General features: G+C 44.1%; 1 long non-coding RNA gene and 1 pseudogene across 1 annotated transcript; both read right to left on the bottom strand.

The window, feature by feature from the left end:
* Nucleotides 1-17,066: 17,066 nt before the first annotated feature.
* Nucleotides 17,067-17,952, bottom strand: LOC120924863. Its single transcript, XR_005746457.1, has 4 exons — nucleotides 17,878-17,952; nucleotides 17,683-17,746; nucleotides 17,330-17,496; nucleotides 17,067-17,232 (listed from the first exon to the last, which is right to left on the bottom strand). It is a non-coding gene; the product is annotated as an uncharacterized LOC120924863 (long non-coding RNA).
* A 2,839-nt stretch (nucleotides 17,953-20,791) lies between these two features.
* On the bottom strand, nucleotides 20,792-45,258 carry LOC120939952 (annotated as a pseudogene).
* Nucleotides 45,259-67,882: the final 22,624 nt, after the last annotated feature.

Below are 67,882 nucleotides of genomic sequence, written 5' to 3'. Positions count from 1 at the left end.
TGTCAGAGAGTGAAGGAGGGTGGAGGGTAGATCCCTGAGGCAAAACATAATTAATTGTATCCTCTATGACCATTACAATGCAGAACTGGCAGCAACTTGGGAATGTATCTGCTTGTGTATAACATTAAATCGTGTCTTTTTTGTCTTGTTTTGGAAAAACAGAAATTACACTTCAGGAAATGTTCTGTAAGTATTTTTTACATTTCACGATTTCAAACTGTAATCTTTGTTTACATTTTCTTTTTACTTAACCATTTCAGGACCCAGACCTCCATAAAACCAGTACTATGAGATCTGAATCCTAATTTCAAACAGCGTTAGTGAGGTGGAAAAATGAATGTAACATTCAGATCAGGCTAGTGAGTGCAGCATTCAGAAGTATGGAGCATACAGAGCAGTGTATGGAGGGGAATTGTATGGCGTCTTTAGTGTACACGGTGTATCAGTCCTGTCAATGTAATGTACAGCAAAGTATCCAAATTGGATTTGTTTTTGATTACTGTATTTGCTGGCGTATAAGACTACCTTTTACACTTAAAAAGAATGGCCAAAAAGCAGGGGTCGTCTTATACGCCGGGTCAGCTGCTCGGATGCATGCTGGATGTGCGGTAATACTGTATGTAGCTTCAGCTACACACAGTATATACCGCTTAGCCAATCCCGGTGAGCGATGTATTCAAATGAATACAGAGCCTGGTCAGATTGGAGTAACAACCTCTGCCAATCCGAGCAGGCTACATACAGTAGCCTGCTCGGATTGGCTTTGAGAGTCAGAGAGGCCCGGGCTGATGATGTTATAGCCTCCGCCAAGCAGGCTTTCCATTCATTAATAGAATACATCGCTCGCCGTGATTGGCTCCAGCTCCAGCAAGAAGTAAGAAGAATATGGCTCCAGCTCCAGCAAGAATGAAGAAGAATATGGCTCCAGCTCCAGCAAGAATGAAGAAGAATATGGCTCCAGAAGGAAGAAATATGAAGCGTCGGAAGCCTCGGAAGGGGGTTCGTCTTATACGGTGAGTACAGGCAAAAAATCGTAAAAAAACTGTAAAATTAGGGGGTCATCTTATACGCCCGGTCGCCTTATAAACCGGCAAATAAGGTATATGTAATGTACAGCACAGCATCCAACAGCCTGCAGAGTAAAACCCAAAGTTCATTAGGCCGGGTTCACACTGGTACGACATGACAGTTGTACGACTGTGGATCCGACTTTGCCCTGCGAATTGAAGTCCGACATCCATCCGACTTCAATGAGGGTGGATCTGACTTTGATCCCGACAATGCAGGCACTTTGTGTCTGGTATGAATCTTTAGGGGGAACTCCACAGCAAAAAAAAACAGCATGGGTTGCCCCTTCAAGAGCATACCAGGCTCTTTGGTCTGGATTTTAAGAGGAAATCCCTTGCTGAAAAAACAGTGTGGGGTCCCCCCAAAATTCATACCAGATCCTTATCTGAGCACACAGCCTGGCAGGTCAGGAAAGGGGGTGAGGACGAGCGAGCGCCTCCCCCTCCTGAACTGTAACAGGCCGCATACCCTTAACATGGGTGTGGGTGCTTTGGGGCAGGGGGGCCTTGCGCCCCCCACCCCAAAGCACCTTGTCCCCATGTTGATGAGGACCAGGGCCTCTTCCCGACAACTCTGGCCGTTGGTTGTCGGGGTCTGCGGGCGGGGGGTGTTGGAGGGCAACATGTTTTATTTTATAATACAAGATGTGTTTGAAAATGAAATATGGATACACCTAGCCTCTTCTAGCCTCATAACTCTTGGGGGCCGACTGGCATGTAACAGATTACTCATCAAGGCTTTGTAACATATCAGAACCTTAATCTGAAAGAAGAGTCATGCCTCCTGGCAGGGGGAGTATGGGAACAAAAACTTGGGTCCAAACCACCTGGTGTAATAAAGATTGAAGTGCTTGATTAACACATCTGAAACAAAGCTTCAAAGAAAGCCACTGCTGCCAAGATGACTGATGGGTTGAGCTACCAAGATCAAAGACCAGATGTCATTGAAGATTTGACCAGGGTTGGGATTATCTGTGATTCATGGACACACGTCACCTCTAGTGGACAATACAGCATGCTTCCTGGAGGATGGACAGATATTCTTATCTTTTTTCCATTGGACAGGAGGCTAGATGGGTGTGGTGTATGGGGGGTCTGAAGTCAGTTTAAAAGTGCTGACCAGCAGGAAAAACGTACTCTTGCCATTTGAGCCCAGCTGACGAGACAGCATCTCAAAGACGACCTTACATAAAGTATCATTTATGTTCTTTTGTTTTATATTGTTTTGCTCTGCAATATTTTCCTTTAGGCCGGATTCACACTTGTGCGGTGCGAATTTCAGCTCTCTTATCTCTGCAGAGAGATAAGAGAACTGTTCAGCAGATCATCTCCGTTTTAGCTGCAAATTTGGAGACCTGGGAGAGGGAGGGGGGAGTGTATTGAGGTAAATGAGAGAAATCCTGAAGAGAAATGAACACATCTGCGAATTAGATGCGTGCCCATAGAAGATAATGGGCCTGAATTCGCACCTGAGCCGCACCGCAATGCCTAGAAAACGCACACATTTTTTCGGCAATGCGCAGTGCGAATGCATCGCACATATGTGAACCAGCCTCATTGAAATCAATGTATTTTATAATGTTATGCAAATTGGATGCAGTTTAAGCCGCAACCAATTAGCATAGGTGTGAACCCAGCCTAAGTGTTTTTATTTTAGAGTTCCTATTTTCTTGGGAAATAAATAAAAGTAACAGATTACTCATCAAGGCTTTGTAACATATCAGAACCTTAATCTGAAAGAAGAGTCATGCCTCCTGGCAGGGAGATAAGAGAACTGTTCAGCAGATCATCTCCGTTTTAGCTGCAAATTTGGAGACCTGGGAGAGGGGAGGGGGGAGTGTATTGAGGTAAATGAGAGAAATCCTGAAGAGAAATTAACACATCTGCGAATTAGATGCGTGCCCATAGAAGATAATAGGCCTGAATTCGCACCTGAGCCGCACCGCAATGCCTAGAAAACGCACACATTTTTTCGGCAATGCGCAGTGCGAATGCATCGCACATATGTGAACCAGCCTCATTGAAATCAATGTATTTTATAATGTTATGCGAATTGGATGCAGTTTAAGCCGCAACCAATTAGCATAGGTGTGAATGAATGAATGAATGAAAAACTTATAAAGCGCGTGTGAACCCAGCCTAAGTGTTTTTATTTTAGAGTTCCTATTTTCTTGGGAAATAAATAAGACCCTGATTTATATAAGCAGTGTGATTATCGTCAGTAGCTAACCTTATTATTATACTATCACCAGTAACTATACTAGGGCTTTACTAGACTATCTAACTATAGGAATAGACAAGTTAAAGGGGTTGTAAAGGTTTGTTTTTTTATTTTCTAAATAGGTTCCTTTAAGTTAGTGCATTGTGTTGGTTCACTTATCCTTTCATTCTATTTCCCTTCTAAATGTTTTTTTTCTTTGTCTGAATTTCTCACTTCCTGTTTCTCCTCATTAAACTTGCCACCATCATCCGAGCGGTGGTTAGTCTGCCAGAACAGCTTACTGAACAAGCTTACTGAGGAGGAACAGGAAGTGAGAAATTCAGACAAAGAAAACAAAGAAAAAAAACATTTAGAAGGGAAAACGAAGGAAAAGGTAAGTGAACCAACAATGCACTAGCTTAAAGGAACCTATTTAGAAAATAAAAAACAAACCTTTACAACCCTTTTAATATATATATATATATATATATATATATATATATATATATATATATATGTATGTGTGTGTGTGTGTGTGTGTGTGTGTGTGTGTGTGTGTATATATATATATATATATATATATATATATATATATATATATATATATATATATATATATATATATATATATATAAAATAAATAGAGGGAATCCATAACCACCTGGGAAATATTTATTTCAGGGGGTTTATGGGAATCTAAAAGCCCCCTTTAACAAGGAGGCTTCCAGATCCCAGCCCCCCACCCTAGGGTAATGAGTATCGGGTACATTTTACCCCTACCCATTCATCTAAAAAAGTGTCATATAATAAAACACAGTACACAGATTTTGAAAGTAATTTATTAAGGCAGCTCCGGCGTCGCTTCCGATTTCTTCTCCCCTCTCCGGGTCTCCTGCCTCTGTCCACTGTCTTCTGCCTCTGCCGGGTCTTGTCCGCTGTCTTCTCGCTTTTTTGCTAGGTCTTCTCGGCACAAAGCACCACCCACCCCCCCATGTTGAGGCCGTGTGGCCTGGTACGGTTCAGGAAGGGGTGGGGGCTCGCTTGTCCCCACCCCCTTTTCGGACCTTCCAGGCTGCATGCTCGGATAGGGGTCTGGTATGAACTTTGGGGGAACCCCATTCTGTCTTTTCGGCATGGGGTTCCCCTTAAAATCCATACCAGAACGTAGGGCCTGGTATGCTCTTGGAGGTGAAAACCCATGCTGTTTTTTTTTTTCATTTTGGTGTGGGGTTCCCCTTCAAGATCATCAGAGCACAAGTCGCATGCCAAAGTCGGATCAGTTAAGATCGCGATTTGACTTTGATCCGACTTCAATGATATTCAATGGGCTGAAGTAGGATCAAAGTCGGACCAAAGTAGTGCAGGGAGCATTTTCAAAGTCAGACTGGCTTGTGTCGGACCCGTTAAGACAGCTCTTATAGAGAAACATTGATTTTCACACGTCATGCGACATGAGCTCCCAATGTCGGAGCATTTGTCATACCAGTGTGAACCTGGCCTCAGCCATCTCTAGCTCACAGTGTACCAAATGGACAGTACCTTTCCAGATACTGTTCAGCTTAGCCATGCACCACATCCCCCTATTGGAAACATAGTTAGAGTTAGGAACCACAGATACCAGGGTGCCGTGGCGTGGCTCTGTGGCTTATGCATGCATTTGCAAATGCGTGCGGACTAAACCCCTGTTTTTAACGCATACTGTTAGACAGTAGGGATGAGCCGAACACCCCCCTGTTCGGTTCACACCAGGACTTGCGAACACACCAAATGTTCGTGTGAACTTTAGAACCCCGTTAAAGTCTATGGGACTCGAACATTTGAAATATTAAGTGCTAATTTTAAAGGCTAATATGCAAGTTATTGTCCTAAAAACTGTTTGGGGACCTGGGTCCTGCTCCAGGGGACATGTATCAATGCAAAAAAAGTTTTAAAAACTGCCTTTTTTTTCGGGAGCAGTGAATTTAATAATGCTAAAAGTGAAACAATAAAAGTGAAATATTCCTTAAAATTTCGTACCTGGGGGGGTGTAAAGTTAGCATGTGAAATAGCGCATGTTTCCAGTACTTAGAACTGTCCCTGCACAAAGTGTCATTTCTGAAAGAAAAAAAGTCATTTAAAACCAGACTTGCGGCTATAATGAATTGTCGGCTCCTGGCAATTCAGAGAGGATTCATTCATAAAAAAAAAAGTGTGGGGGTCCCCCCAAATTCAGTTACCAGGCCCTTCAGGTCTGGTATGGATATTAAGGGGAACTCCGCCGTCAATTAAAAAAAATTACATGGGGTTTCCCCCCAAATATCCATTCCAGACCCTTCAGGTCTGGTGTGGATTTTAGGGGGGAATTCCACCCCAATTTTTTTAAAAAAATGGCGTGGAGTTCCCCCAAAAATCCACACCAGACCCCTTATCCGAGCACGTTAACCTGGCCGGCCGCAGGAAAGAGGGGGGACAGAGTGCGCCCCCCCTCTCCTGAACCGTACCAGGCCACATGCCCTCAACATGGGGAGGATGTCCCCATGTTGATGGGGACAAGGGCATTATCCCTACAACCCTTGCCGGTGGTTGTGGGGGTCTGCAGGCGGGGGGCTTATAAGAATCTGGAAGACCCCTTTAACAAAGGGGACTCCCAGATCCTGGCCCCCCCCTATGTGAATTGGTAATGGGGTACATTGTACCCCTACCATTTCACGAAGGAAGTGTAAATAGTTGTAAAAAACACACACACACCGTAGAAAAAAGTCCTTTAATAATAAAAGAAAAAGAAAAAAAATCCAGCGATGGTAATCCACTCGGTCCCGGCTCCCTGCTCCAACGTTGTCTGTGTCCAGCGAAGGGTGATCTCCTCTCCTGTCCAGCGATGAGAAGATCTTCCGGGATCCAAAGCGCAGCATCGCCGGGCTCCTCTCTCCGCCGGACACAGCCCGGCGAATGACGCGGCTGAAGCTGTGACATTTCTTTTATTGGTGAGGCGGGGCCACCCGTCACGTGACTCCTGTCCCCCTCTGACGCACCCTCTGCTACGTCACTGGGGAAGCCTGGCTTCCCCCTTGCGTCAGAGGGCGCAGGGTCATGTGACGGGTGGCCCCGCCTCACCAATAAAAGAAATGTCACAACTTCAGCCGCTTCATTCGCCGGGCTGTGTCTGGCGGAGAGAGGAGGCCGACGATGCTGCGCTTTGGATCCCGGAAGATCTTCTCATCGCTGGACAGGAGAGGAGATCACCCGTCGCTGGATACAGACAACGTTGGAGCAGGGAGCCGGGACCGAGTGGATTACCACCGCTGGATTAATTTTTTTATTAATAAAGGACTTTTTTCTACGGTGTGTGTGTTTTGTACAACTATTTACACTTCCTTCGTGAAATGGTAGGGGTACAATGTACTCCATTACCAATTCACATAGGGGGGGGGCAGGATCTGGGAGTTCCCTTTGTTAAAGGGGTCTTCCAGATTCTGATAAACCCCCCGCCCGCAGACCCCCACAACCAACTGCAAGGGTTGTGGGGACGAGGCCCTCGTCCCCATCAACATGGGGACATCCTCCCCATGTTGAGGGCATGTGGCCTGGTATGGTTCAGGAGAGGGGTGAGCCACACTCTGTCCCCCTCTTTTCTGCTGCCGGCCAGGTTAACATGTTTGGATAAGGGGTCTGGTGTGGAATTTTGGGGGAACTCCACGCCATTTTTTTTTAGTTGGGGTGGAGTTCCCCTTGAAATCCACACCAGACCTGAAGGGTCTGGAATGGATATTTGGGGGGAACCCCACGTCATTTTTTTTAATTGACGGCGGGGTTCCCCTTAATATCCATACCAGACCTGAAGGGCCTGGTAATTGAATTTGGGGTGACCCCCACGCTTTTTTTTTTTATGAATGAATCCTCTCTGAATTGCCGACAATTCATTATAGCCACAAGTCCGGTTTTAAATTACTTTCTTTCTTTCAGAAATGACACTTTGTGCAGTGACAGTTCTAAGTATTGGAAACATGCGCTATTTCACATGCATACTTTACACCCCCCCTAGGTATGAAATTTAAAGGAATATTTCACTTTTATTGTTTCATTATTAAATTCACTGCTCCCGAAAAAATGGCAGTTTTTTTTTTACTTTTTTTTGCATTGATACATGTCCCCTGGGGCAGGACCCAGGTCCCCAAACACGTTTTAGGACAATAACTTGCATATTAGCCTTTAAAATTAGTACTTTAGATTTCTCCTATAGACTTTAACAGGGTGTTCCGCGGCTTTTCGAATTTGCCGCGAACACCTCAAATTGTTCGTTGTTCGCCAAACAGGCGAACAGGCAATGTTCAAGTCGAACATGAGTTAGACTCGAAGCTCATCCCTATTAGACAGGTTAAATTGGTTGTCTGCAAGCTGGTCGGTAAGTAAGCTTGTTTTTTTTCCCCATGGATTTATTCATGGCCCTGTGTATATCCTATGTTTCCTTCCAATGCTGCTTACTGTGATGGCCAGCTTTAGGTGGGGGCAGTGGCGTCTTTTTTATTTCACTGTCGTGTGTATTGGTCAGGCAACGCACTGACACCTTTGCAGCCACTGAGCTACCTGCTGAGTGCTCAGTGTGCTCCTGTACCTTTAAGAAGGGGTGGGCTCCCCTTCAGTCCACCTGCCCTCACCTATCCATCAGAATGTATGTGCCTCCATTGTGGGGATTCTCATTAGTTAGAGTTAGGTACCACAGATACCAGGGTGCCGCGGCATGGCTCTGTGGCTTACGCATGCATTTGCAAATGAGTTCGGACTAAACCCCTGTTTTTAACGCATACTGTTAAACAGGTTTAATTGGTTGTCTACGAGCTGGTCGGTAATAAGCTTGTTCTTTTCCCCATGGATTTATCCATGTCCCTGTTTAAAACCTATATAGCCTTCTAATGCTGCTTACCGCGATGGCCAGCTATAGGTGGGGGCAGTGATGTCTTTTTTGTTTCACCCTCTCGGAAACATAGCATAGACAAGTTTTGCTGCTTTGGCCAACAATTCTTCTCTGTTTCTCTACTTAACTGTGCTCCCTATCACCTAAATGCTTTGTCATTTACTGCCATCACTTGCTCTACAGTAATATGGTGGTGGCCAACTGCACCTTTGTGTTTGGCAATAAAGCATTGTAGGGCATGCACAGCGGGTTATTGCAATTAATTTTGGCTTTAAAAATGGGGTAGGGACATTTTTTTCACATGCTACATTTTCTTTCCATTAAATGCATTTTAACTTGTCTGTGTAGATACATCAATGACAGGGGCCGCCCCCCAATCCCTGCAACCGACCCCTAATCTACATGCAGGGCGCCGGACGCATGGATTTCCATTTTTTTTTTTGAAGCACATGATTAGAGCTACGGTGCTCTAATTGGCTTAAAAAATGGTTGGGCTCAGGGCGCAGTGAGCCCATCCAGTTGTGTGACAATAGCAAATTAACATTCGCTATTGTCTTCCTGATTCTCCTCCCCACTAATCAAGAAGCGGGTCCTGAGACTTGATTGCCAGGCTGTCTGTCTCCTGCGGGGGAGGGCTTTGGTTTACCTCCCTCCCCAAACATATTGAGCACCAGCCGCCACTGAGATACATGCACACATAATCTGCAGTATAGCTGCTGGGAATAACTATGATGGTATCTTTGGTATCTTTAAACTTTGCAGTCTTAGGTCAGACAGGCAGCAGTGCTTATTGCCCTTTGAAAAGCTACTGCTGCCTCCCGATGTTTTTTTTTTTCTCTTTCCAGTAATTGGCGAACAGCATATTTACATTGCAGGGCCAGGCTACAGCTGTTTCATCTAATCATTTAACTGGTGGTTGTGGTGAGGCCCCATGGACCTCCTCAATGAGTGAGTTTAACAGGTGATGCTGCCTGTCAAATTCTACATCCGAATTTAAAAATGCCATGGCTGTGTCATGTGTACAGCCCTGTCAAGCTACCCCCCCCCCCCCCCCCCCCGTGGTAATCATGGATTTTTCTTGCCACAAGAATGCCCTAAAAAAGAGTCAAGGCAAAGAATCTAAGGAGCCATCCAGTATTGAACTGTGCATCACCGGGAATGATAGATTTGGCATCAAAATGGCTCCCAGGTTGGGCCCCCTCTTATACACCAAGGGGAAGCAGTGAGTTGAACTACAGAATTAAGAGACAAGATCATGTTCCAAGATGAGCAAGACACCAGGGCAGTCTGCAATTAGAAACTGTACAAAAATCAGTAGACTTTGGGTAAGAAGCAGATTGGAATTATGGTCAGTGTCTACCAGAGCTGTCAATGGATATCAGAAACTGAAACAGGAAATTGGGAGCGGAGTAACAGGAACTGGAGCCTGGTAAGAGAATCATAGAGTGAGGTCTTTGCTGTTTGCACATAGGGAAATTGTCCACAGTGTCCATAGTATATATTTATTAATAGCAATGTTATCCAACTAAAAATAAAATAGTATATAAAGTAGGTGCCATGGGCTCATGGCGACAGTCAGTGCAGGCTGAAATCATTTTTGAAACTCCAGGGTTCTAATGCTTTATTTGGCTATATGGTTGTATTTTTCCATGTATTACACAAGTCTAAATAAACAAACCTCTGCATGTGCTAACTAGTTAATGCAAACTGCCTATTAGGCATGCCAGCACAAAGCTTAATTTAGCAATATCATCTTATGGTCATATGAACAGGAGATAAAAAAATAAAAAGCAACCGAACATAAAATATATCAATATCTGGAGCTTTGTACTGTACATAGAGGCACTCAATTCAGGACCATATTCTTGTAAAAGGAGGCAAGCGTTTCCTGGACATCAAATAAGTCCACTACAAATGCTAGTTTCAAAATGCTAATTTGTACATTTTACTTTTTTTTAGGATAATGTCATCATCAACTAAACACAGTTCTATATGTAGAAAATGCATACCTCCCAACTTAAAGTGGTTTTAAAAGCTCAAGTTTTTTTTAATATCATGCATTCTATGCATGAAGGTAAAAAGCCTTTTCTGTGCAGCATCCCCCCCAGCCCCCCTAATACTTGGCCTGAGTCCCATCTTAATCCAGTGAAGTGCACAAGTGCCTCACCTCTCTGGGGTCTCCTCATTGGCCTATAGCTCCTGCTGCTGGCAATCAGTCACTGAGCCAATCAAGAAAGAGAGGGGACTGGGCCAGAGGGGACTGTGTGAATGCAAAAACATACTTGGGGGGGCACACCCTAAAAATGCTATACATCTAAGATGGTGCTGCTATAAGACCAAAGACAGTACAAAACAGATTATAGCGCACACATGCAAAAATTACATTTATCCTACAAGGCTAGTTAAAAACACCTGAACATATTCAAAAATACGGGGGTTTGGTCACACTATATGGTCATATAGTGCTAAACTCACTTACTGCGACAAAGTACCCCGAATTAGTGGGTCCTAACTAGGGGTGCAACGGATCAAAAAACTCACGGATCGGATCGATCCTCGGATCAGGAGTCACGGATCGGATCATTTTCGGATCAGCAAAAAAAAAAAAAGGGTCTGTTTTTTCATTGGTCCAAAAAAAAAAAAAATTTATATATATATATATATATATATATATATATATATATATATATATATAATAAAATAATATATATTTTTTTTTGGACCAATTAAAAAAAGGAACCTTTTTTTTTTTTTTTTTTTTTGCTGATCCGAAAAAAGAGCACAATAGCAATTCACAGGGGTGGATTAAAGAGGAAGCAGATGAGGCTGTTTGGGACTTAAAGTACAATCTTGATGTTTTTACAGCAAAATATATATATATATATATATATATATATATATATATATATATAATTTTTTTTTTTTTTTGCTGTAAAAACATCAAGATTGTACTTTAAGTCCCAAACAGCCTCACCTGCTTCCTCTTTAATCCACCCCTGTGAATTGCTATTGTGCTCTTTTTTCCCCCTTTCCCCCCCCTCCTCTCACACCAGTGCTTCACTGCTAACATTCCCATTCAGCTTGCTAGAGCCCAGTGCACAGCGTGACACGCCTCCCCGGGGAGGCGGGGAGGCGTGTCACGCTGGGCTCTGGCAAGCAGACTGGCCGCCGCTCCGGAGCTAGGCCGAAGCCGGGGACTTTCCTAGGCCTAGGCTCCGGAGCGCTCCGCGGATCGCGGGGTGTGCCGATCCGAACGGGGTGGCCCGTTCGGATCACGGATCGGTGACGATCCGTTACACCCCTAGTCCTAACCTGTTAATAGAATGAAAGAACCATGGGGTAGATTCACGTGCGGGCGCCTAAAATTAGGACGGCCTAGCCTACTATTTTTAGGCTACACCGCCTTAAATTATTTAGGTTAAAAGTGATTCTCAAACCACTTACCTTCAAATTTTAGGCGGCGTAGCCTAAAACGAGCAGGCGTAAGCGCGCCTAATTCAAATGACTGGGAGGCTTGACCTCAAGTTTTTTGACGTTTTTTACACTGCGCATGCGCCGGGCGACTACATTTCCCAGTGCGCATTGCGGCTAAGTAGGCCGCACGGGCCTATTGATTTTGACGCGTACGTAAACGACGTAAATCCCGATTCGCGGACAACTTGCGCAAATGACGTAAAAAATTTGAACCTCGCGGCGGGAACGGCGGCCATACTTAACATTGTTATTCCACCTCATAGGTGGAATAACTTTAGGCGGCCTATCGCATACGGAAACTACGTAACTCGACGGTGTAGGCCCGGCGTACGCTCGTAAATCGTCTGGAATCGGCGTAGACCCTCATTTACATAATCTAGGCCGGCCGCAATGGCAGCGCCATCTAGCGGCCAAAAGAAACATTGCAGCCTAAGATAGAATGGCGCAAGCCAGCCTATCTTAGGTATGTTTAAGTGTATCTCTGTTAGAGAATACACTTAAACATAGGCCGGCTTAGATTCAGAGTTAGGTCGGCTTATCTGTAGATAAGCCGGCCTAACTCTTTGTGAATCTACCCCCTAGTGTCTCAAGCTTGGGAGATAAACTCCTCTATATGGAAGAACTGAAGGGATTCTTCCTATACACTGGTGGCCACTAATGTGAGGTAATGAAGAGGGGGAGGGGTGCTCCAGCCCTTAGCACTATGACCATATAGTGTGACCAAACCCCTGTATTTTTGAATATGTTCAGGTGTTTTTAACTAGCCTTGTAGAATAAATCATAATCTGTTTTGTACTGTATTTCGTCTTATAGCAGCACCATCTTAGATGTATAGCATTTTTAGGGTGTGCCCCCCAAGTATGTTTTTGTATTTTGTATAGACTCTGACCAGGTCTCTTGGGCTGGAGCACCCCCTCTTCATTACCTCACATTAGTGGCCACCAGTGTATAGGAAGAATCCCTTCAGTTCTCCCATATAGAGGAATTTATCTCCCAAGGTTGAGACACTAGGTTCTTTCATTCTATTAACAGGTTAGGACCCACTAATTTGGGGTACTTTGTCGCAGTAAGTGGGCTTAGCACTATATGACCATATAGTGTGACCAAACCCCTGTATTTTTGAATATGTTCAGGTGTTTTTAACTAGCCTTGTAAGATAAATGTCATTTTTGCATGTGTGCGCTATAATCTGTTTTGTATTGTCTCTGTGTGAATGGACACGTGGAGCCGCAGCTCAGACGCGAGCAGGCTTGGGTGCCCCCAGAGCAGCAATGGGGGAACCCAAGCAGGCTCAAGCCTGAGCTGCGGCTCCATGTGTCCTTGGCAATCATTGACATGGGCCAATGAGGGATAGAGTAAACTTATAACAATGCCCTAACATCTAACTGCTGGTAGAAACTGCTTCTTATTGAGGTCATGGTACTCTACTTAGCATGCTTGTGAAACTCAATGGAACCCATGCCAGTGTTCTGCCTCTTATCTTCTATCCCCTTATGGATTATTCAAATCTTTTACAAAACAAACATGTGGGTGGATTTTCGAAGACAGATTGTGCACTTTGGAAGGGCAGTTGCTCCATGGCTTAGTAAATGAGGGGAAGTTCTACTGACTTCTATCCTACAACCGTGTGCAAGCAAAAATTTGACCTTTTCTTCATATTTACCTGTAAAATCCATTTATTTTGAGTACATCACGGGACACAGAGCAGCCATATACTACCTGGGTTATGCACCACCTATAGGTGAATGGACACTGTAGAATAACCAAAAACAGGAAGTGATCCCCTATATAACCCCTCACCTACAGGAAGGTTTTGTAGCAGTGACATCAAGTCTTTCAGGTGAGGCTTTTGCAGCAGTTCTGTTTAGCCTCTACAGGGGCCACTGATGGAACGCATGTGCCCTTTTGCTGCAGAGCTCCCCGCAGAACACTTATTTGGAAGACATAGCTTGTTGAAGCAATGGTAACTGGCTTTGTGACAATACACAAGTTCCTCAGTACCATAATTCTCCCTTGGAGGAATTATACAATGAAATTTTATTCGAGCTACTGCTACATAATTATGCTGTGTCTGTCATTACCCATTGGACTCACATGACCCAGGACAGACTGCTCTGTGTCCCCTACGCCGACCAGCAACATTGTTCCAGGGGAAAATAGATAATAATTGGACCCTGCTTTTTCACAGGGCCAATTACCACCGCTAATTTTCAAAAAATAAAATAAGCATTGCAAGCCAAGCGCCTTTTTTTAAAAGCTTCCCACTGCTTGTGCAGTTCTGGGAAGAGAAATACAGAGCAGCAAACCCTTGTCCTCTAGTGGGCAAAACAAGCATAGTAATGAAAAAAAAATGTTTTTAACAAAAAAATGTCAGCCTAAACATACATTGTTGCAGGGGAATATATAATAATTGGACCCTGATTTTTCACAGGGCCACTTACCACTCCCGCCGCAGGACAATAGCCTAAGCCAGAGGTCCAGCCTTCACCCATCGCGGTGGGTTCTGTCACACGGACCTTCAAGGACTGGGTACCCTTTTAGAATGAGGGTCCTCTCCCTACAACAACCCACAGGAATGGCTTAGTGCTGTGGTGTCCAGGATTCAACTTTGCAAGGTCCAGCACCTGAAGGTTGCATTACAGGCAAAACCTCGTTGTTGATCCTTTAATCTTCTTTACGAGGCTCGGGTAACATTTATCTTAGCATAGTAGCTTTTTGAAATGGTTCCGATCTAGAAATGCTGTCCCTTGATTTTTAAGAACCTTCGCGGGATTACAGCATGGAAGCTCACAGAGAGCTCAAAAGTCACCATTTACCATTTTAGGCACTGGTGAAAAAACTCACGTACTTCCTGTAGGCGAGGGGTTATATAGGGAATATATTCTACCAGTGTCCATTCACCTATAGGTGGCGCATAACCCAGGTATTAATGTATATGGCTGCTCGGTGTCCCATGATGTACGAGAAAGAAATGCTGCTTTTTTATTTCCCTTGCATGTGAATGAGTATTCTTTACAAAGTGACGCTTTACCTCATGTACAAAGCTCTGGAGCAACTGCACTTGAAAAGTCCACAGCCTACTTGCTTTAGTATATCCTCCCCTGGCGTCAAGGAGTCAAACACCCCACCTTTCCACTTGCATTATCATAAGAGTTCCATAACCCCAATTTCTACATTGCATCATTTGTATACATAACTACTTGCAAAAAAACGGGCACAATTCATTTTTACATATGAAATCATGCTAAAAAAATATATAACATGGAAAACATGGGCCCAGCACCTGTGTGGCCTTCCTACAAAGCCAGGACTTTTGCCAGCCCTCACACAAAGATATAACTCCCAACAAAGAAGTGTTTGATTGTAATTTGGAATTCAGTGTTGTTATTTCAGACAAACTGACCAGCTCAGCCAAACCCTTATCTACTTCAAATTAGCTGTTTGTTCTATATATTCATTCTCCAAGTCTCCCTTGTAAGTTTTTTTTTTTTTTTTCTTGTCTTTAAAGCAGAACTTCATCCAAAAGGGGAAATTCTTTTTGTTTGGACTCCTTGCCCCCTCCTCTGCCACATTTGGCACTTAGTTGTTTTTTTGGGAGGGGAGTGGGTACCTGGTTTTGACAAGTACCCGTTCCCACTTCTACCCAGGTCGTCATGGCAATCTGAGCAGAAGTTCACACACCCCCACCTTTCGCCTGCAGCCTTTTTGGTCACATTACATGTTCTATTAGACTGCAGGACCATTCCCCAAGGCTTTTGTTCTAGCATGACTATTCCCTTGTGCACAAAGCCAGATCCATTGTTTAATTAGTCTGTTTCAACACAGGAGAAGACAAGAGAAGAAAAGTAAGGCTAGAGCTTAGCTTTGACTGTTTCTGGCATTTTATGCCTAAATATCTGCCCCACCAACTACTAAAAGTGCATGCAATATGGCACTAACAGATGTATTTAGGAAAGCCACCGGACATGATACTGAGTAAAACACGTTTTGTGCTCATTTGGTATGCATATGAATAGCACATGAAATGCAAGTAAATCTTTCCTTCAGGAACACAGACTGTATACAACCTAACGGTAGTTCCAAGACTTTTCATTATGTTTCACTCCTGTCCAGAAAAAAATATCTTGACTCGAAGTCCATTATAGTGCCTCTTTCTTCCCAAGTTAGTATCTATAAATTTGAAGAATCATCTGGTGTTCAGAAGTTTTTGGGAATTACATGTAAAGAAGTTTTCAGAAAATTGCACATAACTCCGTTCAATAATTATTGTTTGATAAATGTATTTAGAGGCTTTTATTGAGGATTTTTTCCAGTCTTGACTGCTGAGGAGCATAGGCTCATTTATGACCAACTAATAAACCAATACCCTGCCCCCCGAGAAAGACGCGGAAGCTGATTAAGTTGGAAATAGGGCAAGGCCACAGCTTTATTGAACTTTTCAAAAGTAAAACTTTCCAAATGTACAAAACAATGTCAGTCACAGTATACCATGAGCACCCATAAATATAAACTCACATAGTCTAAGAGGCCTGTCCTTACCATCAGTGCCAGACAGGCGTTAGACTGACCCCAAAATTTACCAAACAACATGCCAGTCATAGTATACCATGTGCACCCATAAACATAAACTCTTGTGACAGCTAAATCTCCTCATAGCAGTTGTATGTGCCTCAGCATAGCCTTTTCCTATAATTCAGGCTCCAACCAGTCACCTCAGGTCTTGTAGCCAATCCTAAGGGAGCTACTTAACTTCCCTTTTAGGTTCACAACCACAGTGATGCCATGCTTCCAGCAGTCAAGGCTCCCTTTCCCTAAAGGCGGTTCAAGGGGCCTTCATTGTTTAATTTGTTTAATTTAAATTTCTGGTGAGGAATTGCATATACAGTATGTACACAATTTTTGCATGAACACTGTATATCACCAACAGTAGAGTAAACGACCCTTATCAGAGACCAGCATCAGAGGTGTACCTAGTAAATGAGACAAAATGCTTGCTTTTAGCTCAAAAAGTTAAATTTAGGTCTAATCTGACCAGAGCACCTTCCACATGTTTGCTGTGTCAAATACATGGCATCTCGCAAGCTGCAAACAAGACTTCTTATGTCTTTCTTTCAACAATAAAGGCCAGATTTGTGGAGTGCACAATTAATAGCTGTCCTTGGACAGATTCTCCCACCTGAGCTATAGATCTCTGCAGTTCCTCCAGAGTTACCTCTTGGTTGCTTCTCTGATTAATGCTCTCCTTACCCGGCCTGTCAGTTTAGGTGGACGGCCATGTCTTGGTAGGTTTGCAGTTGTGCCATACTCGCAAAAAAAAAAAAAACATTAACAAGGAAAACCTGTGTGTGTTACCAACACCCCTATATATAATAGGAAAAAGAGGAATCCCCCAGGGTGGGGCTTTAACAGTAACAGCTCATTGATTCAAAAGGCGTAATAATAACAATAAAAGTTTATTTATACAATAAATACAAAAATATAAATGTTAAAAACAAAGTTCATAGGTAGGTGTCTGACTAGTCCACAGGGGTTCATTCAGGCCCAACGCGTTTCGAGACTTTGTAACTTCATCAGGTGCCAGTGTCCATATAGGGGTCACACTGTATATGACATAAATTGACATGTTTCAAAATATTGCAAGAATTGTCTTTATACATAACAAGAGAGCATTGAAATTACATAGTACATATATCATACCCGTCACCATATGTATGAACTCATGACAGAGCCGGCAAACGTCAAAGCAGTGGCACAAAAGGCCCATTAAAGAGGAAAATAGGGGCACACAGTCGGGCAGGAAACCTCCCTCTCTTCCAAGCAAGCCCAAGGTTGTCACGCAGGTGCGCAAAGCGTATATGTCGCCCCTGCATAGGCAAAACAATATATGTGTAAATAAACTTACTTTATATAAAAAAACTCAAAGCCATTGATAATGTGGATTGTATGCAGTAGGGTAAAAAAGTCCCGCCAGCATAACTATATATATTGTAGAGTAGGATTTGTATTTTAAAAGTAAACTGTTTTCCATTCAAGATAATCAAAGAACATACCTATGAAAAGGGGGTGTAATGCTGGATTGCAGCCAGAGGTGTCAGAGGTGAGCACCTGGATAAGCTGTGTAAGGATCAAACATATATATTACTAATGGCATCCAGTTGAAAGCCTAAAAAAGTCTCCCCTAAAGAGAAAAACGAGCCAGCAAGCAAACCACCAACTCCAAATAGAGGAGTGGTGGTGCTGAGTACCTTTTAAATAGTGTTGCTGTCAGAGCAAGTATCACCACCTTCTGCCGTGACAGAGATGCTGGATGGCGGTGATCTTATATAGGGAATGGCTAGAAGGGGGTGGGAGAGGCGGGAACGTGTGCGCCGCGTCACTGAGCGGCATCGCGCAGCGTCTCCTTGTATCCAGGGAGATGCAAACAGGGAAGCCTAGTGGGGCGGGGCTGAGCGGGGCCGCACCCACAATGGCGTCACAGCCGTACATGTTAGCACCCACCGCCGCCCTGACAGTACGCGTGTGCACACGTAAAATAGGGCACGCGTCCATCATCAGAAGCAGTGACGCTCCGGGTGGGGCGGGGCGGGACCGCGCCCACTACAACGGCGTCACAGCCATACATGTAAGCACTAACCGCCGCCCTGACTTGCAATACTGACAGTACGCGCATGCACATGTAAGATAGGGCGCGCGTCCATCATGAGAAGCGGTGACGCTCCAGAGGAGGCAGAGCCAGGCCAGAGGAAGCCACATACCGGACGCCACAGAGTGGACATAATAAAGTACATAGACCCAGGGGGGAATGCACCATCCCCAATGAGCCAGGATTAACACACCACAGGGCACAAAAGTACGGTAAAGATGCCCATACAATGCCCAGACAGGCCGTGCATACAGCACTCACAGCACATATATCACTGATGACATCAAATGGAAAAAAAGGGGGAATTGTTTGACCTGCTGAGACAAAATCTCAGATGGAACAAGTTTGGGTTATGAAAAATTACTAAAGTTACAGGGGAATCTCACAAAGTGGAAACCCTGTAGTAACGTATAAATTCAGCCAAACCAAGGAAAAGTACGTTAAAGTTGGAGACAGAAAGTAATCATGTCCCAAACCGGCCAACATAGTGACACCAAAAAAGGGCCCAGAAGGAACACAGCGGACATAGGGGGCAACGCGGCCCACGGGAGGAAAAAACAACCTGGGATCGAGAAATGTCCCACAAGTCCCCTGATTCCTTCTGCCAGCGCAAAACTGACCCTAAGGACACTTACCACCCAGAGAAAATCAATGGGTGACAGTAACCAGGGCCATGGGTCGGCCGTCCCCATAAACGGGGATCGGCCTACGTAAGTAAGGCTAGAAAAAGGGAAAGGAGCCCCCCAACCGTGCCATACTCTTTCCATTTTCGGATGATGAATTGAACAATGCTCAATGAGATGTTCAAAAAAAATTTAAAACCATTTATCATTTTCCTTCCACTTATGTGCCACTTTGTGTTGGTTCATCACCTCAAGTCCCAATAAAATACATTTACGTTTTTGGTTGTAACATGAGAAAATGTGGAAAATTTAAAGTGGTATGAATACTTTTTCAAGGCACTGTATGTCCATCAGAGTCTTTCCTAGAAAGAGTGTTGTGTTATAGTGTGTGCTTCAGGGACAGATAAGTGGTGATCTGTCAGTCCCTCTCATTTACATTTCAAATCTGACCACGCTAAGCACAGAAGCACATCCTTGCTTGTGTATATAATAAAGTGAAGCAGCGCTAAATACTGTGACCAATACTCAAGTAATGTAAAGTGCTAATATATATATATATATATATATATATACAGGGCTCAAAATTTCAAGTCCTGAGCCACTAGCCAGGCCTCAAGAGTTACTCGCCACCAGTTGCCCCACCTAATTCATACACTGCCCTGCGCCTAATTGCACCCGTAAACATGCCATTGTAGATTATCTCATGGAATGACAATGTTTTATGCAGAATCAAGTTACAAAATTATTTCAAATAGTTTTTATTGAGGTTTTCAAAGTACAGTACAGCAAGTACAATAACAAAGTGTAAAATATGCCAAAAAATGACAGCGTACCTGTGATGAACATTAGGCAAGTACTATGAGTGTGCTAAGGTGCACCTGATTTGATTCGGTATATCCATAGTACCATAGTAACATCGGAAAGTCAAGTTACAAAATTAAATATTACCAACAACAACTTTAACAAAATGGGACAGGGCACTGGGGGCAGACCAGAGGGACAGAGCACTGGGGGCAGACCAGAGGGACAGGGCACTGGGGGCAGACCAGAGGGACAGGACACTGGGGGCAGACCAGAGGGACAGGGCACTAGAACTGGGTCTCTTCCCCATTCTCTTGCTGTCTCCTCTGCAACTCCCATCCATCCTCTCTCTCCCTCCCATTCATCTCATCATCAGGAGCCTGTGTGTGCGGCTCCACGCTTGCATGCCCCCACTTCCCCCTTTTATTCAGGCTGGCAGAGAGGAGAGGAGCTGCAGCACAGTGGGAGGGAGTACAATCCAGCGCTGAGATCCACACAACTGCACAGCCATTGACACCATAGCACAGCGCACACTGACAGCGCACAGCACACATTGAGACCAGTCTGTTCACAGTGCTCAGGCTAAACTGTTGGACACTTACATAGAGCACAAGGAGAAGAAAACTGCACAAACTAGAAGGCTGCCGCTCTCATGTCAGGGCAACTTTCAGTGAGCGCTGCACCGGAGTGGTAATTTTTGCAATCCTCCACCTCACTCATTACTTTCTGCTCTCCAGCTACATTGGTCGGGGCCCGGGGGAGGGGGGCAGGCTCAGAGAGGTCATACTGTTAGGTCCCATGGCTTAATGAGAATTGTAAGGAGAGCACCTGTGTACTGCGGCTCAACAGACTACTTTTCCCAAGCATGCACCTTTCCTCTTCGGCCGCCAATCTCATCGGGACTCTAAGTGTAGGCACAGATTGGAGGGAGATTGGTCATGCAGCCCTGTCATCACTCGCCCCCAGCTTAAATCCACTCGCCAAATGCTAGTAGGCGAGTGGAAATTTTGAGGGCTGTATATATATATATATATATATATATATATATATATATATATATATATATATATATATTACTTGAGTATTGGTCACTGTATTTAGGGCTGCTTCACTTTATTATATACATATTCACTGGTGCTGGTGACACTCTAGAAGTTCAGTAGCCATATATACTACTTGATATTTACTTTTATAATACTTTAATCGTTAACACTTCTAGTAGCGCATTAGTATTCCACATGAAAAAAAATGACATCCGTGCTAGTGTGGTCAGTTTGCTTCTAACTAGAGATACAAGCACTCCATGCGTAGGCATGTTGAGCCTGTGTCTCTGTAGTCACATCAGCAGACCCTCCCCCTGGCCAGAGATGCTACTGGAAGAAAGCTGTGACCTATCAGCCAATCTGTCTTATGCGGGGGCATGGACAGCAGAAGATGTACACATGAGGGGAAAGTCTCCCCGCTGTGTTAGACATAACTAGCAGCCCGCCCCTCCTCCAACACTAACATGCACACCACAGCACGGCATTCAACTCAGAGGAGGCTTTGTGCTCATGTGACCGCTGAATTAAAAAAATGAAAAAGGTACCAGAATTATTTTTGGGAAAACACTTACACATAAAATAGACACATATTTAATTAACTTTTCACAGATGTGGTTTGCCAAGTGTGGCTTTACATACACTTTAAAGCTTCAGATCTTGCTTAAAATTTTCCTATTCATCAATTTCTGGAGGGAACTTTTGACCTCTTGATTTCTAAGACTATAAATCACGGGGTTATGTAAAGGAGTTATAACACTATATAAGAGGGCAATCATCTTATCACTTTCTGGAGAAGTGACTTGACTTGGGCCTGAAGCCTTGTACACACGACCAAGGAACTCGGCGGGCGAAACACATCGTTTTCCTCATCGAGTTCCTTGTTAGGCTGTCGAGGAACTCGACAAGGCAAGTTTCTCCCTTCCCGTCGAGGAAATAGAGAACTTGCTCTCTTTTTGGCTCGTCGAGTTTCTCGACAGTTTCTTAGACGAAAATGTACACACGGTCGGTTTCCTCGGCAAAAAAATATCTCCCAGCAAGTTTCTTGCTGGTTTTTGTCGAGAAACTCGGTCGTGTGTACGAGGCCTTAGATACATAAAAGCTCCAGTTCCAAAAAATAGGCATACTGAAGTAATGTGGGAGGCACATGTGGAAAAAGCCTTCTTTCGTCCAGCTGAAGATCGAATATGTAAAATTTCCTGGACAATACGGGTATATGAAATTAACACTATAATAAAGGAGACAATTACAACCATAACAGTGTAGGCAAAAAGGTCAGTTTCTACCATTGAGGTGTCAGTGCATGCAAGTGAGATGACTGGAGGTGTATCGCAGAAAAAGTGGTCAATCGCATTTGGTCCACAGTACGGTAGACTGAAGATGTAACTGGTGTTAGCCAAAGAAAGTAGAATGCCACTGATCCATGTTCCTGCCACCATTTTGGTACATGCACTCATGCTCATGGTGGCAGAGTAGTGCAGGGGATGGCAGCATAACGGTCATATGCCATGACAGCAAGAAGGTAACACTCAGCAGTGCCAAGAAAAAGGAAGAAATACATTTGAGTGGCACAGCCAACAAATGAGATCCGATCACATCCCGAGAAGTAGGCATTCAGTACTGTAGGGATGATGACAGAGACATAGCACACTTCAATGAAAGAGAGGTTCCTCAGTAAGTACATGGGGCTGTGAAGATTGGAGTCAGTAAATATGAGAAGCAGGATGAGGACATTTCCTAACAGAGTGACAAGGTATAGCAGGAGAAATATGACCGCAATAACAAGTTGAACTCGAGAAGAGTGTGTGAAGCCAAGAATGATAAACTCTGTGACGATACTTTGGCTTTGTATGTGGTAGTTTTCAGGATGTTTCATCTGGAATAACAGAATACAATCGGTTAACAGAGAGTTTATTGTCACTTTCCTCTTGATTAGAAGCTAACAAATTCCAGAAGACAATTATCAAGTTTTTTTTCTGCCTGAACATATTAGAACCTATGTTTAAAAGTGTCTGAAGGGCAAACTTTTCCTACTGCTTATAGCAAGCAAACCAATTATTCCTTTCGTTCTCTTTCACTGTACAGAGAGATGGTTTCACCTGTGGGGTTATTATAATCAGCAATTACAGTTTTTTTTTTAATCATTAAAATTGATAAACAACAACAATTTTTTGATGTACTTTGCATGGGACCATGCTGTAGATTAGCCTTTCTCCCAAAAGAACCTTTAAAATAAATTGCAGGTCTCGGAGAACCCTTTCTAACACCAATTCCAATGAGACTTATTATTATTATACAGGATTTATATAGCGTCAACAGTTTACGCAGCGCTTTACAGTATTAGAAGGGAGACAATACAGTTATAATACAATAAAATACAAGAGGATTAACCACTTCATTACTGGGCACTTAAACCCCCTTCGTGCCCAGACCAATTTTCAGCTTTCAGCGCTGACGCTTTTTGAATGACAATTGCGCGGTCATACAACATTGTACCCAAATTATATTTTTATCATTTTTTTCCCACAAATAGAGCTTTCTTTTGGTGGTATTTGATCACCTCTGCGATTTTTATTTTTTGCGCTATAAACATAAAAAAACTGAAAATTTTGAAAAAAAACACAATATTTTTTACTTTTTGTTATAATAATATCCCAATTTAAAAAAAAAAAAAAAATTCCCTCGGTTTAGGCCGATACGTATTCTTCTACATATTTTTGTTAAAAAAAATCGCAATAAGCGTATATTGATTGGTTTGCGCAAAAGTTATAGCGCCTACAAAATAGGGGATAGATTTATGATTTTTTTTTTTTTTTTTTTTTTTTACTAGTAATGGCTGCGATTTGCGATTTTTTTTTGTCAGGCCTGCGATATTGCGACAGACATGTCGGACACTTTTGACACAATTTTGGGACCATTCACATTTATACAGCGATCAGTGCTATAAAAATGCACAAATTACTGTATAAATGTGACTGGCAGTGAAGGGGTTAACACTAGGGGGTGAGGAAGGGGTTAAATGTATTCCCTCATTGTGTTCTTACTGTGTGGGGGGAGGGGACTGACTGGGGGAGGTGACCGATGCTGTGTCCCTATGTAAAGGGACACAGATCGGTCTCCTCTCTCCCTGACAGCACGTGGAGCTCTGTGTTTACACACAGAGCTCCACGTCCTGCTGTGTCACCGACGATCGCGGGTGTTAGGCGGACATCGCGGCCGCCAGGCACTCGCATCGGCTCCCGAGCGATGCGCCGGGCACGTTGTTTCCCCCGCTGCGCGCCCCCAGCGGCGTACACGGGGAATCACAACAACAGGACGTCTAAAGACGTCCACTCGGCACTTGAGAGCCGCGCTGTGGACGTCTTTCGTCTATAGCGCGGCCCTCTAGTGGTTAAGAGGTCCCTGCTCAGAAGAGCTTACAATCTAATAGTGTGGGGCAGGTGGCACAAAAGGTTGTAACTGTGGGTAATGAGCAGATGGAAGTGGCAAAAGATTAGTTGGAGACGTGATAGGCTTCCCTAAAGAGAGAGTTTTCAGAGATTGCCTGAAGGTAGCAAGTGTAGGGGATAGCCGGACAGGTTGAGGTAGCGAGCTCCAGAGGATGGGAGAGGCTCTGGAGAAATCCTGGAGACAAGCTTAGGAGGACGAGACAGCTTGAGAGTAGGAGGTCTTGAGAAGAGTGGAGAGGAAGGTTTGGGTGATGTTTGGAGACAAGATTTGTGATGTAGCTCGGGGCAGAGTTGTGGATGGCAATTCTCCAACTATGAACCTGGTTCTTCACAGAAAGGCCTTATGAAAATATGAAATAGGCTTCCACAGTAACAGTTTTTATTAGTTAAAGGGGTTGTAAAGGTTTGTTTTGTATTTTCTAAATAGGTTCCTTTAAGCTAGTGCATTGTTGGTTCACTTACCTTTTCTTTCGATTTCCCTTCTAAAATTTTTTTTTCTTTGTCTGAATTTCTCACTTCCTGTTTTTCCTCAGTAAACCCACCACCATCAGCTAGAACAGCTTACTGACGAGCTTACTGAGGAGGAACAGGAAGTGAGAAATTCAGACAAAGAAAAAAAACATTTAGAAGGGAAATGGAAGGAAAAGGTAAGTGAACCAACAATGCACTAGCTTAAAGGAACCTATTTAGAAAATAAAAAACAAACCTTTACAACCCCTTTAAATACAGTAGATTGTTTTAAGAGGATTGGATGGTTAACTAAAATAACAAAATATAAAAGGATTACACAGTAAAAATACATAGTAGATTGTTGACCTATCCAATTAGGAGTTAGGAAAAATATTGTTTCGTGTTAAGGAGAATAAAAAACAATTATATGGAAGAACTTGGTGGAGATATCTTTTTTTTAACGCAACTACGAAAGAGGGGAAGGTTGCCAAGCCTCTGTTGCAACAGCAGGAAAAATAGGTTACTTGTCTAAGAAACTCCTGTATTACAATGCCTCAAGCTTTGTATGAGATAAAAATTCTGGGTTGATTCACATATTTATCCAGCCAACATGTAAATATGTAAGCAAGCCCATTCACCTGCAGCTAAATGTTCAAAGTCTCTAAAATGTTTAGCATTACTCATGGAAATACATTCAGGAGCTTGTTCACACTGTGGTCCTGATCACTGCAAGCATACCCTGTGTGGTGGCTCTAAATGTGTGCCCATTAAATGTGTCTGTGTTCCATGAGCAGGCGTTGTAGTGTGGTGGCCTGAACACTACAACAGTGTTTGAGCCAAAGGTAATTATTGTGTTCTTAGTCCTCCTGATGAGAGCAGTTCATCTGCTTTGCATGCTCTGCATCTAATGCAGTGTACACATAGCCTAAATGACTAAAAGAAACCATTTGCCTACTGGGCTATGTATTTGCATTGTCAGTCTTCATCACTAAAGGGACACAGAGTATAAATGATCTGCTTTCTAGAATTTTTCATAAGAAGCCAACATCTGATATCAGATAGGTAGGAGGCTGCTGGAGTTCTGGGCACCAGGTATACCCACAACCAGAGCCAGGACAAGGGGTGGACAGAAGGAACAGTTGCCCTGGGAGCAGCGTATATTATACAGATGGGAACCCCCGCAAGTTCCTTCTACTATTAGGTTGACAGGAGTAGCGACAGTGGTATCACTACTTCTGTCAGCCCAGTGCTGGAAGTGGTAAGTAGAGAGCTGGGAGGAGGTGTGGGCTGTGCTCTCTCTCCCCCTTCTCCTCATAAGCTCACACATAATGAAGGGGAGAGGGGGGCGCAATTTGGCACAATAATACACAATCCTCCTTTAAAAAAGCAGCATAATCCGTTACCAGTTTTCAATGAGTGTTTTCTCACTAAAGTGGAAACAAATTTCCTGTCTACCAGTGTTCAGCCTAAAACGATAGTTCAGCTTTACAAAAAAAACTGCCTGTGCAGGTAAGGCATACTTGTAATTTAAAAAAAATTGTGCAGCTCGGACTAAAAATGAATAATACCCTTGGGTAGGCCATTTACATACCTTATGAAGCCTGGTTGGAATACTCCCAGTACGTTGCTAAGTACTCCCAGGAGGCTGCTAAGTGAGGCCTAGTTGTCACTGCTCACCTCCACATCACATGAGTAAGCTCTTTCTTTGATTCAAATCCCCTCACTTGCTGTTTCTCTCCACTGGTGCTGTAGTTCTGAGCTTAGCATTTGAGAGCTCACTCCTGTGATGGTGGAGGTGAGCAGATGTGGTGGTATATGTGGTCCAATGTAATAAGGAATGCAAAGACCTGTACTGTACGTTAGGGAGACAAAACAAACAAAGTGTCCATAGCGCTTAGCAGTCTTCCTACGCCTTAAAGCAGAGTTCCGCCCGCCCCTTTTGTTATTAAAATCCAGCAGCTATACATACTGTAGCTGCTAACTTTTAACATTAGGACAGTCCAGCGTTGTCGGCACCCCGGCCAATGTTTACATCGGCTGGTCGGGTGCTGCCACCGCCATTGCGGGTAAGATAGCCCCGGCAGTGTAGCCTTTTGCATCATGGCAGGGTCCCTACTAAGCATGCGCAAAGACACATATTGGTGGTAGCATGGTGGGATGTGACACTGCTGTTTTCACAGTGACCAGTGGGGCTAAAAATGCCAGGGTATGCTCCCGACACTCATTATTATTAACAAACTACTCGAATAAGCAGCTAAACATCTTTCAACTTTATTGAACAAGTCTAGTTGAATGTTAACTACTACTGCTAGCAATGGGTAAGTACATAGTAACAGAAGGGCTGATCTACTCTGCTTTTTCTAACAGGCAACAGAGACTCTTAGCCAGATTCAGAGAGTGTTACGCCGGCGTATCAGTAGATACGCCGTCGTAACTCTGAATCTGCGCCGTCGTAAATTTAAGTGTATTCTCAAATTGAGATACACTTAAATCTAGCTAAGATACGACTGCGGGCGCCGTCGTATCTTAGCTGTCTATTTAGGCCGGCCGCTAGGGGCGTGTACGCTGATTTACGCCTAGAATGCATAAATCAGCGAGATACGCCTATTCACGAACGTACGCTTGCCCCTCGCAGTAAAGATACGCCGTTTACTTAAGGCGTTTTCAGGCCTAAAGTTATTCCACCAAAAAGATGGCGCAGCCAATGTTAAGTATGGACGTCGGTCCCGCGTCAAATTTTTAAATTTTTACGGCGTTTGCGTAAGTCGTAAGTTTGCGTAAGTTGTCCGTGAATGGGGCTGGGCGTAATTTACGTTCACGTCGAAACCAATAAGTCTTTGCGGCGTAATTTGGAGCATGCGCACTGGGATATGTCCACGGACGGCGCATGCGCCGTTCATTAAAAACGTCAATCACTTCGGGTCACGATTCATTAGCATAAAACACGCCTACCTCTTCACAATTTGAATTAGGCTTAACTTAGGACGCAAGTGCTTTGTGAATACAGCACTTGCCTCTCTAACTTGCGGCGTAGCGTATATGAGATACGCTACGCCTGCCTAACGTTAGGCTGATCTACCTGAATCCAGCTATAACTTTACATTATCCAACAATAAGCGGTTGCCATACACCTTTACTGACAATCGGGCTAGCATTATGCATATTTGATATTGAACTAATTCTGTAGTTTATCAACTTTGTCTAATGTCAGAAATAGCATCTGAGGCAGTGCTTGACCTGAGAGAGCTTGATCACCAACCTTTCAAAACTTATGAGATATCCCCCACTGTTTGCATAAGAGGATTAAACATATTAGTGAGTTAAATCCATCAGGCATATTAGCTGGCTTAAAGTGCAACCAGTCTGCTCATACCAGTGAAGAAAGTAATTAAAGAAGGTGTGTTAAAGTGGAACCTTTCCTATTTTTGTGCCCAGTTGTATCTGAATGGAAAGATTTCTAAACGTTGAATTGAGTTTTATGCATTTATATCTGGAAGACAATGAATAGTTATTCGTTTCTGATTTGGTTTTGAGGTCATGATGATAAACCAGTCTTATTGTAACCTAAGTGGAAAGTTGATCCATTTTCCAAACCTACTTGTAGTTCTTGGAGTTCTAAACACAGCTCTAGCGTCTCTTCCTGGAACAAGATATTACAAAGCTCAAACTGCCAGCTTTTATTATAGTGTTGATGGTCCCTCTAGAAAAATACGGGCCAGATTCACAAAAGAGATACGACGGTGTATCTCAGATACACCATCGTATCTCTGATTTTTACTAGTCCTATCTATGCACCTGGGGGGTTATCCACAAAGCCGCGGCGCAACGTAACTTTTCGGATTTAAGTTACTCCGCCGCAAAATTCCCAAGTTAGGTGCCGATCCACAAAGCACTTACCTGGAATTTTGCGGCGCTGTAACTTAAATCCGTCCGGCGCAAGGCGTTCCTATTCAAATGGGCGAGTCCCATTTAAATGAGGCGCGCTCCCGCGCCGGACGTACTGCGCATGCTCCGTCGGGTAAATTACCCGACGTGCATTGCGCTAACTGACGTCGCTCCGACGTCATTTGCTTAGACGTTAACGTAAATGGCGTCCAGCGCCATTCACGGACGTCTTACGCAAACGACGTAGAATTTAAAATTTGACGCGGGAACGACGGCCATACTTAACATGGCTTAAGACAACTAGGGCTTAGCCCTAGTTTTACGCGGCGGAACTCGACGTAAACGACGTAGATTTAGAGCGACGGGCCCGTCGGAACGTTCGTGGATCGCCGTAACTGGTCATTTGCATATTCTACGCCGGCCGGAATGGCCTCGCCACCTAGCGGCCGGCCTAGAATTGCATCCTTAAGATCCGACAGTGTAATTCAATTACACATGTCGGATCTTCGTCCTAACTATGGGAAACTGAGTCTGTGGATCAGTTCCATAGTTAGGACCAGGGATACGACGGAGTAACAGCAGTTACTCCGCCGTATCTCTTTTGAGGATCTGGCCCCAGATTCATAGAATCAGATACGCATAGATAGGGCTGAGATCCGACAGTGTCACACTGTGTTACACTGTCGGATCTTTTTTTTGATTTAAAAATGGCGCCGGGGGCGTTCCCGCTGATTTACACTGAATAATATGTAAATCAGCGAGATACGCAAAATTCACTAACGTACGCGGACCCGACGCTGTGTTCTTACGTCGTTTCCGTAGCGCGGTACCCGTCGTATACTTACCCCTTCTAAAAGCAGGGGTAAGTATTGTTAAGTATGGCCGTCGTTCCCGCGTCGATTTTGAAATTTCCTACGTCGTTTGCGTACGCCGATTCACGAACACGCGCGTCGCAAGTCCCGCTCACGTCGCAACCACTGACGTCCTATTGACGTCAGTGGGAGCAATGCACGCCGGGAAATTCCCCGGACGACGCATGCGTATTTAAATCGGCGCGGGAGCGCGCCTGATTTAAATATGACACTCCCCTAGCCGCGGAATTTGAATTCCGCCGGGGGAGTTAGGATCCGCCGTCGCAAGTTTGGAGGTAAGTGTTTTGTGAATTTGACACTTTCCTCACAAACTTGCGAGGGCGGATCTTAAAACACATAGGTTACACGGATCTAAAGATCCGCTAACCTTTGTGAATCTGGCCCTACATCTCCAAGGCAAATGCTGGAACAGGCAGTCAAACATAATTTTCTTTTACCTGGGAGAATAATCTGCAGCAACCAAAAATATATAATAACATTTTATCATTTTAGGAATATGCTATAGCTTTGCAAATTCTCTTGGTAATGTTTTAGATTGCAAAAACACCACTAAGTAAAGACCACTTTGTTACCTACATGTATGCTCAGTAATGTGTAATTGTAGAGTTACGGGTATTTATTACCTCTCACATGTTGAAAAATGACAATATTACTGTAGTGTATATTGTGACATGCCAAAAATGAAATCATGCAGGCTTGTATCATTACTATCCACTTTCATTTTTATATCACTTAATAATTGTAGAAGTACAGTATATAGTATATATTTATAAAGCAATGATTGCGATATCCACCAAATATTCGTCGCTGGTGAATTTTTTTCTGCACTGAATATTTGGTTAATGTCACATTTACGTCTTTGTAAATACAGCCATATTTATGTTGCACAAAAAAAGTGATATGCATGCTGTATTCATTTGTGGTTTATTCAGTGGTTAAAGAGGAAGTAAAGCCGATTTTTTATTTTTCCTCTAAAAAAAAAACCTGCAAGAGAAAGGCATAATGAGCTAGTATGCATAGCATACTAGCTCATTATGAATGACTTACCTGAGATTGAGGCCCCCGAAGTGCTCTCGTTCCCCTCCTCCGCCATGTTCCCTCCGCGCTTCTTATGGGTATCGCCGTTCCGGCGCTGTGATTGGCCGGAGCGACGATGACGTCACTCCCGTGCATGCGCGCGGGACTGGCATGATCATAATGCCGGGACGCTCAGTGCGCCTGTGCGATTGTCTACGACGCGAATGCGCCGTAGACATCGGTGCAGTGTTTTCTTCAAATATCTCCTTAACCGTGTAGGTTAAGGAGATATTTCTTGCACCTACAGGTAAGCCTTAATCTAGGCTTACCTGTAGGTGCAAGTTGTAAGAGTGGGTTTACAACCACTTTAAAAGCTGAACAAAAGAACTTAGGGCCAGATTCACAAAAGGGATACGACGGCGTATCTGCTGATACGCCGTCGTATCCCTGTTTCTATCTATGCGACTGATTCAGAGAATCAGTTACGCATAGATATCCCTAAGATCCGACAGGTGTAATAGTTTTACACTGTCGGATCTTAGGATGCAGTACCGCGGCCGCCGCTGGGGGGAGTTCGCGTCGTAAACCAGCGTTGGGTATGCAAATTAGCAGTTATGGCGATCCACAAAACTTTTTCCCGTCGTTACGTCGCCGCAAGTGTTAGTTTGCCGTCGCAAAGATAGGGCACCTTTTACAAAGTGCAAAATGACTCCACCATGTAAAAGTATACCCGTCTTTCCGGCGTCTCTTTTTAATTTAAAAAAAAAAAAAAAAATTCCCGGCGCAAGTCTTTTTTTCACGTCGCGATTCACAAAACGCCGGCGCGTCGTAATTTCGCGCAAAGCACGTCGGGAAATTTGCGTCGGGAGCATGCGCAGTACGTCCGGCGCGGGAGCGCGCCTAATTTAAATGGTACCCGCCCCATTTGAATTGGCCCGCCTTGCGCCGGACGGATTTAGGATACACCGCCGCAAATTTCCAGGTAAGTGCTTTGTGGATCGGGCACTTAGACAGAAAATTTGCGGCGGTGTAACCTAAATTGGTTACGTTACGCTGCGCCCGGGCTACGTGAATCTGGCCCATTATTCTGAGAGCTAGTTTTTCGGATAAATATTATTTTCTGTGCTTTAATAATGAAAATATGAGTGCACGTTCATGTCACATTTTAAAATTACTATTCTCTATGCCAAAACGTTTCAATGGCTTCCTTGTGCCAAGGTATTACCTCTTCATGAACTTGTATCTTTTTTTCCCAATGGTCTTTCATCTAATTACAACTTTGCTTTAGTGTATTTATTTAAAGTTTGGGATCCCAGGACGTTGGGCTGTCTTAAAGCGGGAGTTCACCCATTTGTGTTTTTTTTCCTCTTTTCCCCATAGCTGGATGCTCGTTTTGTCTAGGGGAATCGGCTATTTGTTTTAAAATATGAGCAGTACTTACCCGTTTTCGAGATGCATCCTCTCCGTCGCTTCCGGGTATGGGTCTTCGGGAGCGGGCGTTCCTTCTTGATTGACAGTCTTCCGAGAGGCTTCCGACGGTCGCATCCATCGCGTCACTAGTAGCCGAAAGAAGCCGAACGTCGGTGCGGCTCTATACTGCGCCTGCGCACCGATGTTCGGCTTCTTTCGGAAAATCGTGACGCGATGGATGCGACCGTCGGAAGCCTCTCGGAAGACTGTCAATCAAGAAGGAACGCCCAGTCCCGCAGCCCATACCCGGAAGCGACGGAGAAGATGCATCTCGTAAACGGTAAGTACGGATCATATTTTAAAACAACTAGCCGATTCCCCTAGACAAAACGAGCAGGAATCTAAGGGGAAAATGTGTTCTTCATGGGTGAACCTCCGCTTTAAGGGCAAACCTGTTTAAGGTGAACCTTTGATCAAATTTTAACTTGGATAAGCAAGTAGGCGTTCCTATGAAGAGGGGAACATGATTGACGGCCGGCTATGGCGCGTCACGCTTCCCGAAAATAGCCGAAATAGGACTTGGCTCTTCACGGCGCCTGCACAGTCAGCTCCTAGTCTGTGTGCAGGCACCGTATAGCGCTGTGAAGAGCCGAGTCCTACTCCGGCTATTTTTGGGAAGCGTGACGCGCCATAGCCGGCCGTCAATCATGTTCCCCTTTTTCATAGGAACGCCTACTCCCCGCGGGAGTCTGAAACAAAACTAATGGATTAAACTGTGAGTACAGCGCAAAAAATTAAATAAAGGCATACTGTAGCTGACACTAATATGCTGGATGGCATGGTAGAAAGTTGTTTTTTAGGGTGAACCTCCGCTTTAAAATCCCCCCCCCCCCTAAATTCCAGCTCCCCTATGTACCAATATAGCATTAATGTACTTATTTTGCAAAAATAAAACAGCTTTCCATTTAGACCCCTTTCACACTGGGGCGTTTTTCGGGCGTTTTTTAGGCGCTTTGGCGTTTAAAAAAAGCCTGTAAAGCGCCTGAAAGAAGCCTCATCTGCAATCCCAATGTGAAAGCACAAGTGCTTTCAGAGGCCTTTCACACTGCCAGCGCCCGAAAAACGCTGGTAAAGCGCTGCTAAGACCCCTTTCACACTGAGGCGCTTTTCAGGCGCTTTGGCGTTAAAAAAAGCTTCCTCAATGGGAAGGGGGCTTTAGGAGCGGTGTTTTAACCGCTCCTAAAGCGCTGCAAAGAAGCTGCATGCAGGACTTTTTTTGACACCCTGCCAGCTCAGCGCCTCAGTGTGAAAGCACTCAGGCTTTCACATTGGGATTGCAGATGCAGCTTCTTTCAGGCGCTTTTTTTAACGCTAAGACCACTTTCACACTGGGGTGTTTTTCAGGCGCTTTAGTGTGAAAGCACTCGAGCTTTCACATTGGGATTGCAGATGCAGCTTCTTTCAGGCGTTTTACAGGCGCTTTTTTTAACGCTAAAGCGCTTGAAAAATGCCCCAGTGTGAAAGGGCCCTAATTCTACACAGGCTTACCTCACTCCCTTCATAGCTGTTAAACACACTGCTCAATTACTTCTGCCTTACTTCCTGGTCAGACTATAGGTCATGACACAGGAAGGAGTTCACCAGCTGAGGGTAGATGATGCAGGATGTGTGCTAATGAGATCAGCTGGTCAACCCCTTCCTGTGTCTTGACCTAAAGTCTGTCCAGGAAGTAAGGCAGAAGTAATCGAGCAGTGTGTTGAACAGCTATAAAGAGAGTGAAGTAAGCCTTTGTAGAATTAATAAAAAGCTGTTTTATTTTTGCAAAATAAGTACAATAATGCTATATTGGTACATAGAAAAAAAAGATGAACTTATCCTTTTAGGTGGAAGTAATGTCCACCATTTAACTTGTAACTACAGGTAAGTCTTTAATAAGGCATACCTATAGGTACAGTGAATATCTCCTAAATTTGCACTATTTAGGATATATTCGCACAGGATGCAGCTGGTGACTTCACCCGCGAATGCTCTCTGAAGGGACGGTATACCTGTGCTGTATCTTCAGAGCTCCATGACGTCAAAACGGTCCTGGCCATTCAATCAGGCAGAGCCAGCAAACCCAGAAGGAAATGGAGACACAGGGAAGCCCTGAAAACCCTTGATGTGCAGGTAAGTCTGCCATAGTGTGTTAGTATGCATACTAGCAGATTATAACTTAAACCTGCATGGGGCCCCATTTTTTTTATTTTTGTGGTGGTTTACTACTGCTTTAAAGTGATTGTAAAGGTTATTTTTTTTCTTTATAACAAACAGGTTTATACTTACCTATGTGCAATGGTTTTTCACAGAGCAGCCCCGATCCTCCTCTTCTTGGGGTCCCTGCTGGTGGTCCTGGCTCCTCCTCTTCTCGGTGTGCCACCTGCAGGTTCAATTCTGAGCCATGCTGCATGTGTCTAGAGACAGCGAGGCTCGGCCCTGCTCTCCCAACTGTCTGTGAGCCAGACGTTATATATCACAATGGCTAAATCTGTGTGTTGTAGTGCATATTCAAACCTTAATACCATAAAAAATAACATGGTTATTAAATGATGCACTTCAATTTAACTAAACCCATTAGATTTTAGTAGACTAAAATGTACTGGAGATTTTGGTCAACTAAAATGTACTGGAGATTTTAGTCCACTAAAATACAGCTAAAATTAAAACAGTTGGGATGACTTAAAGCGGAGGTTCACCATTTTTGTTTTAGTCATATTTAAAGCGGAGGTTCACCCAAATAACATCTATATCAGACCAACTTCTTTATACTTCTAACATGTACAGTCCGCATTTTTTTTTTAGGCTGTACATACCTTATAATCTATATTTGCAATCCGGCTTCCTGGTACTTCTCCCTGCGGGAGTAGGCGTTTCTATGCTGAGGAGGAATGTCAACTGGGAGGTCGCCCAGATGATTGACATCCTTTCAGAAAAAGTTCCCCCCAGCGGATAAGGCCCCGACCCCCGTATTGCGTAGGCACGTTACGAGTCACGGCGTTTGCGAAAGAAGCCGAACATGCAGAGATGCGAGTCGGCTCTATACATGCAGCTCTGCATGTTCGTGTTCTTTCGGAAACGCTGTGACTCGTGACGCGCCTACGCAATATGGGGGGCGGGGCCTTATCCGCCGGGGGGAACTTTTTCTGAAAGGATGTCGATCATCTGGGCGACCTCCCAGATGACATTCCTCCTCAGCATAGAAACGCCTACTCCCGCGGGGAGAAGTACCCGGAAGCCGGATTGCAAATATAGATTATAAGGTATGTACAGCCTAAAGAAAAAAAAAATGCGGACTGTACATGTTAGAAGTATAAAGAAGTTGGTCTGATATAGATGTTATTTGGGTGAACCTCCGCTTTAAATATGACTAAAACAAAAATGGCATTTTAGTCAAAAGACTAAAAAGTAAATTGAAATTTGACAGAAAAATCTACACTGGCTGCCATTATCATGATGATTAGGCTCCATATTTACAATAGGCCACACATTCTATGAATTGGTCCTGCTGTTTATACTTTCTGAAAATCAATTGCTAAAACCACCAAATCAACAGTTTTTATCTGTTCAGTCATATTCCTGTTTCCTATAAAAGAATGTTCCATAATCCATAAATTAATACTTTTCTCCTGACAGATTACCAAATATTTTTTACAATGCTTTTTTAAAAAAAAAAATGTCCTTTAAGCTGTTTTGATAAGTTACACGAGTGTCATTTAATTAAATTAGCAGATGTCATTTAGCCTGAGGCCCCATACACACCATAGAATCTATCCGCAGATAAATCCCATCAAATGGGTTTCTGCGGATAGATCCTATGGTGTGTACACTCCGTCGGATATCTATCCGCAGATAAATCTCCCCTGGAATGGATTTCCAGCAGATAAATATTTGTCGACATGCACAGAATATCTATCTGCTGGAATCCATTCCAACGGATGGATCCGCTCGTCTGTACAGACTTACCGGATCCATCCGTCCAAAGGGATTCCCCGCACGCGCCGTAATGAATAGACGCATGCGTGGAATTCCTTATATGACAGCGTCGCGCCCGTCGCCGCGTCATAATAGCGGCGACGGCGCGACACGTCATCGGCAGAGGATTTCAGCGCGGATTTCAATGCGATGGTGTGTACACGCCATCGCATTGAAATCCTCTGAAATCTTAGAGAGGATTTATCCGCGGATACGGTCCGCTGAACCGTATCTGCGGATAAATTCTATCGTGTGTATGGGGCCTCAGTTCCTGAACTAAATAACCCTCATTATAAAAAAAAGTAAATGAAACCTAGGCATATGAAACTGCTTTGCTGAAAGAACTAAAAAGGTCAGATAACACAGAATACCTAGATGTGTATATGGATGCATAAAGACAGAACAAAGACAGAAAATGTAGTTAGGATAAAGGAAGGATATTACTAAAGAAACAACATTTAGAGTACGGATATTTGAAACGAAAAGTGCTGATTAATTTTCCAAGTGGTGAACAGTGAAACTCGGATAGAGTAATGTGATGATTCCCGCGAAGCAACAGGATTACACACATGCGATCTTGACATTTGACATTAATCATCTTTGTCATGGGGAATATACAGATGCAGAAGTCATTTCATTTCTTTTCTCTTTTTTATTTGCAGCTCAAAATCACAGCCACTGACCACCAGACCATGGTAAATGGTGTCAGGATGCTGAGTGGGAGGAGTTGGAGAAAATCAGTTTCCCGATCTCTTCTGTAAATAATGAACCTGGAAGCGACAAGCATTTTGTCACTTCAGGGTTCAGAGCTGTCATGATCTGCACTTGATTAGCTGCTGTGGAGGGCAGGGTCTGATAGACCCCTGATGTTTCCTTAACCACTTAAGGACCGCCGCATGACGATATACATTGACAGAATGGCACGGCTGGGCACAAGGGCGTAAGGTACGTCCCCTTTAAGATCCCGGCACGCTCGTGATCTGGTCCTAAGCTCCCTGACCGCGGGACCCGCAGACCCGATCACCGCCGGTGTCCCACGATCGGGTTAAAGAGCTAGCAGGTTGCCCCTGTGTGAACCGGCACCAAGTGTCTTAACGGCATACTAGAAACTCGATCTACAAGTCAAAGTTTGGGAAACTTCTGTACAGCTAGGGATCAGTTATAACAAAAAGGTAACAGATAATTGTAGCTATGTATTCTTACATTTGTTATGCCATAACCAGCTCCTTCCAGTATACTGGAATAAAACCAGCTTTTAAATTTAGGTTTTGTTTCATCTATGCAGATAAGACCAGCAGGAACATGCAAGGGGCATTTTTCATTCAAAATAGTAGTAATAAATGATAATTAGCCTGGCTAAATTTAGTACATTATATGATACTTTTAATCCTGTAAATCAGGTATAATGAGGTATAGTTGATGTACCATCAAGAATATCTCCAGGATTTTTTCTTTGGAATCTCCCCTTGTAGGGAAAAGCGAACTAGGAAATATGGAAAAGATTGTCTAATGCACTGTAGTTTACCTGCACCTCAACTGACCTCAAGCTTTTTTTCTTTCTCAGGATTCCTGCAGGTATCACTGGCTGCTGCTGTCCCCCAGGTGGGTTTGGCTGGTGCTGGCTGTCCTCCAGGGCTGGTACTGCTGGCTGGTACTGCTGGTGTGTAATGCTGGTGTGTACTGCTGGCTGGTACTGCTAGCTGGTAATGCTGGTGGCTACTGCTGGCTGGTACTGGGAACCCGGCCATCCCAGAGCAGAAGGTGCCGGGCTACATCAGAGGGAGCACCACGGGCCACATGGGCCAGCGGTTAGGCACCCCATCTACTGGGTTTCTGTGCAGCTGGGCTCTGTTTTAGTTGTTTGGTTAGCTACAAGTATACATACCACATATACAGTATAGTTAACATATATGCAAAGAAAGTGAATGTAAACAGGACATACAGACAAAAGGATTACATCAATTACGGTAAGTTAATTTAACCACTTCAAATCTGGGAGGTTTACCCCTCTTCATGACCAGGCCATTTTTGTGATACGGCACTGCGTTATTTTAACTGAAAATTGCGTGGTTGTGTACCTAAACAAAATTTATGTATTTTCTTTCTCCACAAACAGAGCTTTCTTTTGGTGGTATTTGATCAGCTCTCCAGTTTTTATTTTTTTTGCGCTATAAAAAAAATACAGAAAAAAACAAACAAAAAAAAACAGTATTATTTACTTATTTATCTTCTATAAAACATATCCAATAATTATAATTTTTAAAAAAAAATCGAATTTCTTCATCAATTTGGGCCAATATGTCTTCTGCTACATATTTTTGTTAAAAAGAAAAATCCCGGGGCGTGGTCTGGAGCTGCATGGAGTAGGACGTCCTGGGTGAGAGCTCCGCTCGAGACTGATCCTTTTTACCCGATCCTGGGGGCTAAACTTTCCGCAACTAGACCCAGAAATACCCTGCACCGCCTGCACGCCTCTGAGCCGTTATGTCTCCCCACGAAAAGATCCGGTGTCCTCGCCAAGCTTGACAAGTACCGCCATGAGGAGCGGGACCCTGAGGAGGAATATGGCGTCGCCCCACTCCCAGAGGAGGACGAGCGGCCCTCTGGCGACACTGATAGGGTGCTGGAGGCCATAGCCGTGTGCCAAACTACCCTCACCTCCAGGATTGAGGATGTGAAGGTCGACATATCTCACATCCGGGGTCTGGGCGAGCCACCAAGCGGTCGGCAGTCCTCTCCCACCTTAAGTCCCAGGAAGCGGACATTTCAATTCTCGTTGAGACTCACCTTGCGGGCCAGAAACAGATGTGCCTCAGAAAACCCTGGGTGGGATGGGTGTACCAGGCCCCACATACCTCCAACTCCCGTAGGGTCGCGATCCTCATTGCCAGGTCGATGCAGTTTCAGCTCCACGCACTACAGTTGGACCCCCAGGGATGTTTTCTGTTTCTGCATGCTAATGTTGAGGGGTTGGAGATTCTTCTCCTGGCCTTCTACATCCCTCCCCCGTTCCAATTTGCCATGCTACAGCAGGGGATGGCCTTTATGGCCCAACATCCCTCAGTGCCAGCCATTTGGGCAGGTGACTTCAACATGGTTATCACCCCGAGCCTGGACAGACTGAGCCCAGCTGCCCCCACAGACCCCCCGTCTGGTATCACCAGATTCTGGAAATTTCTAGAAGAATTTGCCCTTACCGATACGTGGCCATATAGACACCCGACACAACTAGGTTTCCCCTGTTTCAGTCCCTCACGTGCAGCAATGTCCCGAATAGATCTTATTCTCGTTGCCCCCCTCCTCCCACACCTCCTGGATGTAGGCTTCGACACCAGAATACTCCAGAATACTCTCTGACCACTCCCTGTACTGGGTCACACTGGGTCACACTGAGGCTCCCGGCTTCTCCTGCGGTCCGGATATGGAGACTGAATGCGTTCTGGCTTAATGTCCTTCCGGACCTGGACACTGTCCGGTCTGAGTGGGAATACTATTTCCGCACAAATGATGGTTCTGCCTCGGTGGGACCCGTATGGGAGGCCTTCAAAATTCATGCCCACATGATCCTTTCCACGCATATCAACAGACAAGGCCTCCTTCAAGCTGTTGATCCGCCAGACATTCCAGACCGTCCCGACATCTGCTAACGCATCTCAGTTGCGATTGCAGACCAGGTTTACGGATCAGTTGCACTTCGAGAAGGTACGACAGGGCATTTTCTTCAGCAAACAACACACTTATGAACACGGCGAGCGAGCGGGCAAGCTCTTCGCCTACATGGCCCACTTAGACCACAAGCCCCCGGTGGTGGTGGCTCTCGGACGCTCACGGACCCCGACCTGGTGGCTGAGGAATTCAGGTCCTTTTATTCGGGGCTCTACTCTTCCACCGCTCGCCACTCCCATGACGAGCTATCTGCCTTCCTGCGGGGTGTCACTTTTCCCACACTCTCCCCGGCCCAGGCATCCCAACTTGAGGCACCCATCACCACGGGCTCGGACGGGCTCCCCCTCGAGTTCTATAAACAGTTCAGCGAGACCCTTATCCCTAAACTCTGTAAGCTGTACACGCACATCTTTGACACAAACACACTACTGGCATCTATGGGCGAAGCCCTTATTGTTCTCATACCCAAGCCAAGCAAGGACCCGCTATTCCCTGAATCCTACCGGCCCATTTCCCTTCTCCAACTAGACGTGAAGATTATAGCTAAGATTCTGGCTCTGTGCCTTAACAAAGTAATCCTTAGTTTAGTGCACCCTGACCAGACCGGATTCATGCTCGACAAAAATACAGCTTTCAATCTCAGGCAGTTACACATGAACCTCCAGGCCCGGCACTCAGACATGGGTTCCAGGGTGGTGGTTAGCCTCGACGCCGCTAAGGCGTTCGACTCCGTGGAGTGAAGCTACCTGTGGGAGTGCCTCCGCAGATTTGGCTTCGGCCCAAACCTTGTAAAGTGGCTTCAACTCCTATACCAGGCCCTCACGGCGCATATCCACGTTAACGACAGAATCTCGCCCTCCTTCCCGCTTTCCTGTGGCACGCGCCAGGGCTGCCCCATATCGCCCTTACTGTACGCTCTGGCTGTAGAACCTCTTGCTATTGCCCTTAGAGGCCATCCAGGAATCAGAGGACTGCGCTGTGGTCGGACGACCGAGGTGGTCAGCCTCTACATGGACGACATGCTCCTTTACCTCGCGGATGCTGGCCCCTCGCTTCAGACAGCCTTACAAATTATAACAGCCTTTGGGGCATTCTCAGGGTTGCAGATAAACTGGGCCAAGTCCCACATTCTCCCCCTAGATCTAGGCAATGGCGTCCCTGGGGGGGGGCAGAGGCCCCCCCCCAACATTATGCTGTGCCCCACCATGTGCCCCCCCCCCTTAAAAAAATGTTTTATTTTTTATATTTTTTGTTCGGGCCGCTGCTGGAGTAACACAGTCTCTCCTAGTAAGCTTCTGCTGGGGATTCCTCCCCCCTCCCTCTGCTCACTGACACTGCAGAATGCGAGCGCTCACACAACCACAGTGGCCCAATCTGCTCCTTCCCCTGCATCCTCATTGGCACGGAAAAGAGCGAGTTGCAGGAAGGATTCCACAAGCACTGTGGGGAGTGGGGGGGCAAGCCTTCATCTCAGTTACTGAAAAAACAGACTGATTTCTCCCATCCTTAGGACAGGAGAACCAACCTGTAAATTCCGAGAGTGGTGACTGCAAGCTGAGCCGAGTGTCAGTCTATAACACTTTCACAGCCCAGCGAGTCCAGCCACCCCCTCACTCTCCACACATACAAGCAGAGAGGAATACAGCTCCTCCTCCTCCTTCCAGTCCCACGCACACTATCCGGGCATGCTGTATCTGAAGAGAGGGGATGTGTGGGTGAAAAATATGAAAATCAGCAGCATTCCTGGCTGTTTGTGAATGATGCCTGAGATTCTAGCCTGGACCATGTTTAAGTGTGTGCACTGCAGTACACTGTAACCACTGAACTGCATTATCTCCATCCCTTCTCTCTCCCATCTGTCTCCCTCCCCCTCTCTTGTTCTTTCAAGACATTCACAATTTACTTTCACTTTCAGTTAGGCAGGTAATATACGGTGCAAATTTCTTTCCTGCATCCACAGATTGCAGGAAAGAAACTTGCATGATTCCCCCTATCAACACAGACAGTGGTGACAGGGGAATATCCCTCCTGCCCAGCAATTGTATTCTCCCGACAAACAGTGATTATCACTCGTGGCTATACAGCAACCACTACTGCTCATTAATGGTTCAAATCTCAGCCAGTTCCTGCTGAACCAGCTGAGATTTAAATTGTCTATGGCTGGTCTTAGCTCTTAGGCAGCTCATACATTGATCACTTTTTTTCATTCAACTATTAGGTTGAATGAAAAAAAAAAAAGAAATTACCCAATTCCCCCATCTACACATTATAGGTGGACAGGGGAATCCTCCCTGTGTGGACCAGTGCTGGGACAACCAGAGTTGCTGTCCTGTCCTGGCTATTTACAGCGCTGGTCTCTGTCCCCATGGCAGCGGCGGCAGCACATTGGAACCCAGTGCTGGTTACTTTATGGGGCTGATGTACAGGAGGGCCAGCAGAATTTGTTGTTAGAGATGGGCTGGGCATGTTCAAAATTCCACATGCCAGAGCCTACCAAGAAGCCCACACTGCACAGCGCTAATCACAGGCAGTGAGACATTTCCCGGTCCGCAGCTGCACAGATCAGGAAATGTCTCACTGGCTGTGATTAGCACTGTGGAGTGTCGGCTTCCTGGCAGGATCGAGCATGTGGGATTTCAAACACACCTGAGCCCATCTCTAATGGTTGTAGACAGTTGAGCTTCCTGCAGGTTGCTTAGCAGCAGTGGAGCCTTCTCTGACATGCTGATCATGATGCAATCCAGGTGATGCTCCTAGTCAAGTCCTAGTGTTCAATATCAGTGATTTTATTGATCAAAGCCTACACAGGCATAGAGCCCACATGGCTGCTGAACATACGGTTGATTATATATATGTGGTTGTACTCTTGATGCTAATAAATACTGTGTTTATTAGATCTGACTGGGAGCATCACCTGGATGACATCCCAATCAGCATGTCAACAGAGAAGGTTATACAGCATTACTGCTGCTAGGTGACCAGCTGGGGGCTCGGCTCTCTATAACCAATTGTGCCAGCCTTCCCCTGCATGCACCCATATAGTCACTAGCATAGGTCCTAAATTAGGACTCCTAATAGACTGCCGCCACTGCCAAGGAGACAGATGCCAGACCAGCGCTATCAATAGCAGGAACAGGACAGCTGGGGAACCCCACAGTGGCAGAATACCAGGGCCCGGTGGCAAGACAACCTTTGCAACCCTGATAGTTCTCCCACTGCTTTGGACCCTTATATTTTCTTGGTCTGCTGGTGACATATATCTCTCTACCACTCTGGGGGGCCCCAATATAGTAGGAAGGAAGCCCACTGCAGAACATGCGAAAGGGCTCGTTGTGGGATCGTAGTAAAGGGCCCCAGGATATACTGTGTGTATATATATATATATATATATATATATATATATTTGCATTTTATAGTTGGCCCCCCTACGTTTGTCCCTGTTCCCCCATGTGCCCCCCTAAATAGGAAAGCTGGAGATGCCACTGGATCTAGGCGCCCCCACTGCTGACCAAGCCGTACTCCTCCTTGTCAGAACAAACGCCATTAAATACCTAGGTGTCCACGTCTCCAGATCCCTTCTAGACTAAATTATCCTCGACATTGAGCCCCTATTCAATACCCTGAAAACCAAAACGCAGATATGGTCTTGTCTCCCCCTTGGGGTTATGGGCCGAATTAACCTGGTCAAGATGATCCTCCTCCCAAAGCTGTCTTTTGGCAGGCCCTGCTTTATCTCCCCCTGTGAATATTCAAAGCCATGGAGTCTATCCTTAACTCGTTTGTTTGGGGCCCTTCCCGACACAAACTGTCGTGGCGAATCCTGAAGTGCCCGTCCGGCCTGGGTGGCATCTCAGTCCCTGACCTCTCTCTCTACTACATAGCGTCTCAGCTTTCCCACTTCTACTACTTTAATCACTCAGACAGAGAACGCTACTCGGCCCTGGTATGTTCCCAGACCCCTGGCCCACTGTCCCACCCCTTCCACCCCTGCCCAGGCAAATACCACAAGGTTTGGGATAGATGGCTGGGGGACGCCTCCACCTGTGATGTGAATGACTAGCCGTGCTCCTCCCCGGCGGCCCTGCTGGCCCCGCACTGCTCTGCCCTCTTCTACGCTGTAATTTATATGCACATGTAATGTTATTCTTTGCCATGCCCGTATGTACGTCAATGGGATTTATGCGTAACTGTAGTGCTTGTTGCACTAGATATCCGTTTGTTTGTATATTTTTTCTATGCTCAATAAACGTTGTTTTGATTAAAAAAAAAAAAAATCCCAATAAGCGTATATTGATTGATTTGCGCAAAAGTTAAAGTGTCCACAAACGAATGGAGTATTTGTTATTATTATTTATTTATTTTTTACTAGTAATTGCGGTGATCAGCAACTTATAGTGGGACTGCGATATTGCGGCGGTCAGTCGGGATACTGACACTTTTGACACTTTTTGGGGACCAGTGACACCAATACAGTGGCCAGTGCTAAAAAAAAATATCACTGACACTGTACTAATGACATTGACAGGGAAAGGGTTAACATCGGGGGCGATCAAAGGGTTAAATGTGTGCCTGACCAGTGCTTTACTACTGTGGGGGAGGTGATTATACTAGGATAAGGCATGGATCAGTGCCCCTGCATAGCAGAGAAGGCATGGATCAGTGCCCCTGCATAGCAGAGCAGGACCCATGTCTTCTGTAGTGACAGAACAGCGATCTGCCTTGTTTACATAGGCAGACCGCCGTTCTGCCTGTGTACAGAAGCATCGAGTCCGCTGTACCCGCCAATCAGCTGTCGTTATATCTAATTACAGCGGAAGCAGGCCAGGGGCAGTGCGCACGTGTGCCCTAAACCCAAGGGTGCAGGATCACGTACTAGGTACCTGATCCTGCACAGGAGAGAGCTGCCTTGCCGCTGTATATATACACACTATACGGTTGGCAAGCAGTTAATATGAGGTGTGTTCTACATAATGTTTAGGCTCAAATGACCACGAGAGCCTGAATAACATAATTTAATTTGCTTATGTCTTTTCTATTTGCCAAAAGCAATGAAGTCAGAGGCCATCAGTTTGAGGTCTTTGCAGAGAAAAACAGCGGCCAATACAGTTGGAAACATTCAAAACATGAACATCTGCTAAAACTGTTAAGCATGAAAGTATTAAGCCATGAAATGAAAATCTGCTTATACAATTTCATGTAGATATGCAGGTAAAACTACTTTTGGAATCCTACCAAGCAAGCTCAGAATTTTCCATACCAGCATCAGCGTATCTCTCTACCTTCTGTCATGTGAGACACTGTAACTATACTGATGGAAGTAGAACAAAGGTCCAAAACCTATCTCAGCTTATAAAAGTTCATCAAATATACCTATTGGGAATTAACCAAAACAATAGTTAAAGTAGTACTAAGGGCTCATAACTTTTACTAAAACAAGTCTCTAGAGACGCATCATAAATCAAAAAAACATATCATGCATTACAAGAACTTCCAGACAGAAAGTGCACTCTAAAGATCAGTACAATTCACTTGGCCACAGTACTTGAAACTACATTCCCCAGTATCCCAATCAAGCAACTATAGGAAGACCCACCTCTGATCTGCTTTCCTTGAAAAAAATAAAATAAAAATCCTTTGGTGATGAGGGGACAGTGCTGCCAAAGGATGGAGCTACTGTCAATCACTTTTCCTGGGAGGGCTCCTGTATGCTTAGATCTCAGTTTGCTTGTGCGCTATGGCAGCGGCAGCATCCTCATGCTGAAATGTATTCCTAATGCTGGGATCATAGGGTGGCTCCATAGGTTCTTGTGTGGGAAAGGAGCCACCCACAAATAGGAAACTGCAACCAGCGCTGAGTGGAAAGTATAGAACAGGTAACAAAGACAAGTTTGGACACAGAAATAAGAGGCATACCAATTAGGTCTTTTATTCAGCTACTGAACTTGCTTAAAACAAAATTGAGGGTTTACTATCACTTTAAGGCCTCATGCACACTTGAGCTCAAACACGTTGCTTTTATAGGAGTTTGAGCTTTTTTTTTCCTCTGCCACTAAATTCCCCTCCATGTTAACCTATGTGTACATGCACACTATACAGTGTCTTGAAAAAGTATTACTCCTTACCCTAGGGATCTTCAAACTACGGCCCTCCAGCTGTTGCGGAACTACACATCCCATGAGGCATTGTAAAACTCTGACCTTCACACACATGACTAGGCATGATGGGAATTGTAGTTCCTGAACAACTGGAGGGCCGTAGTTTGAGGACTCCTGCTACCCAATACCCCTTGAAATTGTGCACATTTTGTTATGTTACAACCAAAAACGTAAATGTATTTTATGTGATGGACCAATACAAAGTGGCACATAATTGTGAAGTGAATGGAAAATGATAAATATATATAAATATAGATATATTTTTTACAAATAAATATCTGAAAAGTGTACCGTGCATTTGTATTCAGCACCTTTTAGGCCCCTTTCATACATGAGGACAGTATGTCCGTATTTCATCCATCCGTTTAGGGATGAAAAAAGGACATACATTAATCCCTATGGGATAGCAGGTGTCAGCGGATGATCTCATCGGTCCCTGCTATGGTCCGATTCTGCAGAAGGAGGAAATCCTATTTTTGCATCTGTCTGCAGAGCGAATCGGGTGAACACGGACAGACGGTCCGTGTTTATCCGATCCCCCCCATAGGGGAGAGCAGAGATCTGACAGGGTGGTCCCTGCAGAGTGTACAGGGACCGCCCTGTCATCTGCCGGCTCAGCAGGGATCAATGGAGCGATCCCCGCTGAGCAAGCGGATAAAAAAGGAACAGATCCTCACGGGATCCGTGAGTGTGAAAGGGCCCTTAACCACTTGCCGTCGCTGCACCGCCGAAATACGTCCACAAGGTGGCTCTCCTAGGCGAGACCACGTAAATGGACGTCCTGCCTATTAGCCGCCACTAGGGGCGCACGCGCGCGCCCCCCGCTCGCCCCCGACTCCCGTGCGTGTGCCCGGGCACACGCGATCGCTCGGTACAGAGCGGGGAACGGGAGCTGTGTGTGTAAACACACAGCTCTCGTTCCTGTCAGCAGGGGAAATGCTGATTTTCTGTTCATACAATGTATGAACAGAAAATCAGTGTTTCCCCTAGTGAGGCCACCCCCCCCCCCACAGTAAGAACACACCCAGGCATACTTAACCCCTTCCCCGCCCCCTAGTGTTAACCCCTTCACTGCCAGTGGCATTTTTATAGTAATCTAATGCATTTTTATAGCACTGATCGCTATAAAAATGCCAATGGTCCCAAAAATGTGTCAAAAATGTCCGAAGTGTCCGCCATAATGTCGCAATACCGAAAAAAAAATCGCTGATCGCCGCCATTACTAGTAAAAAAAATATTAATAAAAATGCCATAAAAATACCCCCTATTTTGTAAACGCTATAACTTTTGCGCAAACCAATCAATAAACGCTTATTGCGATTTTTTTTTACGAAAAATATGTAGAAGAATACGTATCGGCCTAAACTGAGGAAAAAAAATGTTTTTCTATATATTTTTGGGGGATATTTATTACAGCAAAAAGTAAAAAATATTCATTTTTTTCAAAATTGTCGTTCTATTTTTGTTTATAGCGCAAAAAATAAAAAACGCAGAGGTGATCAAATACCACCAAAAGAAAGCTCTATTTGTGGTAAAAAAAGGACGCCAATTTTGTTTGGGAGCCACGTCGCACGACCGCGCAATTGTCTGTTAAAGCGACGCAGTCCCGAATCGCAAAAAGTACTCTGGTCTTTGTGCAGCAATATGGTCCGGGGGGTAAGTGGTTAATCTGATACCCCTAATTAAAATCTAGTGGAGCCATTTGCCTTCAGAAGTCGCCTAATTAGTAAATAGAGTTCACCTGTGTGTAATTTTATCTCAGTATAAATACAGCAGTTCTGTGAAGTCCTCAGAGGTTTGTTAGAGAACCAAGTAACACACCAGACAGGTCAGGGATAAAATTGTGGAGAGGTTTAAAGCAGGGTTAGGTTATAAAAAAAAATAGAAGATAACTCTGGCTCTAGTGGATAAAGTACCATCTTCTCTAATGTTATACAACAAGAAAAAGCCCTCTAGGGGTGGGACTATATGTGCACTAAAGAAACGTCCATTGAGTAAAAAATATAAGTTATTGGTACAAAAGAATACAATTTTGAAGGACATACAGAGCATACAGCAATTGCAGCGTGGGTGAAAATATGCATAAACAAGGTAATGACTCTAACGCATTTCAATGAGTGTTCTTCAGAGGTGTCAGAAACACGATGATACAAATAATTGCTCTGAAAGGTAAGTACAAATATAAGTAATAATGTGTACATCAAAAGTATACAGAATAATACTATACTAACCCCAACACAAAACTTGCATCACATATGTATGTCACTATTTTTTAAAACCAGGATTAGAAGGCCACAGGGCTCATACACTCATACCCCAACGAAAGCCCACCGCGGCTCCACCCAGTTGTGTCACACTGCAAAAGATCCCCAAGTATTCGTCAGAACCAGAGAGCACCGAGGTCATACACAATCTGTTGTAAGTGCAGCCGGGGACACAGCCCAATCTATAAAAAGCAACAATAAATAAGATGGTAATGACAGCGAAAATGTCATCTAGATTTCCTATGTATACGCAAATCATCCACAATACAGTTGACAACAAATTTATCCAGAAGTTATAGTCTGGCCCCAACTTAACAAAACATTGAGTTCAAATTATTACTGTCCTGTTTAGCAACTTTATTTTGATATATTTAAATCTGGCTACCTTTAATCAAGCCTGATACATTAGCTTGTGTAAGGTTTATTTGTGATGCTTGGAGGATACTCAATATTCCTGGCACTAATGTTGTTGGCTATTAGACAGACTTGTATGGAAAGCATTGGTGTTCATCTGTTGTGCTAAGCCCAACCCATTAACCTCCCTGGCGGTATTATTCTGTCTGGAATTACGTACCGAAAGCGGTACAATTATATTGCAAGGAAATTTGGCATTTTATACTGTAGGCCTGTAATTTTTAGGAATAACTCACTTAAATCTGACCAAACAAGAGACTAGTAGGCATCCCGGGTATGATTTTTTTTTAAAAACAAAATTATAAATTATAATATAATAAATAATTATAAATAATTATAACAAATAATAATATAATTATAATAAAAATGATTCAATAATGTAATAAACTCAAAATCACTGAAATGTGCTCAGTTGCAGAATTGTCGCTGTCATTACTTTTATTTTTTTATGACGTATTTCCCCACAAATCGCTATCGCACAATTCTGCAACTGATTATAATTTATTATCGCTGTTTTCTAGCTGCTCTAAAACCATTTTTGACATAAAGGGACACTTTTGGACAATCTACAGTTTGCAGGGAGAAATAACAGTTTTTATTATATAAAAGTACATGTAGGGCACTGGGCAGACCACTAGGGACAAGGGGGGTGTGTTTTTTTACATACAGTACTGTAATCTATAAGATTACAGTATACTGTATGTATAGTGTTTGTTTACTTTTTTGAATTTGGCCCCGTTCTCCGCTCCCGTGCGTTGTAACGTCGCAGGGAACGGAGATCGGCGGCACACGGGGAGACTGTGAATCGAGCGAGGAGGACCCGCTCGCTCACAGAGCGGGCTGGCATCGCAGGATCCAGGGACAAGGTAAGTAACTTGCCTGTGGATTCAGCGAGCAGGTAAGCCGCACCGCTGCACACTCTGCACGTCCAGCCCGAGCGTGACTCGGGGATACCGATCCTAACATTGAAAATCCACCCCGAGTCACGCTCGTGTTTACCGCTAAGGGGGTTAAAGTAATGGTATCGGTTACTTCTGGGCTGAAATACCGTATTTATCGGCGTATAACACGCGCAGGCGTATAACACGCACCATAACTTTAAGAGGGAAGTTTCAGGAAAAAAACTTTCCACGTATAACACGCAGGCACAGTTTACCCTCTATTTTCAGGGTAAAAAAGTGAGTGTTATACGCCAATAAATACAGTACTTACTTTTCTTGCAGAAATCGTTGCTTTGGACTCCCTCTACTGCTTGCAGTATGATCAAATGCCAGGGCATTGTTCACTCCAGAAATGCTACAAAAATATAGCACAACCTGTGTCTGTGTATAGACCATTATCATGTATCAATCAGACTGCAGTAAAATAATCCCCAACATCTAGGCATTCATACATATTTTATTAGTCCAAACAAACATTTTTCACACAGAAAACCAAACTGTGCTATGGTGTGGAATAGTGATCATTCTTATATAGATAGTTGTAGAAGGTCCCTAATTTAGTTGGCTAGACTACTACCCCATATTCTTACAGTGTGACCTAACACAATCTGTCTATACAATCTTTGTACAATCAACTTTAGATTTATTAAACCAATTTAATATGAGGGTCTACCTAATCTATATAATCAATTTGCATCCAATCATATCCAATCCAATCCAATCAGGGTTTGTAAAGGATTCTTTTTTTTTTTTTTAAAACAAATATGTCATACTTACCTCCACTGTGCAGTTCGTTTTGCACAGAGTGGCCCCGATCCACGTCTTCTAGTCCCTCGGCGGCTGTCTCTGGTCCTCCCCACAAGAACTCTGCACATTCATGCGAGGGAGCTCGCATAGTGTGGAGTCCTTGCGGGCGCGCTCCGGCACGCGTCATTGGATGTGATTGTCAGCAGCGCCAGCCAATGGCTGCGCTGCTTTCAATCCATTCACCCTAGCCAATCAACAGCCAGGCTGAGTGGCGAAGAGGATGTTCGGGTCGAGCGCGGGACTTTCGAGGGGTCAGGTAAGTATAACGGGGGGCCGGTATACTCTGAACTTTTTTCACCTTATTGCATAGAATGCATTAAGGTGAAAAAACTTTTTCCTTTACAACTCCTTTAAGTTACACAGTTGCTATTAGATCTAAAGGGGATTGTACATTCAGTTTGTAACATGTGTGTCTGGAAAATGATGGAGTCTTGGAAAATATTTAACAAGTGCTGATAACTGTGTCAAATAGATTTTCAGAATCTACTTGTGACACCATGTCATATCCAAAAAATAAATAAATACCTGTAATACATAGAAACATAGACTAGTGCAGTAGATGAAGACCAAGCAATCAATCCAGCGTGCCCTTATTGATATATATTTTTTATTTGTGTATAACCAGTCCCAGTATTAGCTTGTAAGGCACTAAGTGCTGAATACAGCAGCTGGATCACATGTGCCTAACACCAAATAGTACTAAGTTTTTCTCAGGCTCTGACAAAGGATAAGGATGGTGACTGGTATTATTATTATTTAGGTACTTATATAGCGCCGTCAATTTACGCAGCGTTTTACATATACAATAGTGAAAGGTAAAGTGACGAGCGCAATGAATATGACTAAGTAATCAAAGTGTTAATCAGTGAACATTGATAATAAACTAAAATTGAAACAAAGTGCTAAAAAACATTAAAAACATCAATAATGAATAAAAACGTTCAGCCAGCAAGTGGCCAGTGAAAAAAAAAAAAAAAAAAAAAAAAAAAAAAAAAAAAAAAAGTGTGCACAAAAATAGCTGCAAAAGTCAGCAGGCAAACATAAATATGAAGCCTAAATCAGTCCTGGAATAATAGGCTAACAATACAGCCTTTATACGTGCATAAAAGTGTAGGAAGTTCCATAAAGACAAAAATAAATATAAACTTCTCCAATAGTGATAAACAAATGTTTAAAATCTTCTCATGTGGATCTTCAAATAATGTGGGCTCACAATGCGCTTACCTTCCCAAGGTAGTAATCAAGCCTTGATTAAATGGATATCCACAAGGGGTGTTGTTGAATCTGCAACTAGCTGTGGATGTTCAGGGCGTCCTGTATAATCCAATGTTTGTAGGCTCCAGATTTCTATTTGGCAGCGGTGGTGCTCAGCATGGGGAAATAAAAAAGGTAGCTTCCCATAGTGTAGTAAACCAAGGCTAATTTATTGGTAAAAACGCTAACAAGTGCATTTTAAAAGATCAAAAGAAAACGAAACTAAGAAACAGCTGATGACAGCTTACTGATGTATTGCTTCAAAAATCAGTCCGTCCCTTACATGTTACACCACGTCACGTGGCTTCATCAGAGGTCTACATATACAATGTACGTTCACATCAGTCCCTCCCTACCCTCAAGGAGCTTACAATCTAAGGTCCCTAACTCACATTCATATACTAGGGCCAATTAAACTACCAGCATGTCTTTGGAATGTGGAAGGAAACCGGAGTATGCAGAGGAAACCCACGCAGGCACAGGGAGAACATGCAAACTCTAGGCAGGTAGTGTCGTGGTTAGGATTTGAACCAGCAACCCTTTTTTTTTTTTTACTGCTAGGTGAGAGTGCTACTCACTACACCACTGTGCTGCCCTGTATGGTGCCTGCCTTGCTTTAACTTGTCTGGTCAAAGTTCAGATTTACTTTATATCACAGTTCTTACCTTAAAAAGTGTGCGATGTAAAAGATGAAATACTTTATATACCTCCCAACAGTTCTGGATTGTGCAGGACTGTCCCTCAATTTCATCTTAAAGGGTCACTAAAGGAATTTTTTTTTTTAGCTAAATAGCTTCCTTTACCTTACTGCAGTCCTGGTTTCATGTCCTCATTGTTTGTTTTTGCTCTGATGTTGCTCTAATCCTTCTCTGTTCTGAACACTTCCTGGTTGTCTGTTTCCTGATTAAAAAAGTCATGGGAGCTTTCTCTCTGTGGTCACTAATCAAGGAGGTGTGATTACTGTGTGTCTAAAACCCCTCAACACCAATCAGTTTCGTTTTCCAAACCATCACTGCCCTGTATTGGCTCTGTGCAGCAAACATGCAAAAACGAAACTGAAACTGTAGGTACATTATATGATTGATTTTTATCTATTTTTAATCATTTTTAAAAGGAATCAGTTAACTATTATGTCTCTATACCCTGTAAACAGTCATTTCAGCAAAAAAATTTTTTTCCTTTACAACTCCTTTAATGTCAATATTTCCATTGCACACATTCTTGCAATGGGTTTAAAGGTAGCAAGTGCAGCAGCAACATCCAGCTGGAGACTGGAGACCTCACATGTCAATGAACAGTACATATTTACCAGAACACTACAGAGTACCATTGAAGGTTTTATTGAAGACTGATCACATCACAGTGGACAAAGTGGAATGTTACAGGGCCCCTTTGTCAGGCATGTGAGCCTGACAAAAGGGGTTCTGTGTGGCTCTGAAATGTTTCACTTTGTCCACTGTGATGTGATCATTCTACAATAAAACTTTGGAACAGTACTTTATGATCTGTAGTGTGCTGTCAAATATGTACACACAGCACCTTAAAAACTGGTCAAACAAAAACTTAACAGGGGTTGCAGCACTGTTTAACCAATGTGTAATTGCAACAATATAAACCGTATTTATCGGGGTATTGCGCGCTCCGGCGTATAGCGCGCACCCCTAATTTTGACCCTAAAATCCTGTAAAAAAACATTTTATTACATTTTACTACTTACAGTTTTGGTGTCTTGCCCGGCGTCCATCGGCGGCCTCGTCCGGTCCGGCGTCCTTCTGCGGCCTCGGTGGTGTCCTCCCGGCTTCTCCCGCGCTGTCTTCATGTCGAATCCCCGCTTCCCGCGCTCAGTTTGAAGCCTCCGCCGACGTATACCGAGCACATATATATATTCGGCCAGGCTCGGCTTCTCACGCATAAACGTCACAGAGCGTGACTACGAGCGAAGCCGAGCCTGGCCGAATGTACCCGAGTGTACTGCGCTCGGTATATGTCGGCACAGGCATTCAAACACGGCGCGGTTATCGGCGTATATCGCGCACCCACGATTTTGCCCTGATTTTCAGGGCAAAAAGTGTGCGATATGCGCCGATAAATACGGTATATTAATAAGAGATTCAAATTATCGTATATACTCGAGTATAAGCCACGTTTTCAGCCCTTTTTTTAGGGCTGAAAATACACCCCTCGGATTATACTCAAGTATAATGGGCTTCCCCCAGGCTTCCCCCAGTCCCTTCCACGATAGGCGTTTCCCAGCAGACACTGTGTTCTGTGTTCCGCCTATCACGGACATTCTCTTATTCAAGGATGAAAATCCGTGATTGGCGGAACACTGAACACAGTGTCTGCTGGAAAACTGAGTCAGGAGGATGAGAAGACGTCCGTTATGGGCTGCTGGGAAACGCCTGTCACGGAACGGGACCAGGAGGAGACCGCGACTTTTAAACAATGAATGGACGCCTGCAGCCTGTCAAGAATTTCAGGTACACTGACTTGGGCACAGGAAGGCTGCAATGGGCACAGTGAGGTTGGGCACAGTGAGGTGGCAATGGGCACAGTGAGGTGGAAATGGGCACAGTGAGGCGTGCAAATGGGCACAGTGAGGTGTGCAAATGGGCATTGTTGACCCTCTTTTCCACATACAGTAGCTGTTGCATTCTCACCCTAGGCTTATACTCGAGTCAACACGTTTTCCCAGTTTTTTGGGGTAAAATTAGGTACCTTGGCTTATACTCGGGTCGGATTATACTCGAGTATATACGGTATGTCCATATAATGTAGTCTAACTCAAATAAAGAGCTCAGTGCTTCTAATATTCTCAACCAGTTGTGACATATGTGCAATTCATCCAGTAAAATTGAGTGAGCTTCTCATAAATACAACCCAAGTGCGACCCAAGTGACCTCCAACTTCACTACCACTCACTAGATGGAACTGACCCCTTGTTTTACCAAGCAAATACAAAAAAGCTCTGTATCACCCACAGGCACCGATCCTGTTGTTCTTCTTTGGGTAGGTATCAAAGGCTTATCCCCCAGGTATTTACCATTGTAATGGAAAAAGGGGGAAACTTTCTGTCAGGGAAGAACTGGCAGATATGCTAATATCCACAACGGCGAACATGTGTTTTCGACTGTGAACGTACGTACGAAAAATGTGTTAGCCACCAGTGTTTGCTGGCCTATATAAGGACTCCAGTGGCTCTCAAAAATTGCTGGATTATCGTCAGCTCTGTATTCTGTGTTCCTGTGTCCCTATACTCCTGTTTGATTACCTGTTACCGACGTGGCTTAGCCTAACCTGCTCTGGCTTCTCTCCTGCCTTGTTTCATTGACCTGCTCTTGCCTGTTCCAGATTGACTTCCTGTGTTTGACCCCAGATTGATCTCAATTGCGCTTCCTGCCTCTGCTTCTGACTGTCTTTCTGTGTTTGACCCTCGGCCTGGCTTCTGACGTTGCCTCTGCTCATCCATCTGTCAAGATCCGCCAGTACCCCCAGAGAATCATTGGCTGTGACCACCTTCTCTGCTCCTGGGTGTCCTGCTTCTGGAACCATCAGACAGCTTCACCTGCAGACAACCCGTGCAACTCTGGGCATAGCACCCCCTGTCTCCAACTCCAGAGGTACTCTGCACTCAGCCGCAAGGGGAGCCCTCTTGTCACCTCAGCCTTCAGTCTGGTACGTGACCGTATAATCCAGCCAGAATGTCTGACGCTGAAAGAGGTGCTTCCCCATTAGAGAGAATATGCCAGCAAGTTACCGCCCTTACCCAAGTGGTGAAGAACCTGCAAGAAGGTTACTTTCAGCTGGAAGGTCGCCTACAGAACCTTACTATGTCGTCTGCACATGTTAGCCAGAATCCTTCTGCCGCACCCTCTGCTTCAGCGGTTCCTGCCCAAGAACATTCAGCCTCTGCTCTCGCTGTGGTGATGCCACCTCCAGAATCCAGGGTACCAGTCTCTGAACGCTTCTCGGGGAACGTCGAAAGTTCAGGGCATTCTAGAACGCATGCCTTCTACATTTTGCACTTTAGCCAAGGACTTTTTTCTGGAATCTGTAAAACTCGGATTTATCATCTTCCTCCTCTCAGAAGAACCCCAGGCATGGGCCCACCACCTACTGGAGCAGAAAGGTCCTGTGACCAACACTGTCGCCACATTCCTTTGAGGCCATGGCACAGCTCTATGATGATCCTCATTGCGTGGCTACAGCAGAGACTACCCTTCATACCTTGCAACAAGGGCAACACCCTATTGAGGATTATACTGTTGATTTCTGTAAATGATCCGCAGATGCCGGATGAAATGAGGCCGTCCTTAAGTACCAGTATCGGCTAGGTCTGTCCAAAGCCCTTAAAGACGAATTAGCCAGAGTTGAGGCTACCCTTGAAGGCCTCATCAAACTGGCATTCAACTTGACCGCCGTCTGCAGGAGCGATGATCAGAAAGGACTAATTCCTACAGACCCACTTGGATGCTGCCCAGGGTTCCAACTGCACCTACACATATGTCTATTTCCCAGTCTGCTTCTACTACTGAAGGAGAACCAATGCAGATTTGACTGGTACACAGATGAAAAAATGTGAAGGAGTCAGGCTAACCTCTGCCTCTACTGCTGAGGTACTGAACACTTCCTACGTAACTGTCCAGTGAGACCAAGTAAGTTCCTCCCTCCATGTCTTGTCTGCTTCCAAGTCTCTGGATCTTCTCCAGCTCACCTTGTTTTACTCATCTCATTGCAGGTGGTGGAAGGAGTAATCCACTTCCAAGCAATCATTGACTCCAGGGCATGCAGTTGCTTCCTGGACATTACCTTGGCAAGAAAACAAATTCCGCTTAAGGACAAGCCACAGAGACTTGAAGTCCATCTGGCTGAAGGGACCATTCCCAGATCAGGACCTGTGACACAAGAGACTATCCCTATTTTTACTCTGACAAACTCTGTCACCAAGAATGTCTCTGTTTTGACATAGTATGTTCCCCCAAGTTCCCCATCATTCCCAGGATTCCGTGGCTTTGGGCTCATAACTGATTGCTGATTGCAAAACTGATAACTGATTGCTTGGCCCTTGGGGAAGATCTCCTTCCAATTTGAATATTGCTTGCAGGACTGTTTTGCCCTGGAATCCAGTAACCCTTCAAGTTGTCTGACTGTCCAGCCTGTAACCAGTACCGGACAAATACTGCCACCAGCCTACCATGAGTACTTGGACGTATTTGACAAGAAGAAGGCTGATGTGCTAGAACCTCATCGGCCATATGACTGCCCTATCGAATTACTCCCAGGTGCACAGGTCCCGTTCCGTTATCTGAAAATGAACTTGAAGCCTTACGACTTTACATTGATGACATCCTCCAGAAGAAATTCCTTTGGCATTCTCATTATCTGCTGGTGCTGGAATTATTTTTGCCCAGAAGAAGGATCAATCACTTAGACCTTCTGTGGATTTTTGGGAGCTCAACAAGACCACGATCAAGAATCGTTACCTGCTCCCTCGCGTTCCTGAACTTTTTTAAACATTTCGATCTGTCCGAGTCTTTACAAAGCTTGATCTACATGGTGCCTACAATTTAGTTTGCATCCGCGAAGGTGATGAATGGAAGACAGCATTTCAGACTTGCTTCTGGCACATTGAATATCTTGTCATGCCATTCGGGTTATGCAACGCCCCGGCCACCTTTTAACACTTCGTGAACGACATTTTCCACGTTTCCGAGTTTCTGGATCACTTTGTGATAGTATACCTAGATGATATTCTCATTTTCTCTGCCAACCTGGATCTCCACAGGATAGATGTAAAGAAAGTCCTGTCCGCACTAAGGCAGCACAGACTATATGCAAAGGCAGAGGCAGAGAAATGTGAATTTGAGAGACCATCTATCAAATTCTTGGGGCTAATCATATCCACGGATGGGATTTCCATGGATCCACAAAAGGTGGCTGCCATCATTAATTGGCCTGCTCCCACTGATAAGAAAGGCATCCAGAGATTTGTGGGCTTTGCCAATTACTATAGAAGATTTGTCAAAAAAATTGCACCATCATCTCTCCCATCACCCAGCTGACCCGTCAACATGTCTGGTTTCAATGGTCCCAGAAAGCCCAGTTGGCGTTTGATAAATGAAAGACTTTGTTTACATCTGCTCCAGTATTGCAACACCGAGATCCAGCCTTGCCCTTTGTCTTTGAGGTTGAAGCCTCAGAATTTGACACAGGAGCCATTCTGTCACAATATCAGGGATCCAAAACTCTGCTTCAACCAGTGGCTTTCTTCTCCAGAAAAATGAGTCAGCCTGAGAGGAACTATGATGTGGGTGACCGGGAACTGCTGTCCATTAAATCAGCCCTGGAGGAATGGCGATACCTGCTGGAAGGTGCTGCTCATCTTATCCTGATATTTACTGATCATAAAAATCTTAAATATTTCAGAAATGCCAAGCGATTAAGACCACGACAGGCCTGATGGGCTTTGTTCTTTTCAAGATTACATTTTCATCTTACCTATCGCTTAGGGTCCAAGAACGGAAAAGTGGATGTTCTTTCTCGTATGTTTTCAGAGACTCCCAAAATAGCTGCTCCCAGTACCATTTTGCCACCATATAACTTTTTACTGATTCAACCAGATCTAGGTACATCAATCAAGCAAGCTTCTGCTCTATGTCCTGAATCCGAAACCCTCTGGTTGAAGAATGACAACAAGAGATTCTAGAGTTCTAAATGCCTGTCATAATCGTCTGCTTGCAGGTCACTTTTTGGAGTTCGGAAAACATGTGAACTCATTCAAAGATCCTTCTGGTGGCCCAATTTATGAAAAGATTGTAAATACTATGCAAACTCTTGTGTTACTTGTCTTTGCAATAAAGGTAGTAATACCAAACCCCGGGGCCTGCTGAGACCTCTCCCCCTTTCTAGAACAACACTGGAAAATTCTATTAATGGATTTTATTGTGGACTTACCCCCCTCAGAGGGATTCACCAGCACCCTGGTAGTTTTTGATAGATTGTCCAAGATGGCCCACTTTTTACTCATGATAAGCACTCCCTCAGCCCCAGATATGGCACACCTTTTTATCAAAGAGATCATGCGGTTGCATAGATTACCCAGCAATATTGTCTCCGACAGAGGGGTGCAATTTACTTCCAGATTCTGGAAAGCTCTGTGCAAAGCCCTGAAAATTGAAGTTTGTCTGTCCTCTGCATACCACCCACAAAGTAATGGGCAGATAGAAGGAACCGATCAAACTTTGGAGTTTATCATTTTCATTTATCCAAGACAATTGGGCATCCCTCCTCCCATGTTCCGAATTCGCTTATAACTACTCAGTCCATGCATCTACTAACCAATCACCATTTTGAGCAAACTACGGTGCCCCCGGCCTTTCTGCTTGATGTTATACCAGAAGCTTCAGTACCGGCAGTCCATGATGGGCTTACCTTCATTCAAACAAACTACCAAACACCTCAGGAAGCCATGGAGAAAGCTCAGGAGGATTACAAAAAACACTTATACTCTTAAAACAATATAAAAATGCATATTTCATACCAATGGGATCCCTCTAAAATCTGGAGATCTCTACTAGCTTCTGGTTAATCTCAACTAGCTTCACGGTCCCATGCCAAACAACTGCCCTACTGCATAGTGAACGTAGGAGGTCAGCTACAAGGCAAGGGCACCATTCAGAGAATACTTTGTATTTTCTGAATAAATGTAGAGCATTTTCTGATTGGACAAGGTGGAGAGTGTGATGTCACTGCCCCACCTCTCCACTTTGTCCAATCAGAGAACACTTTGCATTCATTGAGAAAATCTAAAGCAATCTCTGAATAGTGCCGTGCCAAACAGCTGACCTCCTGTGTTCACAATGCCACGGGGCAGCCGCTCAGCACAGAAACCGAAAGCAAGTGAAGATCACTGATGTAGTGGTGTCGACTATAGTGATTCCCAGCTTCTGGTATATGTATAGTTGTCATAATCATACACAGTGCTTTTTTAAACTAAATGTCATTCAGTTAGGGCTAACATTTTCCTTAAAAAGTATAATTATCCTTAAACAAACTAATAACTCCTTGTAGAAAAAAAGTGCTTCTCCCTATACAGTATAGAGTGTAAGTTTAAGTTTATGGCACAGAAATATAAAGTAAAAAGACATAATTGTTAAATCCTGAGGGGGAACGTTTCAGTAACAATGTGAAAATTGTAGAGATTTAATGAGCTGTCTGGGGAAATAGACTTCCCAGTAGAAAAGCAGAACAACTTAAAGATGCCAGGTTATACTTTTTAAGATGCAGCCCCTTTGCTTAGACACTGTAGGTGCTACATCAACCATAACAAGACTCATAGCAGAGGTGAGCATGTTCTGTAGAGGAAATGGTCAGGTAATTCAAGGTTGTCATTTTCCGTTACTGTCTGTTTTTTCAAATACTTTTTTCCATGACATTTTCTTATTTGTAATTGAGACTACACTTTAACTTAGTAAAATTTAAGATATAAACATATTTAAAAGGTCATTGGTGTGTGGTTTATTACATTATAAATTTGAATGATTGTGTTTTAGTGCAAAAAGTGAAGGCTTTTTAAATAGAAAATACCAGATTTTAGCCATAAACGAATTAACAATTGCAACACACAAAATTACTATAAAATAAAGCAAATGTTATATGGATCAATTTGGTAGAATTAAAATTGCAATTCTGCAATCTGTAACATAAAATGTTAATGTATTTTATTGAGGATTCTATTATTTCTATCACATGAAGTCAGTGAAGGGTAAAATAAACGCTTTAAGGCGTTTCCACTATGCCTTATTTCACAAAGACAGAAGGGGCCTTGTCTTCATACTTATATAAACGGTAAGATAACAGGAAGTGTGAATACAATGTATTCCACACAATTAATCACAATTAATCTAAAGTGATCACAATAAAAGCAATACTAAAACAATAAATCAAAACAATAGGCTAAATTTATAAAGTTTTTCATGAGGAGATGGATTTTTTTTTTAACCACGTGATTGTAATTTGTAAATCTCATTGGATTCAACTGAAAATAACTCACATTTTTGAAAATAAGAATACTTATCCTTGGGTTTTAGCTTTGTGAATTAAGCCTCATGTCTTTTCAGTGACTTTCCTGCTGCCCTTTTTCAGGGTCTTGAGATTTGCTTTGCCAAACTGTGTCCACTTATTAATGTTCAGGTCTTTTTAATAATATATTTGAGTTACAGATGGATAAGTACAGACAGAAGCCCTTTCACTCAGAAACAAAAGGCCTAGCCTGTGGTTATCGTAAGATTATAACATGGACCTAAGCTTAACCTGATTGTAAAGGAAACATTTTTATTAAAAAGAAATAACAAACAAGTCAGGTAACTGCTCTGTGCAGTGGTTTTGCACAGAGCAGCCCTGATCCTCCTCTTCTGGGGTCTCCCGCCAGCTCTCTGGACCCATCCCCCTTACTAAGTGCCCCTATAGCAGTGGACTCCTGTCAGAATTCTCTCTGTGTATGTTCAGCTTAACTAAAGTGCCGTCTAACTCCACTCTTAACATTATATGTACAATGTGGAACTATTAAACAAGAGATAAAGCAGATGTTAAAGTGGTTGTAAACATTCATTTAATAAAAAATAAATAAATAAAAGAAAACATGCATATACTTACCTGCTCTGTGCAGTGGCTTTGCACAGAGCAGCCCTGATTCTTTTCTCCTGGAGTCCTTTGCCGGCGCTCCAGACCCCTCCTCTTTATTGGGAGTGAATATGTGCTTAGTGAAAAATGTGTAGCTTTGTTCACTTGAAATACCTTGAGAGTAAAAACATGATTTTTCTTGCATACAATTTAACAGTTAAAGTGAACACAGTTTCACCTTATTTATTATGCTAAGTGAATATTCGCTTTACAAGGGAACACTTCAGTCCTTTATTAAATAAACCCCATCTTGCCATTCTAGGCTATGGGACTCATAATTGCAGCCTCACTGTGACCATGAATGGAGCCTCACTATGCCCATGATTGCAGCCTCACTGTGTCCATGATTGAAGCCTCAATGTGCCCATGAATGGAGTCTCACTGTGCCCATGAATGGAGCCTCACTGTGCCCATGATTGCAACTTCACTGTGCTTATTTTTGCAGCCTTACTATGTCCATGATTGCAGCCTTACTGTGCCCATGAATGAAGCCTCACCGTGCCCATGAATGGAGCCTCACTGTTCCCATGAATGCAACCTCACTGTGCCCATGGTTGTAGCTTCACTGTGCTCATAATTGCAGCCTCACAGTGCCAATAATTGAAGTCTCAGGCCCCATACACACGATAGAATTTATCCGCGGATACGGTCCAGCGGACCGTTTCCACGGATAAATCCTCTCGAGGATTTCCGCGGATTTCTATGCGATGGCGTGTACACACCATCGCATTGAAATCCGCGCCGAAATCCTCTGGCGATGACGTGTCGCGCCGTCGCCGCGATTATGACGCGGCAACGCGCGCGACGCTGTCATATAAGAAATTCCACGCATGCGTCGAATCATTACGACGCATGCGGGGGATCCCTTCGGACGGATGGATCCGGTGAGTCTATACAGACGAGCGGATCCATCCGTTGAGATGGACTCCAGCAGATGGATATGTTCTGCATGTCAGCGAATATTCCATCTGCTGGAATCCATCCCAGGGGAGATATATCCGCGCAAACAGATCCGCTGGCGTGTACACACCATAGGATCTATCCGCTGAAACCCATTTGCTGGGATTTATCTGCGGATGGATTCTATGGTGTGTACGGGGCCTAACTGTGCCCATGAATGGAGCCTCACTGTGCCCATAATTGCAACCTCACTGTGCCCATAATTGCAACCTCACTGTGCCCATGATTGCAGCCTCACTGTTTCCATGATTGCAACCTCACTGTGCCCATGAATGCAGCCTTACTGTGCCCATTAATGCAGCCTCACTGTGCCCATCAATGCAGCCTCACCAGTGCATGGGAGTTAGAGAAGAGAGCCGCCGGATCACACAGAGCGGATCTCTCCTGCTCTGACACCTGGCGGCCACTGTCATCCGATGATAGACATCACATGTCCCATGGCATTGGACCAGTGTAAAGTCTGTCAAAGGACAGGAGGTGTGACATTGGATGACAGTAGTCCCTGGGTAAGTGGAAGATCCCCGTCTTGTTTTTTTAGGCTGCGCTTGCCCTCCCCTTTCTCTCCGAGGCAGTGCTGGGGCATGGGTGGGCCCTGTAAGATGGTTGCCGGGGGCCTGCAGGTGCCCTGAGAGTTTCAGTAGGTGGCGCTAGGGGCCCCCTTCAGTGGCCGGGGCTCTCGAAACAACGGCCGAACTGACTGATCGGTCAGTCCGCCCCTGTGTATAACCCAAATTGTTTGTTTCGGATAAAGTAGAGATTAATTCAAGTTTATATTGCCGTCTATTTTCCAGCAAGGTAGAATCACCCTGTCTATCTAAAATTAAAAATTTTAGGGCTGTCATCTGTTTCAGTGACTATCCTTTAAGCTTTGTACACACTACTGCAGGGATCCTCAAACTACGGCCCTCCAGCTGTTGTAGAACTACACATCCCATTAGGCATTGTAACACACTGACATTCACAGACATGACTAGGCATGATGGGAATTGTAGTTCCTGAACAACTGGAGGGCCGTAGTTTGAAGACCCATGCACTACTGTTTTTTTTTTTCGATCAACACAGCGGGTTGAGTGAAAAAAACTGACAGCTCAGGTTGGAGCCATTGTACTAACAATCAAATGTTAGTATCCCTGCTGTGCTATTGTGTTCTGGCAGTGGGACAGCCTGGCCGAAAGCGCTGATTGGTAGCCAATCGGCAGACCTTTTTTGCTAATGCCCCTTCAACGTAGGCCGGATGGCTCTCGTGGGACCAACTCCAATACACGCGGGCCGAATATCGGACGGTTTCTATTGAACCGCCTGATGCCTCCCCACATTATTATTATATTATATCATTATTATACACAATTTATATAGCGCCAACAGTTTATGCAGCGCTTTACAATGTAGAGGGGGACAGCACAATTACAGTACAGTTCAATACAGAAGGTACAGGAGGAACCCGCTCATAGAGCTTACATCCTAAAGGGAGGGGGTGGTGGTACAAAAGGTAATAGATGCGGGGAATGATTTGATGGGGGTGGCTCAGGGACAGTTGTTAGGTGGGTGTGGGATAGGCTTCCCTGAATAAGTGAGTTTTCAGGTATCTCCTAAAGGAGGACAGATTAGGGGCTGATCGCACATACCGGGGCAGGGAGTTCCAGAGGATAGGAGAGGCTCTGGAGAAGTCCTGAAGTCGAGCATGGGAGGAGGTAACAAAGCAGCTAGAGATTTTGGCCCATATGTACCAGGCTTAAGGAGGAGAGTCCCCAAACTTTGTAAAGATCTTCTCTTTATTTTCCTTTTACAGGCAGCAGGATTTTAATTGTTCCTTACTATATCTAAAAAAAAAAATGTTGGCTATACATATGCCTTATTCTTAACACACAGCAATAAAAACTGATAGATACTTTTTTATTTAATCATAATATATTTTTAGATAACATTTATATAACATTTTGTAATAGGCAGTGAGCTAGACTTCCGTGTGTGACTTAATCTTATGGATTTACAGCCAAGGATCATTATAAATGTTATTTTACAACTATACAAGAGGCACCATCAAGCAATCCAAAGACTCAAAACTTTACAAGCACTCAGCAGACTTGAATACCTATTGAAATCTCTAGTTATGGTTAATATTTTATATGATTTTCTTGCATCTTGTATTCATACAATCAGTGATATTTTTATTTATATAGTCTAGCACAGTAGTGTACAGTGTAAAATATGTCTGTTGTTGTGGTGCCCTGGAGTGACAGCTGCAGGGTAATTTGGCACATAGAACTGTATTACAAATAAAGCATGCATTTTTCAAAGCATAACATTTTAAGTTTTGAAAAACACACCCTTTTCTTTGCGCGAGTACACACTGGTGCCAGAGGTTATGAGTGCATGGTGTTTTCTGTACCGCAGTCCTATGGACTAAAATACTCTGCAGCTGTGGCTCCTGAACACCACAAAAGCAGGCTTAGGTGTGTAGGAGGCCCAAGTCACCATGTCCTACTGTATTGTTACAACGTATTGAGTACTACATATTACTTTACAGTAATAGGGTCTAGTATTTTTGATGATGGATGTGTATCTAGTTCTTTAATTACATGAAGGCCTTTAAAAACTGCAAATGTTCAGTTGTCCCCAACCAAATTTCAAACTCGGCAAGTTAGGCCACTATAGGAGGAAGTATGATTGGTTGTGGTGGGTCACCGCAATTTATATATATTCTTTGTTTTTGAAAGTAGATTTAAACCCTAATTGGATGGCTTTTACCTAAAGCGGGGTTCCACCCGCGATTTTTGTTTTTTAAAAGTCAGCAGCTACAAACACTGTAGCTGCTGACTTTTAATAAGGACACTTACCTGTCCTAGGCGCCCACGATGTCGGCCCCCCGAGGCCCCTCCGTTGCCGATCCCTCAATCCTGGCAGGTCCCGGCGCCGCCATCCTCACTAATTGGAACAGTCAGTGGAGCCTTTGCGGCTTCACTGCCCGTTTCCTACTGCGCATGCGCGAGTCTCGCGGCGATTTGTGAATGGGTGGCTGCTTTCTGGGATACACACAGTTTCTAGAAGGCAGCGCGCCCCATTCACCAGAAGACACCGCGAGGAGGACAAGGAAGAAGACCCACCGGAATTTCTGGTAAGTAAATTTTTTTTATGTATTTTTCATTTTTAGAGTGGAACTCTACTTTAAGGCATTATGGATTATAAGCAATTGCTATGTTTTCACTTTTTTTCAAACTGTGCTCCAATTGAAGTAGTGTTAGGGGTTGTTGGACCACCACAGGTGTAAGAGAGTCAAAGTCCATGTCTCCTACACGGTAATAGCCCTTTCTGCGGTATTTTGTGCAATGTAAAAAATGGAAAAGAGCCCCATATTTGTTACTGTATATGCAGCCTAACTGACATAAAGAGGGCTTTTTGGGTTTTAAAAAGATTGAACACGTTCCCTTAGGCCTCGTACACACGACCGAACATGTCCGCTGAAACTGGTCCGTCGGACCAGTTTCCGCGGACATTTTCGGTCGTGTGTAGGGCCGACCAGACAGTTTCCCGGCCTAGCGGACAGGTTTCCAGCGGACAAAAGTTTCTTAGCATGCTAAGAAACTTGTCTGCTGGAAGCCTGTTCGTCGGACATGTCCGATGGTCAGTACGACTCATCGGACATGTCCGCTGGCCTGAGAAGCCGCGCATGGCGTCGAAGTGATTCGACGCATGCGTGGAAGCATTGAACTTCCGGGTTTGCGGACGTGGCGGGGTCAACGTCAACGCCACGTCACCGCGCTGTCTGTCCGCGGGGATTTCGGTTTGATGGTGTGTACAACCATCAGACCGAAATCTCCGAGCGGACATGTCCGATGAAAACAGTCCGCGGACCGTTTTCATCGGACATGTTCGCTCGTCTGTACAAGGCCTTACACTTATATTAAGGGCCAGTTCACACCAGACGCAGTTCTTTACAGTTTTGTGTGCATTTTTTCTGCACTAAAAATGCATGCACAGTGTTTTCCATGTATTCCAATGTCTCTGGTTGTCTCTAGTTCACACCATGCAGTCAGTTTCCGGTCAGTTTCCATTGCAGAAACTGACCGCAAACTGACTGCATTGTGTGAACTAGAGCCAACCAGAGACATTGGAATACATGGAAAACACTGCCATTTCACACGGAACTGCGTCTGGTGTGAACTGGCTCTTACAGTAAAACCTTGGATTGCGAGCATAATTCGTTCCGGAAACGCTTGTAATCCAAAGCACTTGTATATCAAAGCGAATTTCCTCATAAGAAATAATGGAAACTCAGATGATTTGTTCCGTAACCAATTATCCTTCAGTTTATAGTCCATATAAAAGGATTATCGCAATGTGACCAGGTTGTGTAACCATAAAATGTCCATCCACAAATGGAAGGCTCCACAGGGGGATTAGAAGCAAAATCCAGCAGGAGCTACAGAGTATAAAAGAGAAGAGAGGCGCCTCTAAGTGTAGCAATAAGTTGCTAAATACTGTACCTTCATTAAATGTAATCATATTGCTACACTTAGAGGCGCCTTTCTTCTCTTTTATACTCTGTTGTGACCTGACGCTACTCTTAAATCAAGACAACGTTTAATTTAAGACATTTGTTAAAATTTTTTGCTTGTCTTGCAAAACGCTCTCAAACCAAGGTTTTACTGTACATGTAAAGGACTATATGAAAAGGTAATAATAAGTAAATATAATGAATCTACACATATATTTCCATTATTTATATAGAACCACAATATTTTACAGCACTTTACATAGTAAACATTCCATTCATATTGGTCCCTATCCCCAGAGAGAGAGAGTTTTATATTGTTCTTACCACGTTCTACAATTATCTGATCAGTATGTTTTTGGATTATGAGAGGGAAAATATGTACCTGATTTGTCCACTAAAATGTATTTCAATTATATCTGCCAGTGAAGGGGTATATAAGGGGTATATACATGCATGTGCCCCCATTCCCCCACCCTCAGAATGACCTGATGATAGATCACTTAGTTGAGAGTTTATCTGGGTACTTGGATGTGGTTTCATTGTACATAGTGTCCCATAGCAGCTCGTCAGTCATATAGCTGTGTTTTCTTGATGTTATTCTTAGAAGATGATCTGCGAATATCAGGTGTACATCCTGTTTCCTTGCTATATTTATACTACATCAGAAGAGATATTAAATTCAGAACCTAGAATTATCCATTACTCAATGTCTTGTCATTTAAAGTGGTAAATAAATCCAATATTGCTATGTTCCTTTTTAGTTAGATAGTAGATGTGCAAAGGATTTAAAGCTAACCTCCGGGTAAACAGCCAAATAGTTTAAATACATACACTCACCAGCCACTTTATTAGGTACATCTTGCTAGTACCGGATTTTGGTCCATAGCGGCGTGATAGCATCACGCAGTTGCTGCAGATTTGTCAGTTGCACATCCAAGATGCCAATCTCCCATTCCACCACATCCCAACAGTGATCTATTGGATTGAGATCTGGTGATTGTGGGGGCCATTGGAGCAGTGGCGGCTGGTGAAATTTTAGGATGGGGGGGTGCCAGACCCCGCCCTTCCTTTTTGATCCCTCCCACTTCCCATAAGCCCCACCCCTTATAGAATCCACCCACTCCATCCCCTGTATTCCACGTGCTTCCACCCATAGTGTCAGGAGTATTCAGCTAAGCATCACAGCACAGAGTATACAGCCCCGGCATCACAGATCAGGGTATATAGCTTAGCATCACAGGACAGATTATGTCAGAACCTACCCAGTCCAGGCCTGGAGCTGTGATGTCCTCTCCTTCTCTCTTTCGCTCGTGCGGGCATTGGCTCCTCCCGTGTCTCCTCTCTGTTGCTCCAAAGCGCTAGGCATCCAATAGGATCGCCTGACGCTTTGGCCAATCGGGAAACAGGTCTCA

This window comes from Rana temporaria, chromosome 1 (genome assembly GCF_905171775.1).
Source record: "Rana temporaria chromosome 1, aRanTem1.1, whole genome shotgun sequence".
NCBI classification, from domain to species: domain Eukaryota; kingdom Metazoa; phylum Chordata; class Amphibia; order Anura; family Ranidae; genus Rana; species Rana temporaria.
This window is presented reverse-complemented; position numbering and strand designations above follow the sequence as displayed.